General features: G+C 41.6%; 2 protein-coding genes across 3 annotated transcripts; both read left to right on the forward strand.

Annotated features, from left to right (window-relative positions):
- Window positions 1-3,689: 3,689 nt before the first annotated feature.
- cilp2 (cartilage intermediate layer protein 2) lies at window positions 3,690-31,205 on the forward strand. The gene is made up of 10 exons (XM_037770638.1): window positions 3,690-3,870; window positions 18,323-18,400; window positions 19,118-19,387; window positions 19,639-19,821; window positions 21,083-21,238; window positions 21,324-21,641; window positions 22,111-22,219; window positions 23,622-23,779; window positions 25,830-28,256; window positions 28,781-31,205. Exons 1-9 carry the CDS (start codon window positions 3,807-3,809, stop codon window positions 28,244-28,246), a joined length of 3,753 nt encoding a protein of 1,250 aa, XP_037626566.1. The 5' UTR covers window positions 3,690-3,806; the 3' UTR covers window positions 28,247-28,256; window positions 28,781-31,205.
- Window positions 31,206-36,440: 5,235 nt separating this feature from the next.
- si:ch211-212d10.2 (uncharacterized protein LOC557710 homolog) lies at window positions 36,441-42,589 on the forward strand. Of its 2 annotated transcripts, XM_037771150.1 has the most exons (4): window positions 36,441-36,861; window positions 37,960-38,075; window positions 40,043-40,185; window positions 41,985-42,589. In XM_037771150.1, exons 1-3 carry the CDS (start codon window positions 36,597-36,599, stop codon window positions 40,139-40,141), a joined length of 480 nt encoding a protein of 159 aa, XP_037627078.1. In that variant the 5' UTR covers window positions 36,441-36,596; the 3' UTR covers window positions 40,142-40,185; window positions 41,985-42,589. The 2 variants fall into 2 exon arrangements, with proteins under 2 accessions (XP_037627078.1, XP_037627077.1); XM_037771149.1 differs by having other exon boundaries at window positions 36,443-36,861; window positions 40,043-42,589.
- Window positions 42,590-54,707: the final 12,118 nt, after the last annotated feature.

Raw genomic sequence — 54,707 nt, forward strand, 5'->3', positions numbered from 1 at the left:
AGCCTGACCTCACTCTCACGGCGTCTTGATAACGACGCACAAGGCGCCCTTTAGTGTCTTTATGAGACGCACTTTCAACTAACCCCATCCACGTCATTATTAGACGCTCAGAACAACTGATGTAGTATTAAGAAGCGAGAACGTCCACTAGGGGCGGGAGGGAGGCGTGGTCAATGGGTCAAACAAACACAGGACTTTCACCCAGGGAATCAGCCGCTGTGTGTGAAACCAAAATTCTAGTTATTTTTACTGACGATGATGTTATGACGATGCTAAGTCACTGAGTCACATGACGTTACGTCCATAGCTTAAATTATGTAACAGGCATAATTATTTTAACCCAAACTATAATCTTTTTTTAACCCTACCCAAGTAGTTTTGTTGCCTAAACCTAACAGCGACCGTTTCACAACGTCGACCTTGTGTTACAACGTTAACCACACGTGAACCTTCTGCGTCAAGATATTATGTAAAAGGCTGCTGCAGTAAAGTAAAGCGGTAAAATCGCTCTGCACTGGCTGTGTCATTGTTTTCCTTTGTACCCTTGGCGTGGTGCACCGCTCGAAGCTGCCACCGAGCGCTGCTCTCAAAGTTCAAATTCTTTCAACTTTGACCTCCATTGCTGCAGACCTTTCTAAGCACAACAAATGAGCTAACAGCTGCAGCTGTTGTTTTTGCCTAGAAACAGTGAATGACGTTCCTTACACGCTGTTTGACAACATATTATACCTGCGTCGCGCTTTGCCTCTTCAAGGCTCTGCGCCCGACCTCACGGTGAGCAGAGAGCAAATTTCTTATCATGTGAAGGCAGCTTAACCGGCAAAGTATGCAGAGTAGGGATGAGATCACGTTGCCCATGCAATTAGTGTTGTGCTTCTTTGGTGAGCGCATGCTGTTACTTCTGTTTATTGGTTCCCAACTGGGATTGATTTGGTAATGAAAGCCATAAACAGGTGTGATCAAGCTATAATCAGCTGTGGAGGAAGGCCGCTCATTACCGAGCTCGGGGCCCGCGGGCTGCTGTGCTGTTTATGGATGAGGTCATGTGTATTTATACGAAGTTTAGGAGCTTCTTCTGAATACTAATGCTCTAATGCCCGGTGTGTGTGTGTGTGCACATGTGTGAGTGGGTGCAGAAAGTCAGTGAAAAGGAATGTCGATCCGATGGTATTAAATCTGTCAGGAGCAAACTGACGAGAGTTGTAGAAAAATCTGTGTGAGCGCTCAGCGGTCCTGTCTTCCATGCCTGTCCAATCCCAGTCAGGAAACAACGCCTTGTCACCGCTCTGTCACTCGAGCCTTTGAGTAATGAGCTTTGGAGTCGCCGGTTGCCCGTAGAATTGAACAATCATAACTGACAGCGGCACTTGTTGTAATATCCAGTGAGTGATGGAAAGATGGAGAAAAAGTGTGGACAGAAGATTTATTGGAGCGAGGCAGAAAGTTTAATTTAGTGCTCGCATTGTAAAACACAAATTTGAACAATTTACAGGCGTTTTTCTGAAGGAGTTCCAGTTCTTTTTCATTGTGATAAATATTGGTTTTAAAGACAAACAAATCATTGTGTGTTTCATATTCGAAGAATGTTTTGTCAATCAAAAGTTTCCATGTTTGAGGCACGCCACAGTCACATGCGCAAAATTAACATTCACCTCTCGTTTACTTCTACTCGATGTGAGTGATGGGACAGAAAAACATTTGCTTCAGTAGGCGAAGCAAATTGGCATCTTCGCATTAGCGTGAAGTTCAACTTTTGTGAACTGTCAGACGAGTATTGCCTCAGCAGGCGATGGTCACTCGCCTGCATTCGTGCAACTGTGCCTTTAAGATTTCACTTTTGCACTTATTGTTAGCATTTTATTATTTCTATTTTAACTGTCAAAGTTAATGCGATAATAACGCAGTAAGGTTTTAAAGTTAGAGTGAAGATACTGGCATCATATGAAACTAAAAAACCTAAGGAATCCATTGGTACCAACTATATCATACTAGCGTGTCGCGAAGGAGGGTGAATAACGCTCTGAAATTGCGCTAAATTTTGGTGAGGAAAAACTGGCATGGCTGTTTCAAAGGGGTCCCTTGACCTCTGACCTCAAGATATGTGAATGAAAATGGGTTCTATGGGTACCCACGAGTCTCCCCTTTACAAACATGCCCACTTTATGATAATCACATGCAGTTTAGGGCAAGTCATAGTCAAGTCAGCACACTGACACACTGACAGCTGTTGTTGTCTGTTAGGCTGCAGTTTGCCATGTTATGATTTGAGCATATTTCTTTTTGCTTAATGCAGTACCTGTGAGGGTTTCTGGACAATATTTTTCATTGTTTTGTGTTAATTGATTATCAATAATAAATATATACATACATTTACATAAAACAAGTATATTTGCAGTAAAAATAATATATATTGTGAAGTCAAAATTACAATATTTCCCTCTGAAATGTAGTGGAGAAGAAGTATAAAGTAAATGCTCTAGGAAAGTACAAGTACCTCATAAGTGCAGTACTTTACTGAGTTACTTTCTACCACTGAATTGTGAAAACTTTGTCAGGGACGGAATAATAATATATTGAACTTATTTCCATCCTTGTCCCACCAACCTTTATTAAGATGGAGGCAGGTATTCAGTGTTGACTCATGTAAATATGTGAACACCTTTCTCACGAGTTGTCTTTATTTTGAAAAGAAAATACTTAAAATGTTGTTTAACACCTTTTTTAATTTTATTTTGAACATAGAGCGATTTGTAAAAGAGTTGAATATAAGTAACATTTTTAACTGCCATGACTTTGTTTTACAAGTGTCGTCGCTAATTTGCAACAATTGCCATAATGCAAAGGAACCTCATAAGCACCTCTCGTGTCTGCGTCCTGAGCAGTTTTTCCTGAATGGCATGCCATATGACGCCACTTCCACTCTTTGGCAGTGCATCGCCCTGCAATCAGCGACTGTTAAAAAGTTACAAAACTGAACCAGAAGTCGAACCAGAGGCAGAGCAGCATCTGGCACTGTCCTGTGTCTGGTGGAGAGACAGATAAATAATAAAAAAAAGAGTGAGACAGAGAAAGACAATGAAGGACATGGCATTTCACAGAAGACAATTAGAGCTGCTTCCATTGCAGATTAAATAAACTGTTAAAGTCTTGTTATCATGAATGATCATTATGTGTCAAACAAATTTCATATATTTTGAATGTTTAAAAAAAGATTTATAAAAAATAAAAAGGCAATTAAACATCCAAAAGTATTGTAAACTATTCTGTGTTTGCACAGATGCATGCACACACCTGCTCTGTGAGCAAGAGAGGATTACAAATCAATGAAATATGAAAATATTGTTGCAAAGAAAGTCTAAACTTATGAGCTCTTGCTGGGACGAAGAGGAAAACACCTTTTTTATTTTCAGTAACAGCCCCTCCACACACACTCCCTCCCTCTCTCTCTCTCTCTCTCTCTCTCTCTCTCAACCCCCTCCATACCTTCACCTTTTTTTGGAAGATGATATGGGGGACCCAGATGTTACATTTCACTGGCCAATGGTGAGCAGAGAGGGGCTGGATTGGTGTGCACTCCCAATGCCCCTTCTTTTAAAAACGCCTGAGCTCCTGTCTCCAACTCAGCAACTTAACTCACATGAGGGAAAGAGCAGCAGCTCGGCTCGACCAGCAGCATCACTCACACCTGACAAACTGAAGCGGCTACGCATCTGAAGAATCAACACTTTTTTTTAATTTTATCTTAAATGTATGTCAATTCTGTAGAGGATCAGAGAAGAAACATCTGTAACTGAAGGTGTGGGACCATGTTGGAATTAAATAAGGTGGCACTCCTGCTGTCTGTCCTGGCTGCAGTGGCTCTGGGCCAAGGTAAGACTGAAAACGCTTATTATTGTTATTTTCAAAAACCAGAACAACAAAATTTCAGCAAAATTATACCAGAAAAACAGCCAATTTTAAGATTTATTCAAAGTAATCTCATGCTGTGAGAACACAGGGCCAGTGTATGACTGCTCACACATGTGCACTGACATAACTGTAGAGTTTTTCTAAGTTGACGGCATTTCCCCGAGGATGTCGGAGCAGGAGGACTCTGGTGGTGAGCTCATGAGATAAGGGTGTGTGTTTGGCTACGTGTGTTATTTTATAGACCACCTCAGTAGTTCCTAATCTCGATTGTTAAATAAGCAGCACATTTCATCACCAGGCTAATCAACCACATGTGGTGATAGAAGAAGAGGAGGAGGTTTAATTTAGAAAGAGCTCTGTTGAAGTGCTGCAGGTGACTACAGGTTGTGGTGGCACACACACATTGTGTCCATATTGACAGACTGCAGCACAGTAGCTGCTGCTATCGGTGAGAAGAAGGCTTGAGTAGTGCTCCACTCGCTTCTATTTTCTCACAAAGAGACGATTTAAACTTACTTTTTTACTGTGGTGAACTGTCAGCTACATAATGACTGTACCATGATGCTTCCAGATAACAAGTTTTTCACTCCCAAATTACCCCCTTTGAAAGCTCGCCACTCTTCCTGAATGACACAGCAGCACTTTTCTCCAGAGCTGTCACTTTCTGTCCACATTACAGCTGCTCCCCATTAACTTTTTAATTTTTTTTTTTTTAAGAGGACCTATTATGCTTATTTTCAGGTTCATACTTGTATTTCGGGTTTAAAAAACACTTTATTTTTCTCATACGGGCTGTGCTGCCCAATCTGCTCTGATTCTGCCATCAACCGAACCAAACACTTCAGACTCCGCTCTAACTAGCTTTGTTTGAGGGCGTGACAATCTATCGGCTACACAGGTATTATGCAAATGTGTTACCTGGTGACATCACCACATTACAGAAGAAATGGCAGGACTTAAAGCGAGGCGTTTCAGGGAGTTGAGGAGCACTTTTTCTGTGGGGGAGAGTAAAGCCGGGTTTATGCTCGCCGTAGTGAAGCCAGCGCGAGGTGCAAGTGCCAGAAAATTACGTCATCGCGGCTTTCGTGTGGTGCGTGAAGGCTCCGCAAGTTCTTGCGGTGCTCTGTCGTGCACCTCTCTAACTACGCGACCGAGAGACAGAAAGTAATTTTGACTTGGAGGTAAGCAACAGTAATAATTACAATACACAAATGCAATGTTTGGCGTTACGTACGTCGGTGTTTAGTGTTTTCTACTCTTGCCAGGCAGTCTACTTTCCTTTCCGGTACCACTTGTTGACTTCTTGCTTATCCGCAGAATATTTTGTTTCTACGCCCTCTGGAGTTTTGGAGCATATTGCAGCGAACAACACACTAAGCATAAACGCCTCTGTGCATGCTTGTAGCAAGCGCGCCATCTACGGAGGCCCGCGCCACGGTGTCTCGCGCGAGTATAAACGAAGCTGAGCCCCCTTTGCCGTGGACTTTACGCTTTGTAACTTTGCAGACCTTTTACATGCAAAAAAATGACATAAAAGACACTAAAGGAAAGGGAAAAAGCACAAAAGCACAAAAGCATAATAGTTCCTCTTTAAAGAAACAGCGTTCTCTATATCTTGTTGCACTGTGAGGCCTCAGAGCCGTAAATGTCTTGCAGTGGCTTCGTGCCATTTACTGATGAGAGCATCAAAGACAGTTTGATGAGGAGAGGAAGAAGGTATAAATGGTGATTCAGATTGACTCTGAACACTGAGCGCTGAAGCCGCGGCCTTAAAATGGATTGTAAAATTTTACACTCTGCTCCACGCTCCTTAAGCGGAACATCCACATCTTGCAGTAAGCGTGGTGTACTTCGTCCTCGCTTCACCCTCAAAACGCGGCGCCAGCCGAGCCCTAAAGATATAAACCCTGTCACCTTGGAAACAAGAAGCAGTAATCACAAACCAAAGCGACCCACTCTCCCACCTGCTGGGCTTGAGCTCTGCTAAATGAGAAAATGGAGGGATAAAGAGCGCAGGTAAAATGACTTTACCGTGCTCTTTTCCCCGTCAACTTGGCCGGCATGTCACTCTTTCCTCTTTTTCCTCTTTGATGGCCTCAGCCTTCTCTCGCTGTATTCAGTCCACTACTAAAGTCTCCATCTGTCCATTTGTCTTCATCTGTTCCTCTTTTATTTCTAATCTGTCTCCCTCAGGAATTTCTTCGCAAATACTTTCCCTACCTTTCTCCCTCACACCCCCTCCTTTCACCTCTCTCCACCTATTTCTCTCTCTCCTCGCCTTGTTTTCTATCACTCTCTCATACACCTTATAGATTTACGAGCTGTTTTCCTATTTGAAGGTGGCAGCTGTTGCTGAATGCCCATTGTAAGTCAGAGGGGAACATTGGTGGCATTAACATCACATAGCATAAATCCTGCTTTAAACGTTCCTGTAATCTGCTCTCTTTGACCAGACTCCCAATCGTCTCTTCTTCTCTTGTTGCATACATGCCAGGCAAAGCTAGGTGGTGTATGTGAGTAGCAGCTGAAGGGACATTGTGAGTCAGACCCAGGGGCACAGTTCTCCAGATGTTTACCACTGTCTGCCCCAAACACAGAGCTGTCTGGCCAGCTGACTTTAATGACTGAGACAGGGATTACAGTAGATCAAAGGGGAAAGACGCAAATTCTCGTTAATAACAACCTCCGAGCCATTTCACATCTTTCATTTCTTCTATTTGTGTGTACATGCATGTGTTGGTGTGCCAAGATATTATTTATTGCGGGACTAATCAGCTGCTTTCATTTGAGCTATTTCCAGCTCCTGGCTCTGTACCTGTGCACAGGTGCAGAGGTTCACGCGAGGACTCGCAGACATTTTTTAATGCGGAAATAGCTCAACGCTGCCCAGTCATGTTTTTAATAGCATCGGGGAGGGAAATGCTTGAAAGCCTTTGCTATTATACCTTTGTAAATCCTTAAATCATGCGGTTGATTTGCATCATTAGTTAATGTCAGGGACAAAATTGCCGCATTTTAATGAGCTGCAGATGTTTTAGGAATCAGATTTTTGAGGATGAAGAGAGAGATAGATGCAGAGAGAGAAAACAGACTCTTCTGCAACTGCACACACCTCAGCTAAGCCAAACACATAAACAGCTTCCATATGACATGGCAAACAGATCATCACATACACAAGCCCACACACACACACACATATCAACAAATTCATGCGTGAAATAACACTGATTTAATCAACAAAATACTGTACAACCTCGTCCTCAGGGTTACATAACGTTGATGGGGGAGGGATGGTGTTTTCACGTCTTCTCCCTCTTGTAAGGATATTATATCATAAACAGGACCCAGACGTTCTATTTAAACCCTGGTCTCTCTGCCAACATACATCTGGCACAACCATGCCGCTCTAATCTGACTGATCCATTCTGGGTGCAACTTCATGAAGTCCTGTATTTTCCTCCCTCTTCCTCTCTTCAGCAGCTTTTTCTATCAGATTCTGGCGAAGTTAGAAAACCCCCACTCAGAGAGTGAAGCAGAGAAAAAGGCACTGGTGATTATTAGCAGAGGATTTGCCTTTGTGTAGCCTTCCTGGCTATAAGAACACGAACCACTGTGACGTAAACTGTTGAATCCAAAGATAGTCCTCTAAAATAAGAATTGCAGTTGTCACAACAGAGCGGGTGGAGAAGACAATGGCTGCAGTGCAGGGATACAAAGTAATCCAGTAGCTATGTTTTCTGACTTGCTGCTGATATAGTGAGGCATTCAGGTGCTTGTCCTGTGGCTATATGTGGAACCGAGACGCTAACCAGCCTCCAATATATTGGTACCACTGTAATGTATCTTGTTACCTTGTCCGAGGTTTACGAGGGTCACAGTGTTTATAATAACCGTCACATGGCAGGGTTCAGGTCAAAGGTGAAAGTGCCAGGGAAAAGTGATACATCTGTATGCGCCTTCCACTACTTTATCTGTGGAAAGTCAAAATCGTAAAGACATTCGTGTGAGCAAAGCACAAAACCAAACCCACAAAGGTGATACTGTCCTCCATAGAAGAACACTTCCAAAACACTTGCTTAGGTTTAGGAAAAAACAACATGGTTGGGTTTAAAACTACTACGTTTGTAGAGTGAAAATGACAATGAACGTTGTGAAAAGGGGACATAAACAAACAGCTGATTATAACAGGAAGCTTGGGACATGAACAGCGGTCTCCTGGATGAAAGTCTTGTGTTTTATGGACCCATCCACCTCCCCTCCCGCCCGCCCGGTGTGTCACTTTCGCTCTTTAAACTACGTCACCACACTCCCGGTGGTCTTTCCCTGAGCGTTTAATATTGACACGGATGGGTTTACATTGTATTTAATGGAAAGCCTTGTGCGTTTCATACCGACACTAAAGGCTGCCCTGTGCGTTGGTATCTTCCGCCAATGGCCGTGTCAAAGTGTTGGTACTTGACACAGAAGACCAATGTTCGCTTCCCGTTTCTAACTGACCGTCAACATTGTTTTGACCACGATCGATCCATAACCTTAACCATGTGTTTATTCTACATGATCCCTACTAGTCATATGTTGCCAGCGGCCTTTGCGTAGTATCTTGACGCTGAAGGTTTGCGCATGATTAACGTTGTCAAACGGTCGCGGTTAACATTGTAACATGAAGTCAACATTGTGAAACTGTGGTCTGCGTCTACGTCTAATAATGGTGTGGATGAGTTTACATTGGAGTTAGTTGAAAGCCTGGTGCGTCTCTTACAGATGCTAAAACATGCCTTGTGAGTCCGTTTTGTCCATGATGACGAAGGTCCCCCAACTTGACTCATTTTCCAACAAGTTCTCCAAATTAACAGACAGGTTTTTAAGGTTAGGGGAGCTTTGTCGTCATGGTTACAGCAATAAACACGTGGTTAAGGTTACGGAATGATCGTGGTCATGCTTTGAAAGAAAACCCCAATGTTGACTTGTGGTTGGAAACAGGAAACAAACAGCAGTCCTACGTGTTATAATACAGTGTTTTATTGACCTGTTCGTCCACACTGACCTCCTCCCCGTACGTCTCCAACAACGCCACTTGACTTCCTCCTTTGTCCTCGTAATACTGTAACTCCGCCAGAGGGCTTCGTTACTTGAAAGTAAACATATGTTGTTTTGGGGCACTTGCTGAAGTGATGGAGGACAGTCTCTCATTTGAACCCAAACTACGATTTTTCCCTAAACTTAACCAAGATGTGTTTGTGCCAAAACCTAACCACACCTTTTTTTAAGTGGTCACATCATAAGATTTATTTTTCAACATTGATTTGTAATGGTTGGAAGGCACAGACAAACTGTCATCCCGCTAATAGAGTGCTTCAGGAGTCCTAAAACCTAGAAATGAGTTAGCATTTTAGCACTTCAATGTGTTTTTTGAATGGGTGTTTGGTTAGATGCCTGAAATAAGGCCATTTAAGAGTTTAAGAGAATTTGACGTTTTGTTCTACGACATAAAATACATCGATAAATACCCCACTCGTGAATTTTGAAGCCTTAATGTGTCTTAAAAAGGGCGGTTGCTAACAAGTGGCTAAATGAGACTACTTAACGCCATCGCACCTTTACATCCTCGTTGTGTATACTCTGATATAGCCGTCATAGCCTAAAGTTAGCTTTTTACTTCTGGTGATTGCATTCATGCCTCAAAAATCCTAAAAGTGGTGCTCATTTGTGGAGATTATCTCGCTGAACAAAACGTGTAAGTATCATAAACGTTTGTTTACCACAGAGCTTTTTTTCTGCAAAAATGCAAAACCCAATGGAACAATCCCATTGGCTTTTTGTCGAGGGAACCAGTGCGATGCTACCTTCCTGGTTGACCTACAAAAATACGTCATCCCTGCAGCACTCTATAGGGCCGTCAGGTCAGAAAACACCTTTATGTGTCGTTCTAGAGGGCATGGATGACATATTTTGGGGAGGACTTGTTGGTTGTATTACATTAGCTGTGAAAAGTAAAAATTGTAAAGCGATATGTGTCAGCAAAGCACAAAACCAAACCCACACAGACAGAGCACATGAACAAGGACAAACAAGATACCAGTGGAGCACTTCAAGGTGGATTATTTTAGCACTAAAGAGGAAATCATAAATTCTAACCTCGCTCCCTTTGGCTTGAAAAACTTGCTTCTAGATGAGGTGAATTCCCTCACATACCAGCCGTCTGAAGCTCTGCCCCAATAAAATCTCCCAGCTTTTAAAATTCATAAAGTGTTAACATACCACTCAGAAGCACAATAAGCTCTGTGAGTCAGCCACGGGAACCGGGCCAGTTCACACCGGCCGTAACTGAGGTCACTACCCCAGCATTTGGGTTTCCTCTTTTAACTTTCTAAAAAACGTTAATCACCTCTTAAAACTCGAAGAATCGTCTGCTAGTTTGTTTTCATTGTCAAACATCTTGAAATGATAATCAGGAGCCAAGTGTTCGTGCTGTGGATTCCCTTTGTTTTGGTGCGAGCGAGAATGAAACGTTATTTAACAAGAGCATGAAAACTGCTTTATGATTCTTGGAAATAAATGGATGCACTTTAAGGGTAATTAATTAACCACAAGTTTGTAAGTCAGTGTTAATTAAGTGAAACAAAAGAGTTGTCTGTGTCTCCTCACTGCATTATTTTATAAAGAAAAGTTTTCAGAGTGAACATTGGAGCTTTGCTGATTGTAAACACAACACAGATTCAGGAGATAAAAGGGTGGAAAAACTATCTGATTTGATTTACTCAACTAAACCCGCGAGCGGAGCCACATCTGCCCAGCAGATCAGTGTGAAAGCATTTGCTTCTGTTTATCCAGCTATTCCAGTGTATCGGACAGGCTAAGCCGATATGGAAACCTATCAATGGTTTTTAAAGCCAGGGGCATAAAAAAGCTAACAGCATGAGGGTCAACTGTTACCCTAAAACTTACGTAACACGTTTTTGGACAGTGGATCTTTGTTCTGTTGAGCTGCTTCTATTCTTCTTTGCTAAATCTAATAAAAGGAAAAGAAATGTCCTGGCATGACAATAAAGACTTGAAGTAAGCCGTAAAAACCAGTGGGGACTGGGATCAATACTGGCCTCTGTGCTGGGAGTCTCTGTCCGTAAACTCAGTGGTGTCTTTCCGAAAGTGCTAAAGCTGGACATACACTGTATGATTTGAGCCCGTTTCTGGTGCAAATCTTTAGCCGCACGACTCATTTTAGAGTCTGACTGAATTTCATGGGGCGATTAACTCAGTCCTCTGTAATTAACAATCAGATGAATTTCTAACATGTCAGAAATTTTGGTCGGCCGTCCACAGGCTCTCACACAGTTGATTCCCCAACGTCAGTAATCAGAGCTTAGCTATCAAGAGAACAATGTAAACTAGATATAGTAAAACGTAGCTAGCTCATATCCAATTCTCTCTGCGAAACAGACAAACCAAACTGTCCACCTGCGAGTCCATATAAGTCGACGTATCTGTTTTTAGATGTTTTAGCAGATATGAATGGCACAGATGTGATCAAGGCAGCACGTTTCTGCCTTGTTAGCATCATTGTGACCCGTATAAAGAGAACTGGATACAGTGTTGGAGGCGGGCTCCTGTTCATTCCTATGAGAGTTGCTCAGTGGCACATGAAGCCAAAATGGCTCGACTGCCGAGTGATAAAGTACACGGATCATCCGGCGATCTTCCGCATCCATTGGGCCCAAAGAGCAGGTGCAGTAGCGTTTCTTTTAACTCCGCCTCCCAGCCCTATCCAACCCTCGGTCTGGGTCTCATTCACATGAATGGATGAAGGAATATAACTATAATGGATTCGGCTATTAGAGCATTTTACAACTTTTAGGACCTAATGACTTAAATAAGGGCTATTCAAGTGTTCGTACTGGGAAGTTGATTTACCTCAAAAACATCTTTTTTCCAATGTAAGTCTACGGGAAAAAGTATTTTTGGGCCCAATGGCATCATGTGACGGACACGGAAGTTATAGTACCGCCGTTTGGCCACTATAAAAATTTTAATCAAAGCCCGACGTACTTCCTGGGGGCTTGGTACACACCTCTGCTAGCAAACAAACTTTACTTGCCTCGGAGCTTTCAAACAGATCTTTATTGACAACTGTCAACAGCCAGAATGGCCCGCAGGAGCAGACAGGCTGTGTTTTTGTTTTTATTTTACACGTCCAGTGTGAGCACTCGGGTCGTGGCTGTTGATCGGATCGTACAGTGTGAGCACATAAATCGTGAGCTTTGGCTTTACATGTCATACGATCTACTTGTAAAGTAGGAGTAGGAATTACACAACAACATTTCTCAAATCGTACAGTGTGTCCCCGGCTTAAGTGCTCGCACATATTACACACATACACACTGAGGCTGCATAAGCAGCTTTTTGTTTCTGTCATGGACCATGACATTTATATTTTTTCCGCACAGCCAAGTGAAACCTCGGAAACGAAATGTCAAGAAAACAACTGACGTATTTGAAAACATAAAAAAATGAAATTGTAGGAAAAGTGAGAAAGCACGAGGGAAAACGAATCATGGTGCATGTTTAATAATTCAAAGAGCCACATTTACAGCGAGGTGCCAGGTTGAATATCTTTCTCTTTCTAATAAGCCAACTTCATCTGATTCTCACTGTTGTGTGTGCAAGCAGCACATGCATGATGATGATGATGATGTAAGAATGACTCAGTGATATAGGCATGCTGTGTGTGTGTGTGTGTGCATTGTGTGTGTATACATTGTAATCATATATCATTAAGATCACAAAAGAAATCGGCAACAAATTGCTGCATAAGGTATGTGAGTGTGTGTGTGTGTGTGTGTGTGTGTGTGGAGTGAGAGAGGTGATGGAGCGAGTTAAAGTGAAGATTTCTGGTGAGCAGATGACTGCATGCCCTGATTTGTCACAGCTGGAGCTTGATTAGCATCCTCAACAGCGGCTGCTTGTTGATGGATCAAGAGGAGGAGAAGGGAGGACTGGAGGAGGACAAGCAGACAGAGGAGGAGGGAGACATGTGACAAAGAGCACGGAGGACATGATGGATGGAGAGAATGTTCCACAGTTTGGATGAAGAGGAGGGACAGCAGTGAGAAAAATCTACAGAAAGAGATGGAAGAGGAGCAGATAGAGGAGGAGAAGGAAGAGGAGAAACTAGATTGATGAAAGCTTGCAAGAGAAGAAAGAAAGAACAAAATGGATAAAGAAGCAAAGCATTTTAAGTCGCCCAAGAAGCCTGCAGTCTTTGTTTCAGCGAATAATTAGACCGAAGGCCTGTGACTAAAAACAAAGTGAAAAAATGGAGAGAATAAAAAATAAAGGGCAGAGCGAAGGCGTGTAATTAGAAGAGCCTTCATGCCGTGAAGAAAAACACAACGTGTTCAGACTGTGTTAGTGTGCACATGAATGTGTGTAGGCTACAAACAAGTTGCTGCAAAACATAACATACAGAATAAGAAATCAGATTTTGTACTGAAGCACATGACTTCATTTGATTGACTTAATTTTGTTTCCAATTTTGGTGCTGATTAAAACCTCATTTTCAATAACATTTTAATAATAAAAATACACTCGCATCCATAGAACCCTGACATATTTCATAATTCATAGCCCCATTAAGTTATGGCAAGTTTTGGATAATGAATTCAAGTTTTCAGAAGTTAAACTTGGAGTTATCCATTGTCTTGACTAATTGTGAGTTTTGTCCAGGTTGTCAGTGTTCATTTAACTCATGTCTGGGAAAGGGAGGTGGACGAGGTGACGCCAGGGAAAAACAGAGACATTTTTGAATAAGAAAGTAAGACAGAACTTTTACTATAAAACTAGGGCTGTCAAAGATAACGCGATTATAAAACGTTAACGCAAATATGTTTTAACGCCACTAATTTCTTAGCTTGCGGGCTCAGTTTTAAAGTGAGAGTGAAAATGCTGGCATCATAAAACTAGAAAACCTAAGGAATCCATGTCATACTAGCTTGTTGTGAAGGAGGTTAAATAATGCTCCAAACTTACACTCAATTTTGGCGAGGAAAAACTGGCATGGCTGTTTCAAAGGGGTCCCTTGACCTCTGACCTCAAGATATGTGAGTGAAAATTGGTTCTATGGGTACCCACGAGTCTCCCCTTTACAGACATGCCCACTTTATGATAATCACATGCAGTTTGGGGCAAGTCATAGTCAAGTCAGCACACTGACACACTGACAGCTGTTGTTGTCTGTTGGGCTGCAGTTTGCCATGTTATGATTTGAGCACTTTTTTTTATGCTAAATGCAGTACCTGTGAGGGTTTCTGGACAATATTTGTCATTGTTTTGTGTTGTTAAATGATTTCCAATAATAAATATATACATATATTTGCATAAAGCAGCATATTTTCTCCACTTCCATGTTGATAAGAGTATTAAATACTTGACAAATCTCCCTTTAAGGAACATTTTGAACAGATAAAAATGTGCAATTAATTTGAGATTAATCGTAATTAATCATGGACAATGATGCGATTAATCGTGATTAAATATTTTAATCGATTTGATTTGACAGCCTTACATGTAGTTGTTTGAAAAAGTCTATAGAAAACAACAGTGGTCTACTTCCAGCGGCGGACTAATCATGGTGCAAAGGCAAACTGGAGGAACGGCAACGTAACATGAAGTTTCCCGCTTCACACAAAGACAAAAAGAAGAGGTGGGTTTGTATTATTTTTTTCAATATTGCTTTTAAATTTGTGTTGTTAAAATTGAATAACATTGCAGCTTTCTTGTCTGGTGAAAAGGAAAGCACAATGACCGCGCTCTGTGAATGTGACCACATTATAACGGTTGTATCCTTGCTTACATTAGCTAGTGTCACCTAGCTAGTTAGTTAGCTACACAGTCAGAGTCAAGGCTAAACGGGACCATAATTAATTTTGTCAATTACACCTGTGTTTACCCTGCAATGCAGTGTACCTGCACATGTCAAAATGCTGCTGTGAAAAGGGCTATTTATTCCGGATATGGGCTGGCATGCAAATAACTGAGTCACCACCATAGACTGTAGCTGTTGCTTGCTTTTTACCAGTCTACTGGTGTGTTTATGAGGTAATTTGTAGGGTGTCTGAGTGTTGCCGCATTTATTTTAAAGTGAAAGCACATGGTGATAATCTGCTGAGTATTTGAGGATTTGTATTGAGGACATAAGCACCATGAAACAATCAGAACATAACATTTCACTCTATCTAGCGCCGCTCCCTCTCTCTCTCACGGAGAGGACACTAAAGATAAAGCTAAAAATGTAAATATTTCTGCTTTTTGTCTCAATAGAGGCTTGGCTTACACTTATTTTATTTCCTCTGAGGCCGTGGGCTGCATGTGTGAAGAATCCAAACAGGATTTTGTGTTGAAAATGAATACAATGTTATTGACTTTATGGTCTTATATCAATTTATATTATGTCATCACAGCAACGCTCAACACAGATCTGCTGCTGACTGCAGTCATTTTTGGATGGACTAGATGCCAAGTCTTAGGAGTTGTACAACGCAGCTGTTTCATCAAGCAGGAGGTTGACCCTTAGCAGTGATTTGTGGTGTCTTCATCATAAGCATCATAGAAATTAACTTATCAATGTGTACTAAAATAAGGATTTCTACTGCATTCACTCAACCTTGTCTCTAAGGTCAGTTCTTGTACCGAACCAATGGTTGATACATTATACGCTGCGATACGATGCGAGGATGATACATTATTTAAATTTTCGAACTGGTCCGGTTTGCGTTCACAAATGCAAAACTCAAACGGTCCAGAAATTGTAAACAAAACTCAAGTGGTGGAAACGACATTTGATTATTGGTCAGACAGTTGGCGGTTAAAAAGACAATACAGAAAACAAACTGCTTCTAATTTCTTGCTGGATATCATGGAAAGTAAATCATGGAGCGCCATCAGGTTCTGTTCATGTGTTCGAGGCGGACCACAGAGCGGCTGTTTGGTCTGCAGCAGAGTCCGAGTCTGGCGTTCACACCAAACAAATGAACCGCACCAGGAAGGTAAACACTCCAGGGTCCGGTTCAGCCAGACTAAACAAGGTTGGTGTGAACGCTCCCTAACTGTATGTAGGGCACAAACAAGAACATTAGAACAGCTGTTCGATTTGGTCTTCCAAGTATCTTTTCCAAGGATATTTCTGAGATAAACAGGATGTAAGAAAATATATTTATACATTGATAAGATAATGATGAAACTGGATTCACTGGTATTCATTTTAAATGTGACTGAAGTAAATGTTTTCCATGTCAATTTTTGTTTGCAATATTACAGAACTTTTCTTTTCACTAAAAGCTTAGTACATTTTTCAAATCAGTTCAAACATTTGAAATTTAACTAGTGAAAAGAGCATTTATGATAATGCAGTGAGTTGATATTATATGTTTTTCTTTCTTCTTTTACTCCAAATTATGAATAATAAGCTCTGCTCTGAACTCTTTCCAAAGTGATTTTAGTCTCCATATCTTGACTACAACTGTATGGCATATTATTTACTAGAATAACATAAATGTAAATAAGGACTAAATCTGCCCATTTGTTTTAGGTTCATGGTGAAACCCTGGATCTCATTAAGAAGGACATGCATGTTGGACTCCTGATTGAAGGCGTCCTACATGATGCTGTTCACGTTGAAATCTTCAACGTGGCTGTGGTGGTGGAGGAGACGATTGTTCCTCAGAGAGAGAGAGAGACCATGTACTGCCTTAATCTGGAGTACCATCGCAACATGAAGTACTCATTTGAATTCCTGCAGAGGGTAATCATGAAGATAAAACCCGACCAATGCTCAGCTAGGATACACGGATTAGAAAACCATCTGCTGAGGTATAATTTATAGACTGATGAGTGCACATCTCAAGCCTCAACTGGGAGGACAAGGTTACTCTGCAGTGTTGAACATTGCTTCCCTGGAGAAAGTAATGTATGGACTAAATGTTGAAAAAAATCAGAGGTGAATAACATTATAGACTCGTTCTGAAAACAAGTTTGAATGCTGGCAAGGAGTGATATGAACATCTCAAGCCTTTGGAGCACACTTAAGTTGCTTAACACTGTTCAGAATTGATCTAACAGACCATGTGACGCAAAAGCCAAGTACTGCTAAAAAATATCAGAGGCAGAAATGTGTGGACTTTTAATAAGTAAATTTAATGTAACCACTCATAGGTTCTCTATACTATATTCAGAGCATTAATATAGCATCAAACAACTATTTTCTATGTAAAGATATAGAGGGGTAATGTCTACCAGAGCAGAGAATGAAGTTGCTCTCCCTCCGTGTGTGTTGTAATCAGAGCTTCTCTGTGGTTTGTTTACATAGCTGGGCCGGCCAAGCGTGTCTATTATGGAATTATGTGTATTAGGAATCTTCTAGACATGAAAGTGCAGTTAATTGTATGATTTTTATTAAGCGGTTAGTATCCCACATTTTGTGTGATTGTACACGCCATATCCCTCCTTATTATTCAATCTCATTCCATCTCTTTATTTGACTCACTTTTCTTTTTCTTTCTCTATTTTCTCTGTTACTCTTTCCATCCCTCCCACTAATTCCATCTATTTGACTCACTTTTCTCTTTCTTTCTCCATCTCCCTTCTCTCACTCTTTCAATCCTGATCGCTCCCTCTTTCCCAGTCCTGTAATACATTGGAGTAACCTGGGTATTGTTTTGATTACATGGATGTTTAGGCTGTGTCTTTATTCTTAAAAAGATATCTGTTTTCCTGCAAGTGGCATTTAGCTTTGTGAATGTTTTGGTCCATCTTCCAAATCTGAACTGCTTTCACCTCTCCATTATCAGCATTTGGTGGGGACACTTATCATTTTTTAAAAATGTACCAAAAACCAATGTTATAGTTTGTGCGACCTTGTTGTTGTTAAAATAAATTTTATATTTTTGAACAAATGAGTTGTGAGTTAATTCAGTGTGAAGTTTAAGGAAACTAACAAACTTGACATTATTAGTCAAGATAAGGAATAAAGTAGAAATAATTTAAAAACATTAGACCACTTAATTTGAAATTTGGTCTGAATGTAGTTGAAGTTATCTTAACTTGAAACTGTGAGTTGAAATAGTGTGGAATTTTATGTTTGTCAAGATAAAGCAGGTTTTCTTGAATGGATATAATAACAGCTGTTTCTCAGATTATCATGTGTAAATAACAAATGATCATTTATTAAACAACTTGTACTTAACTTTTTGAGTTGAAACTAAGCTTATCTTCAAGTTGAGTTTACTTATGTTTTTAAGGCAGCAAATTTACTTTTTTTTATGTTCATTCAACTTTTTAAGGACATAATGTAATCTGTAGGATTCGACTGATTACATTTTTTGCGTGTTGCTTCATATCCAGATGTTTTTCTCCCTGTTTGCAGGACCTTTGAGGACCAGGAGCCAGTCAGACAGGATCAGGAGAGTGGCCCTCAACAAGTTCACTGACACTCAGACAACAGGTAATGAATCCGTCAGCAGTGATATCCAGAGCTGGTTAGTGGTTTTCAAACTTTGAGAGTCGAAGGGGAGCTGCTGAGGGAGAGCCGTGAGGCAAAGATAAAAACAACAGGAAGTTGTTTTTTGTAGTTTGACCTGCTGTGCTTTGTCGCACTTAACACAGTCAGCTGTTGGAACGGAGGCTTTGATCACTGCACATACACTTTTTATTTGAAGAAAAGAGCAGCAGTATTTAGTCTTGTTGTCCCGTCACCAGAGAACCTCATGAGAGTAATGCCTCATTTGTGAACAAAAGAAATAATCAGTTTGTTGCATAATGCATTCTTTTGTTTTGATTCCCTCATATTTCTCCTGAGAATATGCTCAGGTTTCAGAACGTGCAGCAGACTAAAAAACTAGACAATATACCTCATCAGTCTGGCCAGGGGGCCTGGAAATAACCTGGACAAAGCAAAGCTCCCTGGGGTGCATGAAGTCAGCTTCAAATGGTCGTAGCAGATCTCCTCTTAAAGTTTGTAACCCATATCCATCCCTGCTGTTTTCCTCCCTCTTGCTTTTTCTTGGTCCTGACCCATGTCTCCCGTCCATGTAAGACCAGCTCCAACCCCCTCCCTTATTTCTGGATCCTGAGAATTGTTTTTTTTCTTTTTGACTTTTTTCCCATTCAAACCCTCCGTTGTTTTGGTTTTCATCCATGTCTCCCCTCCTTGTGCCTCCAGGCGTGACAGAGTGGACGTCTTGGTTCAACATCGACCATCCTGGAGGGAATGGAGACTATGAGCGCCTGGAGGCGATCCGTTTCTATTACAGGGAGAGGGTTTGTGCTCGGCCCACGGCCATGGAGGCTCGCACTACAGACTGGGTGGCAGCGGCAGAAACCGGGGAAGTGATCCACTCCAGTCTGGAGAAAGGTTTCTGGTGCATCAACAGGGAGCAGCCACTGGGCCGCATCTGCTCCAACTACCATGTCCGCTTTCAGTGTCCCCCAGGTAGCTCTGACGACAGCAGCTCAGGGCTGCAAGCTGTCGCTTCACAGATATGAACATACAACCAAACACATGCATGAATACACATTTCCACATACATGCATCATGCAAGAAATGTCACCCTTTAAATGTTCTTAAATAATGTTGACTGATATATTTGTTATTTCCTGTTCCTGATTCTGCTTGCAAACAGCAGCACATGATAGCAGCTTTGCTCAGGATGTCTCACTCTGTTCTTCAATGTGTGTGTTTAGTGCAGAGCTACTGGACTGACTGGAGTGAGTGGGGTCCCTGTTCAACTGCGGTTTGTGACGACGTAGGCATCCAGGTCCGCCAGAGGAAATGTGTGAACACCCAGCCCATGCCTCTCCTGTTAGTGCCAGCGTGCCTGGGGCACCATTCAGAAAGGAGGGAGTGCTCCAACCCTCCATGTACAGGTGAGAATCACAAGATTTACCCGAACCTAACTTAACAGTACATTAAAGGAACATTTCGGGGGATCTATTAGCAGAAATGGAGTATAATATTCATTCTTTAGCGTATAATCACCTGAAACTAAGAATCGTGTTTTCGTTAGCTTAGAACGAGCCCTTCATATGGTCCTCTTCACGGAGTCTACCATGATTCTCCGCCATGCTTCTACAATAGCCCAGAACGGACAAATCAAACACTGGTTCTAGAGAGAGAGCCTTTAGCATTTTTACGTTACCCAAAAGCCACTGTAGTCCTCCGACACGCTTGTGAAACTGCGGAAACGTGAGTCGCGGAGTGCAAAATCGTGGTACCGCCAGCCGCTGTCTGACTTCTGTTGCTCCTGAAGTAGTGTTATGTTAAGGATGGCCTCTAAGGTGAACGTCATTAACACGGTTTGGAAAGGGAGTAATGAGCGGAGGGGATGGTTGTAATCTGCAACCACACCACTAGATGCCACCAAATCTTACATGCTCTCTCTGTAAATTATACAATGTGATGAGATTGTATGTTAAATAACAACCAAGGAGCTCCTCTGTACTTGACCCTAACCTCTAACCTCCCATGTGAAGGGTCACAAGGAAGGTGAATAAAATATCATATTGCTTTGTACAAGAAATCTAGTGTACAGTAGAATAAATGTTAATTCTTCAATAAAATATCCTTACTTGTATGAAATGCAGAAATTACATTTAAACTGGAATATTTTTTTCCTATATACAATATAACTGTTACAGCTGCGATTGTTATATCATAAACTTTAGTTCTGGTATTGATTCTGACATTGAAAATGCGATGATGATGATGAAGTTGCAGTAATTTAGTAGGAAGCCTCACTGACTAAACTAAACTCAGTCAAAACAAAAATTTCCAGCACCATAAATCACTCGCAGTAGTTTTACACTTGATTTGTCTGTGTTCAAGTTCAAGTGTTTTTGATAGAGCTACTTGTAATCAGCGATCTTTCAATTTCAGCTATTTATTATTTTTCCTTAAACCTTTTATCCCCACAATACTGTGTAATTGCACCATTTAATAGCTAATAATTATTATCCTATGTACATGGGGTGCCTATGCACAAGAGCGTTAACAGCTCTCATTAGACCACTCTGTATAAAGTTTTAATGACAGAATTAAAGAAAAAAAACACAATTTTTAACAGAAAATACTAATATCTATTACTTGTTAAATTCCAAACTCACATCATTCCTGTCTCTGTGTGATCAGCCAAGTGGAATCGGTGGGGTCGGTGGGGTACGTGTTCAGCGACCTGTGGTGGAGGTCGCAGGATTAGGAGGAGGACCTGTGCGAGGAGCTCAGCAACAGTTGAGTGTACTGGACGGCCTGTTGAAATACAGAAGTGTGGGAAGAGTCCATGCCCAGGTATGCTGAATCTACGCTGTAAAAGGTGTGATATCTTTCTTTATATGGGTGTTTGTGCTCATGTCTCTGTCTTTCTCCCCAATAGCCAAATGTCAGCTTGTGTGCACCGAGGGCCGCCCCAACGAGGACTGCAGCCGGTGTACGTGTGACGACCACGTGGTGCACGGAGAAGTCCACAGTGTGACTGGTGCCCCTGTGGGAGGAGCCTGGGTGGCACTAGCCAGCCACCCCAAGGTGATCCGTGCCCTTACAGATGCCAAAGGTCAGTTCAGGCTCACAGGAATCTGCTCCTCCAGCTCCACCTTGATCTCCATCAAGAAGGATAAGTTTACCCCGATCACCATCTCCACCTCCAGTAACACCACAGGGTCGTCCTGGGTACGGGCTGTCCTCAAATCAGCCGGTGAGTGCTAATAAAAAAGATTATTAATAAAAAAATAGCATATTTTTTTATTGATGTCTGTTGCTTTCAATTAAACTAAATCGTTGTTGCTATTTCTCAAAAGAGCATTATTCAAGAAAGAGTTTTCTGATTCTCATTATTATTATTCCACAGAGCCAGTAAATCCTCCATCATATTCTGACTGCAGAAAGCAGGAAATTGACAAAGCTACAACATAAACAGTCTGGCCTATTGTAAGACTTCACATTGTCTGGAGCACTTACAGGCTTGGTTGCATGGAGACCAAATAAAAATAGGCTGCTTTTGAAAGCGTAATCCCCTCAACGATAATTTTTCATAAGCAACAGGGACCAATGTGAGAATAAAGTGAAACGTTTGACTGAGTTTAATGAGGTCTCAAAACTCTGAGGCACCATTTGCAACAGTCAGAGGAAGGTCTTGAGGGTTTGCTCCTTTCCGCTTTCCACAGAAAAGCCGTACATTGTGAAGCACCCGGAGGACAAAGTGCGTTATGATGGAGGACGGGTGATGCTGTGCTGCAAGGCAACGGGATCGCCAACACCTGATAAATACTACTGGTGAGAGGAATTGTAGTTCTGGCACATTATTACATTATTAATCACAAAAACAGCTAGCAACAGAGTGATTACTTTAATACATTGTGAAATAAAAAAAATCTAATTTCATTTTTTTTTATTAAAGTGGCATTAATCAGTTACATGTTTTGGTCTTCAACAAGCCCTGAGAATAATGTCTCTTTAGCTGCTAAGTACTCCCTTATGTTCAACAATTAGTGGCTTTATCCCATCTGCTGTTTGGTGCAGTGCAGGTAGCGTACAGTAGGTATGTCAGAGCCTTTTTGGCTGAAAACATCTGCCTGCTACGGCTGAAAAACAACGCTGAGGAGAGCCGTGAGACTGAACCAAAACAGTAAAGTTGCTGTCTTGAAAGATGCTAAATCAGGGGTCTCCAACCTTTTGGCCTCTGAGAGCCAATTTGACAAAATGAAAGCAGCCAAGAGCTACTCATAGCACCAAGTCGTACATCACCGATAGCAGATGTAATTTATGTTTTACTTTTATGGTCCTTCATAATAGCATTTCAGCCAACGCAGTCATCGCCTCTATTACAATCTCGCCATATAGGCGAAGGGTTTTTTCGGGTTTCGTTAGGATGTACGCCACTAAACGAAGCCTCTGTTTCTGCATAGGCCTTCTTCGAGAGTTTGGTAAACAGAGACTGTTGCCTTTTAAGCGCTGTTTTCAACTCCTTTACCATCCCAGTTGCTGTGGACTCTGGTGAAGTGGCGCTCGTCGTTACATCTTTTACCGATTGACCCGCTCGCAACGCAAATGAGACACACATTTATGAAAAAAAACGTCTATTCCTAATGCAAAAAGTCATTTTTTACCTTTTATTGGACTATTTTTCTTTTGCTTGTTATTCTGCTAACATCGCCTAAAGTTACGGTGTCACTGCAGCGTAACTCGTTCAATTGACAGCTGATTGGCAATAATAATAATTTTGTGTCAGAAGGGGGCAGGATGTCTGCGAATTTGATTGGATAGAAATTAAAACAGGTTTACAAGATGACTTTGTTATCCGATTTATGTACATATTCTTTAAACCTTTAGCGAGCCACTCAGAAACGGGTAGCAAGCTACTTATTGGAGAATCCTACGCTAAATAGATTTGAGGGGAACTGCAGAGTCGGGTGATATTGCTCCACGGGTTGATCACTACAAGAAACCCCTTTCACATTAGTTATTTGATTAATTGTTAATATAAATTCTTACCTTTAAATATTCAATCTCATTGTAATTTAAGTGGTAACATCATCATTTTATTTTTTTACATTTTTACAGGTATTATACATTTCAATATATGTATGAATGTATATATGTTCCAACAAATAACTTTTTAAACGAAAAGTTTTAGAAGATTATCTTAATTTTCTCATTTCTGTAACTACTTTTAAAGGTACCACAATGGGACACTGCTGGACAGGAAGGTGCACAAGTATGAAGATGAGCTTGTACTGTGGAACCTGAAGCCGGAGCAGTCGGGGCAGTACTACTGCAAGACCAGCAGCTCTGCAGGCAGCATCAAGTCCTCTCCAGCCCTCCTCACTGTGATCGGTATGTACAGTCTTGGTTCTCTTACTGAAAGCAATTGTGTCTCAATTTCTCAACTGTAGTTCTTAGGATGTTTCCACTTTTGCATAAACTGTTACGCCGATATTGTGGTTCGCTAGAGCCTTGAATCACAGTTTGTCATCTCAGATGTATGTGATATCTCAATTCTGGCACCCAACAACACAGCAAGATGACATTTTCGATGGGTAACTTTAGCCCACTGCTAATGTTTGCTGCCTGTCTTTCCTTTGTTTTGCTTCCAGCTAACACTGTGACATAATGATGTCGACACAAAAAGAGTCTATTAGTGCTAGTAAATGCTCAAAAATTGTGGAGGAAAATGAAAGAAATATCCTTTTCTATTTGGATTAAATTTGTTCTCAGTTAAAACACCACAAAAGCTTTCTTCTAGTCAGTGGCACAGTGATGTAATTGAAACTGTAATTCATCATCATCAGTCTGGAGAGAAAATAATTTACTATGATGATAGCGGCACACAGGGATTATAGCTCAGGATGGCTGCTCTCCCAGTGCCGTTGACAATGACGTGTTTAGTCAAAGGTCTACACAGATGTAAGTAAAACCGCTGACAAAATGCAAACAACCACAACTTATTTTACTGGTTAAAGAGCAGCTGCCTCACTTTAAGAGGAATGTCAGCGCCAAGCTCCAACCGAGTCATCCGCGAGCCATGTCCATGCATAAAGAGGATTCAAACAAAACCACAGTGTCCTACAACTGCGGGAGGGAGAGAAAAGTCAGTTAATAGACTGTCTGTCATTGGAAAAAAACATTACAGGCAAAGAAAATGGGAAAATAAAAATATCAGGGCTTGCACAATCTGGCTGCGCTTGGAGCAATTCGTTTTTATTATGTTGACATTGGTTTAAACTACGGCTTCCTAAGCTGGGACGCTTTATTGTGTGTGATGGCTCTGGACAATGTAAAACCTCGAACACAATTTCTCCAGAACACCCGGTGTTGAGGCGAAATCCAAAATTGTAGATAAATCCTGTTTCCTTTCTCTCTTGGAGTCAGACAGGTATGCGTTTCCACATCCCCGTGGGAGAGCTCCACATTGCTTATATCCTTCAGGTGCTTGTTAGCTAAGACGCAGGTTAACGAACAAGGTTGTCATGGAAGAGTGCTAAAGTAATCTATCCCAGGCCACAGACAAATCCCTGCACTCCAAAAGTCATTATGGCAGGAGACGCGGCATGTGTGCCTCAGAGCAGGATGAAAAACCTTTAACACAGCGTTTCTTCTCTCATTTTACATTATGCAGAAGTTGATTTCCTATAAAATGTGTTAACCACAGTTCACACAGATGACTAGAAGTTACATATCATCAAAGGAAGCTCAAAGCCCTGTTGGTAAAGTCATCAGCAGTACAGTAATGGCTTTTCATACGAATAGCTCTGCTCCATGTGTCTGCAATTACCGACTTACTTGGGAGATTGGGAGCTTAACAAGGCTACTTGACTATAAAGTCAACCATGATATCATGCACATTGATTATTCTGCCAATGTCTGGTGAACACTAATTCTTTCTTTCTAACTCCCATCTGGACGGTTGGTAAATAAATGTTCTTTTCAACTTCATGTCTAATTACCCTTTCATGCACATTTCACCGTCCAACTTGGACACTCGCAGGTACTTTCAGGCCATGCAGACATGGTGTGTGTGTGTATGAATAAATTAAGTGTTTGTGTGTGTGCATCCATGCGTGAAAAAGAGAGGCAGAAATAATATCTTTTCAAATTCTCAATTGGCAACTTCCAATTTATTCACTATACACGTGTCCTGCTCCACTCACGCAGTGATATACAATTATCCAGCCCCTCCCGATCTTATAATTACAACCTCACAGATATGACAGGCTTTCAAGGTCTTAGAGAAAGTGGAACAGTTACGTCTTCAACATGGCACATCTGTGTTCATTTTTGCACTGAGAAAACGCCTTTCATGTTTTATGTATATCAGATGAGTAATTTATCTTGTATATGTGTCGTGTCAACACCAGCCTAATGCAATTTATCAACTTGTTCACAGCAAAAGGAAAGCCAGCGTGCAATCCCACCCCTGAGACGCACCTCATCAGACTGCCGGTGGACTGCGTTCAACCCGGGACGGACTCCATGCACTACAACGCTGGCCGCTGTCCTCACAACAAATGTGCTGGCTCCCTAGACTTTGATATGCGCTGCAGAGATGGAGCTGGGTTCTGCTGCGGCGTCCAAAATATGGAAAGTCGAATCATCGACTGTGGGAGATACAGCCTCCCTATCCGGGCGGTGACGCAGTGCAGCTGTCAGAAGTGTTTGCAGCCCGCTGTGCTGGTTCGTGGCAGAGTGGTCACAGCTGACAATGGCGAGCCTCTGCGTTTTGGGCACATCTACATCGGTAAAGAGAGGGCAGGCACCACTGGATACCAAGGAGGTTTCACATTGCAAATTACGCCGGATACGCAGAGATTAGTGGTAAACTTTGTTGACCCCACTGAGAAGTTTCTAGACACTCCTAAAGTGTTCATCCTTGATAAGAAAGGTGGGTCCATCTACCACAATGTGAAGGTGATGAGAAAGCAGACACCAATTGATATCAATGCAGGAGAGACCAACTCTATTAACCTAGGGGATATTGAAGGGGAAGACCCCATTGGTCAGCTGGTGATTCCTCCCAACTCCTTCCACAAGGACAATGGAGACATCTATGAGGGTACTGTGAAAGCCAGCGTCACATTCATTGACCCAAGAAATATCACCACGGCGGCCGCGGCCCCTGGCGATCTCAACTTTGTGGACGATGAGGGCGACATGCTCCCTTTGAGGACCTACGGCATGTTCTCTGTGGACTTCAGAGATGAAGCCAACAAGGAGGTACTCGGCGCTGGAGCTGTTCAAGTTCTTCTCGACACGCAGCACGTCAAAATGCCAGAGCACATTCCCAAAATGAAGCTGTGGTCTTTAAACCCAGACACAGGAGTCTGGGAAGAGGAGAGTGACTTTTCCTACACCGCAACAACCGCTGATGGTCACGGGCGGAGCAAACGAGAGGACCGCACGTTCCTCATAGGTAACATGGAGATCAGAGAACGCAGGCTCTTCAATTTAGACGTGCCTGAAAACAGGCGCTGCTACGTCAAAGTCCGTGCCTACATGAGTGACAAGTTCCTGGCTAGTGAACAGCTGGAGGGCGTTGTGATCAGCTTGATCAATCTGGAACCCAAACCTGGATATTCCTCTAATCCTAGGGCGTGGGGCCGCTTTGACAGCGTCATAACTGGATCCAACGGGGCCTGTTTACCAGCTTTCTGTGACGCAATAAGGCCTGACGCTTACACCGCTTATGTCACAGCGACGATGGGTGGGGAAGAGCTGGAAGCAGCTCCCTCTACCCCCAAGATGAATCCAAACATTATTGGAGTGTCTCAGCCGTATCTGGATAAAATAGACTACCAGCGCTCAGACCACGATGATCCAGCTCTGAAGAAAACAGCCTTCAGAATCAACTTAGCAAAACCTAACCAAAATAATTTTGATGAGACCAATGGGCCAATATATCCGTATCAGAATTTATTAGGTTGTGAAAATGCCCCTATTGATGCAAATCATTTCAGATTCTTCAGAGTGGAAAAGGACAAGTATGAATACAACGTTGTTCCCTTTGAGGAGAATGATTTGACGACCTGGACGGGAGACTACCTCTCCTGGTGGCCCAATCCCCAGGAGTTCAGAGCTTGCTACATTAAGGTCAAGATCCACGGACAGAAGGAAGTGATGGTCAGGTCGAGGAATCTGGGAGGAACACACCGACAAACAAAAGGCAAACTTTATGGCATAAGAGACATTCGTAGCACCCGGGACATGCGAGAAGCCAACATCTCAGCAGCCTGTCTAGAGTTCAAATGCAGCGGCATGTTGTTTGATCAGGCTCAGGTGGACAGATCCCTCATATCAGTTCTTCCACAGGGGAACTGTCGCAGGACTGGCACCAACGGTCTCCTACAAGAGTATCTCATCAAACATCCACCAGTCGCTCAAAACAACGAGTCCCATGTATTCACCATGCTATCCCCCGTTGATCCTTTGGGACACAACTACGGCATCTACACAGTCACAGACCAGAACCCCAGGGTGGCCAAGGAGATTGCTATAGGCCGCTGCTTTGACGGCACCTCGGACGGTTTCTCCAGGGAGATGAAGACGGACACAGGAGTGGCACTGACCTTCAGCTGTCCAGAGAGGAAAATTAACAGAGAAAGCCTTTTCCAACGTCTGCAGACCAACCCGGGTCAGACTCTGTCCCAGATGGCGAGGAGCATGAGGGAGTCGGAGGGCCTGCAGGTGCAGGGATTAGCCACCCAGGTGGTGGCCTATCCTTCAGAGCAACAGGGCAGGACCCAGAGTCGCAGAGTCAGCTCGACAACCAGGAGGAGAGCGTCCATGCGCACACAGCAACGCCAATAAGTGTTCCAAGGTAGGCTGATTTAGATGAGATAATTTGAGGTGTCTTTACATTGACAGTAATGAGTTCTGTCAAAGTTAACGCGATAGTAATGTGCTAATTTGTTTTAACGCCACTAATTCCTTTAATGCATTAACGCAACTTGCGATTTTTAAGTTGTAGCGGGCTCAGTTTTAAAGCTAGAGTGAACTGATACTGACATCATATGAAACTAGAAAACCTAAAGAATCCGTTGGGACCATACCAGACTGAGGCTAAAAAACACTCGAAACTTGCGCTAAATTTTGGCGAGGAAAAACTGGCGTGGCCATTTTCAAAGGGGTCCCTTGACCTCTGATATAAATATATACATACATTTGCATAAAGCAAGCATATTTGCCCACTCCCTTGTGGATAAGAGTATTAAATACTTGACAAATCTTCCTTTAAGGTACATTTTGAACAGATAAAAAATGTGCGACTAATCGTGATTAGATATTTAAATTGATTGACAGCCCTAGTCCTAATTTAAATGTCCTTTCCTTTTCATTTTTTAGGTCTTCCGTCAAGACTGATATGACGTCATCAAATCGAGGAGGTAAAAGTTGCCCGTCTGTTGATGAACTCCCTCTTGACTATGGAAACCACAAAAAACGAGGCAGACAGCAATTCAGCGAAACCAGTGAGAGTGGTTGAAGATATTCATTACACTTACCGGCATACTTACTTGAAGGGTTTGGTATATTAATTTCTTCCTTCCCTACGAAAAGACTTGCATCATTTGAATGTGTAACGCGGTGACCGGCACTTACTGTACTTACTGTACTTAATTAGCTTTGGTCTAATTTTATGTATGAATAGACTAAATTGACGTTTGAGAATGTAACTTTTATACTTCTAATTTGTGGCATTTTTTTGCTGACGTCTCTCTTCGCTTGAGTTGAAACCAAAACTTCACAAACTGTAAATACTACGCCAGGCCCCTAACACTTTATAATTGGCTTTCCACTAAACTTCTCTTCAAGATCAGAAAGAAATCAACTTGAGATCCTCGTTGTCTGCAATAGACACTGAGTCTCTTTTTCTACAAAGTCTCTCCACCAAGCGGAGGCAGCGGGGTGAGGCATGCCACCCAGGGAACAGAGGATGTTTTCAGTCATGCTTCTTAATGTTTTTCATTAACATGCCACATTGCTAACTGTGATTCAGCCAAACGTTCTTTCACACCTACTTCAAATGTGCAAGACCGAGGCCTCCGCCAAGACAAGCATGGATCTCACTAGTGGCAGGCTGTCTTAAATGAGGATAGTTGATTGAGAGGTATGACATAATTTCCTTTTGTCCAAATAAGCATCACCAAAGAAAATATCACTTAAAAGTAAATATTCCCAAATATCCCACTTTCTCAGAAAACCCTTACAGAGACTCATTCAGGGTCTAAATTCACTTTGTTTTTGTTGTTGTTGGGTAATGTGCTTATGAGCTGCCTTTTGTATCTTGAAGTGCAATAACTATATAATTTAACTTAAGAATTCTTAAAGATCAGCATGTAACGAACTATAACAGTACATAAAAAGTGCTGCAGGTGAATGAAGCAACAGCTCCTTCAGATAGTGGGGTTAAGGCGTTTGTACGAGACCTTGCACAGGACTCAATTCAACTGCTACACTATGTAATCAACTCTCTGAACTGCCTAGAATCTATTAACCTTTTCATACTTTGCTGCATGACTCAGTTGATTTTTTACAATTTATACACCAGAGTAATCTTTTCAACTTCAGAGAGCAATCTTGTTAGAGGGAGTTAAAACTCTCAGCAGAGCCCTCTCTTCATTAACAAAACCCACTGTATGATTCTTACTCGAGAGTGATAATTAAAAAGTGACACACTTGTGAATTTACTGGCCACGTTTTCATAAATCCTGTCAATGCGACACTATAAGTATATTTCTGCCCGGTCTCACCAAATAAAAACTAGGCCGACAGACGCTCACCGATGGCCCCAAACTGTCTGACAGTTAAATAACACACAAAAATGTAACACACGAACATGTGGCTTATAAGTGACACGCTTAAACAAAGTCTAAAATGCGTTATCATGACACAGGGAATGTCCTTAAAATGTCGAGCTATTTATACACCTTCCATGAGATTGGGTTGGTACATTTTAAAGTATACATCTTGATACTGTAGATACTGAGACAGATAATTAGACTTAGATAACGAATATTAGTCTATTTTAATTGAGGTTGGTGATAGGAAGAAACTCCCCTCGGTGATAAAAGGCGCCAAACTTGTTTATCTGCTAAATGAGCACTTGCAGACCCAAAAAAAAGCTCTTCAAGCTGAACTAATCCAAAACCATATAAGGGGAACCGTAGTCCATGGAGAAACCACGAGAGGCTTACGAGTAAATATAAGCCTGCTGTTAATTAGAAAGTAAATTACATATTCTCCTGAGGACTATTAAAACAGTTTGACCCTGACTTTCACAAACAGCCAAACAATTTAATTTCCAGGAAACACAGGCTGGAATTAACAACAATAAACAATATACTGGGCCCAAAAGGATTATGTTAAAACATATGTACCATTTAAATGGCTCCCAGCACATTGTACAGACAACTCCATTTAAGCTTGATTATATTTGTATTCCCAATGTGCAACAGCTTTGTTTGTGTGCTATAAAGGTGCAAATGCAAAGTTGTATGTATAAATGAAAACCATATATTGTAACCCCAAGTCTTGGCCCCACGTCAAAAAAACAATCTTTTTCCATTATGTACTTTGAGTAGCACACTCCAGAAAAACACTCAAAAAACAGAGTAATATGGAGTGACAACACGTGATACCTTCGCCATTATCACCGACCTCTCTAATCACAGGCCTGCGGGCCGTCCACGACTCAGAAGTTCAGATCTCCAGATGAAAACAAACATCTCCCCGCAGCAGTCGAAGCATCCACCCTGTAAAAAAAAAAAAAGATGATGATTGAATCCAGGTGTGGGAAGAGATAAGTCCTATACAAATGCAGTGGTTGTGTGAGGTCAGCTGGGGAGGCCCAACAGCTGTAGAGCAACTGGAGGAAATGTTAGACCAAAGACATCAAGAGAAATAACAGCGAGATTATCTAGTGATGGATTTAATCATTTTTGGGGAACTGTTTGGTAAAGGGGGAAAAAAAGGGAAGGGAAAATATTAGTGGTCTTTGGCCTCACAGTCCATCACTTACAGGATCTCGGGCTTCGAAAGTGGTTGCACATGGAAGAATGCAGTTTTTTTTAGGAGAATGCTTTGACAGGAGAATTGGCTTATTCATGAGGAGAAGTTATCAGGGGAGTTTGAAGGACAAGGCAACAATAATAGGCTGAGTAAACCATTATGTGAGGCTTTGCATGGGAAAGCAAAGCTGGGCTCTCCAAACAGTTATTTTGTCTTCTGGGGAACTTCAAAGGGGATTAAAGAAACTCTGCAATGTTTGGTTTAATGACTTAAGAACAAGTTTCCAGCGTCTTTTGAATCAAATAAAGAGAGTTTAAGCCTGAATCAAACAGATAAAACACATCGCATGGAAAGAAAATGTTTATCTCATTGAATTGGCAGCAGAAGAAGCAACGGAGTCATTCAATGTTAATATCATGAATGGGGCTTAATGGAGCTTTAGGTCTTTTTTGTTATACACCTTTAAAGGAATAGTTTGACATTTTGGGGAAATAAGCTTATTGGCTTTCTTGCAGAGAGTAAGATGATAGCACTCTCATTTCTGTCCGTTAAATATGAGTTTACAGCCAGCAGGCAGTTAGCTTAGCTTAGCATAAAGACTGGAAACAGGGGAAACAATTAGCCACGGTCTCCTACATGGCAAAACCACACCTTGTCGTTTTACAGTTCAGTGTTAACACAGATAAAACAAACCAGATATAACATGTGAGCTTTAAAGATGCAGCTTAGGTGATTTTTGTTACATTTGAATAAAGCTTTTTAGCTGTGTTATCAGTAGGGCTGCCCCCTCTTAGTCAATTAGTTGACTAAACGGTCATTTTGGTCTTAGTCGACTAAGATTTCTTTAGTCGATTAGTTGTTTTTCATGTTTTTTTTCTAGGTCTGTCCTCGACCAAAGAAATTCCTAGTCGAACTTAACGATTATTAGGTGATTTAATCGACAAATCTGTCACTCTCCACAAAGAATCACACAAAAGTACCACTTTAAATCTTGTCGTGTTTATCAGAGATGTGCTCATAAGTTTCCTGGAAGTAAGTCATTCAGCATAAAAAATTACTAATCGACTAAAGAAATCTTAGTCGACTAAAACTAAAGCGACCGATTAGACGACTAATCGACTAATAGGGGGCAACCCTACTTTGTTCATGCTGAATGACTTATTTCCAAAACACTTATGAGCACATCTCTGGTAAACACAAGATATAAAGTGGCGCTTTTGTGTGATTCTTTGTGGAGAAACTCAGTATTACAGATCTGTCGTTTAAATCATCTACTCGATTAGTCGACAGAATCATATGAGTGTAATGCCTAGATCACACTACATGACTTTAGCCCTGATGTTTTCGCTCCCCGACAGTGTTAAGACTTCCCCGACAAAAGCCCCAGATCAGGGTTAAATCGGCGTTGGCTCGATGTGAGCTGAGAGGCTCACTGATGCCTCACAGACACATCCCAGATATCTTGCATGCTAAATATCTGGACCTGGCGGCGACTACGGCCACAAGCTACAGCCAATAAGAGCACAAGACACGGGTTGAGGGGAAACCTGGGGGAGGAGGGGTCGCCTGTAACAACAGGAACGTACTGTTCACTTTGTGTTGCATTTGCAACACGGAGCAAAGTTGTTGTTGCACCTAGAGGAATAAATAGTCAAAAAAGAGTGTGGAAACCGGTGCAAACAGGCTATATTGTGAACACGTGCCAGCAACAACATGTCGTGTATGGTATCACGTCATTTACCGTGTATTTCTCGTATGTGTTTTTCAAGACAAAACGTAGTTTGTAGACCTCATTGGGGATTCCCCCTAGTGAAAGATCTTGTAGTGTGTGACCTCCTGTTACCAGTCAGTCATGTAGTGTGAAAACCACAATGACTTACAACACGTGTAGTGTGAACAATACTGCGATCTGACGATTTTGAATGTTGTGTAGTGTGAACTTACCTTTAGTCGACTAAGAATTTCTTTGGTCGAGGAAAGACATATTTTCTGCTAAGCTAAGCTAAGTGGCTGATGATCAATCTAATCATCTGACTCTCTGCAAGAAAAAGAATAAGTATTTGAGAAGATGTCGAACGATTCCTTTAATGAAGACAGTATACTATTGTTACAGGCGTACTGAAGTCTTGAGTGCTAGACGATTGGTATTTTCATCCCGTCAGACTTCCTGGCTGAACTTGGTCTGTTTTTGTAATGATTAGAATTTGAAAAATAAATCTGTGAAGTTAATTGCTTTTGAAATACTTTACCAGATTTTGCCTCTTTGTCACAGAATTCCAGTGGGTGCATGTAATGCTAAGCAGCACTATTTAACTTTTAGGGCAAAAAAAAAGACTCCAGAAACCACCAAGAATTTATCTGTAATTTAAGCCTGAACAGATTCATCCATTTTCTCTTCTGTACGGTCCAGCTGGTCTCGAGGAGATCATAATTTATTCAGGAGGTCGTCCTTGAACCTTTCCACCACTTTCTGGAGTTTGTGAAGAGAGTTGTATATTTGCCACTGGGCTCCAGGAAGCCTCCCTGAGCTCCAGTAAAAGAATCACATAAATGATAATACTCAGTAAACGCTCAACTATTGCATGGTGATGCCAATCTCATTTCTCTCTGAGTTAAGTTTTTATGTGTAAATTGTGTATTGTATGAAATCTACTATTATTGTACGAACAAGAAAACTGTAAATAAATGATTTTGTGTAAACTTTTGATTCAGTTGTGTTTTATGTATTAAGGACAAACTGAAAAATTAAAAGATTTCACATTTTTGAAGATCAGAAAAATTGGTCTATTTTCTTTTAAAGGTGCTATTAATAACATTCAGCCACTAGATGTTGCATTCTCCCTCCCCCGTTCCACTGCATTTACTTCACAACAAGTGGTTGCCAGGCACTTACGGTCAATCTCGGTCATTTATCCGTTTTTTCCACAATAACTGACGATACAGACATACCACGCGATACCAACATCATTTTACTATTGGCTCACAAGCTTTGTCAGAAGTGAGAACCAAACGTCAAATATCTTTGACAGAGATAAACAAAACATACATTTTTAAAATGATAAATTCACAATCATTATTTTTTTTCAGGAAAAGCCACACTTTTACTCTGCACCTTTCTAAAAGCTCTGTGGATATATTTGTTTTAGGGCTGTCAAAGTTAACGCAACAATAACGAGTTCATTTGTTTTTACGCAACTAATTTCTTTAACGCAACTTGTAATTTTTAGGTTGTAGCAAGCTCAGTTTTTAAAGCTAAGGGTCTCGCAAAAGAGGTTAAATAACGCTCCGAACTTATGGTACTATTTGGCGAGGAACAACTGGCATGGCCATTTTCAAAGAGGTCCCTTGACCTCTGACCTCAAGATATGTGAATGTAAATGGGTTCTATGGGTACCCAGGAGTCTCCCCTTTACAGACATGCCCACTTTATGATAATCACATGCAGTTTGGGGCAAGTCATAGTCAAGTCAGCACACTGACACACTGACAGCTGTTGTTGCCTGTTGGGCTGCAGTTTGCCATGTTATGATTTGAGCATATTTTTATGCTAAATGCAGTACCTGTGAGGGTTTCTGGAGAATATTTGTCATTGTTTTGTTTTGCCCATTCCCATGTCGATAAGAGTGTTGAATACTTGACAAATCTCCCTTTAAGGTACATTATGAACAGATAAAGAATGTGCGATTAAATATTTAATTAATTAAATATGATAATCACATGCAGTTTTGGGGCAAGTCATAATCTAGTAATGGTGATTAACTATGGACAATCATGCAATTAAATATTTTAATTGATTGACATGCCTGGTATTTTGGATGTTTTCTTTCCACTAGTCTGAAAGAAGACATATGGCATGGAAGCAAAATAGCCCATAAAAATCTCAAAATTATAAAAAATGTAATAATATTTGTGCCTAGGGTGTCTCTAAATTAATTTTCATTTAATAATGAGGTTAACAGGTGCATGCTGGTGATGTCATTATTTTCTACAAGTGTATAATTAAAGGGACTGTTTGTAACTTTTTACACGTATAAATCTACCGGGTCGGTCTCCCATGCACGCTTGCATATGCGCGCTCGCGTGTGGCTACGCTGTTCAGACCGCTCCTCTGCCTGCCTGTCTTCACTCACACAACGTGCTGGTTCTCGCTCCACCTCACATTCATGCGCGCGCACTACACACTGCAGAAGAGTTAGTTTAGCTCTGAGAAAATCTAGCAAATGTACAGTGGACATTTGTGCAGAAATAACTGCTACAGCTCCTCCAGACCAACAGAGGTTTTCCGTGTCTTGTGAAGTGACGGGGCACCGCAGCGAGAAACGTTATCGTCTCCGACCCCGGGTGCCGGTTTGTCCCTCTGGCCGCGGTCGGAGACGATAACGTTTCTCTTCCAAGCCAACACTAGGATCAGCATTGATTCATGGAGAGACCTTCGTCTGGTCTGCTAACATTACTGCCAAGCAGGTGAAATATAGAGTGATATTGTGGTTTTAGCTGACGTGTGTCGCCTCACTGTTTTGAGCGATGCTCGTTCATGTCTATGTAGAGCGAGCACAAGCCCGACGCTGACTTTTGTTGACTTAACAGCCACAGGTGTCGCTGTTAACAAGCATTTCTAAAAGTTACAAATAGTCCCTTTAAATATTTTAATCCATTGACTATAGACTAGTCTGAAAGAAGACATATGGCATGGAAGCAAAATAGCCCAAAATCTCAAAATTATAAAAAATTAAATAATATTTGTGCCTATAGTATCTCTAAATTAATTTTCATTTAATAATGAGGTTAACAGGTGCATGCTGGTGATGTCACTTCCTACAAGTGTATAATTAAGTGTATTTCTCTCCTGTAACTCTGCAACAAACTCTGCCTCTAAAGCTTTTCCACTTTTGGAATGATTTTTATTGCAGCTATATAATATGAATCTGATAAACAAACAGCACAATAAATCTGTGGGTTTGTTGGGAATATCTGAGCTGCATGTAGTGTGAATGGAGAGCAGCCCTGGTGGAGCACACAGCAGCGCGCCTGCCTCGGTGTGACGGCGTCACGGCTCTCTGGCAGCAGGCTGCAGAAACAGCAGCAGCCCGGATGGATGAATGGAGGCTCTGACCGTCCTTTCCTTTCCTCTCTCTCTCGGCCTTGATGGCTAATGTGGAATACAGAAAACAAATGCGGGAAAAGCAGCACCGTAGTAGCGCAAATTAGAAACCCAGCTCGTTCTTTAATGGCTTCTGGCTCGGGAGATGAAGAGGGAAACACGGAAGGCGCTTCATGGAGGCTCATAGGCCCGACAGCGGCGCTCTCCAAGCAGCGCTGCCGCCTCGTGCACTCCCCTCTCGGCCGCGACTCGGACGTCTGCCTCTTCTACGTGAAGGGGGAGTTCTTCGCCATGGATGCTCGCTGCGCACATAAAGGTAAAACATCAACATATATTCTCTTATGTTAACCCTTTAGCTCTCTCTAAAGACATAATAATGCATCCTATTTTTTATAAATGTAAAATAATAAGTGGAGGACAGGATGTGTGTTATTAAAGGTTCCTCTGCTGTCTGTTTCAGTTTCTCACCATGTTATGCCTCACAGTATTATCACATTTTCCTAGAACAGGGGGCGGCAACCTTTACTATCAAAAGAGCCATTTCAGGCAAAAAAGAAATCTGTCTGGAGCCACAAAACATTTGATCATTGTGATGATGGTAACACAGTTTATAGTCCAAGTATATAGTATATATAAGTCTAATGCAGTGAGGGCCAAAGTGCAAATGTACTACAGAGTATTAGGCCCACATTGAGGGAAAAAACATCTGAGATTTACAGATTAAAGTCGTAATATTACGAGAAAAAGGTCACAATATTATGAGAATAAAGTCATAACTTAACGAGAAATAAAGTCGTAATATTCAAGAAAAAAAGTCATATTACGAGAATAAAGTCATAACTTTACAAGAAAAAAAGTCATAATATAACGAGAATAAAGTCATAACTTCACGAGAAAAAAGTCATATTACGAGAATAAAGTCATAACGTTACGAGAAATAAAGTCGTAATATTCAAGAAAAAAAGTCATATTACGAGAATAAAGTCATAACATTATGAGAAAAAAGTCATAATATTACGAGAATAAAGTCATAACTTTACGAGAAAAAAGGTTGTAATATTACGAGAATAAAGTCGTAACTTTACAAGAATAAAAAAAATAACACGTAAAATTACTACTTTATAATATTATGACTTTATTCTCAAAATCTCAGATTTACTTTTTTTCCTCAGTGTGGCTCTAATACTCCGTCGTACCATAGACCTACAACAATGATAAATAAAAATGTAAACAAAGAACAGTTATTCATTTCCATTTCTAAAAATCCACAAGGAGCCACTGGAGAGGAGCTAAAGAGCCGCATGTGGCTCCGGAGCTGCAGGTTGCTGACCCCTGTCCTAGAAGGAAGACAGCACAAATCATTTGTTTTGAGAGGAATAAACTGTGATTAACAATGTCCTGTTGTATGTCCCAGGTGGTCCTCTGTGTGAGGGGGACATCGAGGAGGCTGATGGGGTCCTGCAGGTCTTCTGTCCCTGGCACGACTATGACTTTAACCTCAGGACCGGCAAGTCAGGGACCTCCTTACAGGTCAGAGGTTAAATATGTCCTTACTGTATTATTTTCTCCCACAAAACAGCTGAATGTCTCTACAAATACATAATATCAAATAAAGTAGTGAAAAACTAGGGCTGTCAATCGATTAAAATATTTAATCGCACATTTTTATCTGTTCAAAATGTACCTTAAAGGGAGATTTGTCAAGTATTTAACACTCTTATCAACATGGGAGTGGACAAATATGCTTGCTTTATGCAAATGTGTGTATATATTTATTAATAGAAATCAATTAACAACACAAAACAATGACAAATATTGTCCAGAAACCCTCACAGGTACTGCATTTAGCATAAGAATATGCTCAAATCATAACATGGCAAACTGCAGCCCAACAGGCAACAACAGCTGTCAGTGTGTCAGTGTGCTGACTTGACTATGACTTGCCCCAAAACTGCATGTGATTATCATAAAGTGGGCATGTCTGTAAAGGGGAGACTTGTGGGTACCCTTAGAACCCATTTTCATTCACATATCTTGAGGTCAGAGGTCAAGGGACCCCTTTGAAAATGGCCATGCCAGTTTTTCCTTGCCAAAATTGAGTGTAAGTTTGGAGCTTAATTTAACCTCTGTTTTCTAGTTTCATATAATACCAGCATCGTCACTCTAGCTTTAAAACTGAGCCCGCTACAACCTAGACATCGCAAGTTGCCTTGATGCATTAACGAAATTAGTGGCGTTGAAACTAATTTGCGTTAACGCGTTATTATTGCGTTAACTTTGACAGCCTTATGAAAAACATTAATACAAGTTGCCCAATATATCATCATTAAGTACTTATAATATGTGTCAAACCTCCAAATTCATCATATGAAAACTTCATTGTATCTCCAGCTGCACTTGCTGACTGCACTTGGGCGTTGACGTGAACATTTGCAGTGATCTGTAGACAAATCATCCACCTCTATTAGACTTAGGAAGTTGCACTGATTGACACGGCATGACACATCACAGCTCATGAGTCAGAGTTAAGATTATGTTCCCCTATTTGTTCTTGTTATGTTGTTTGGATGCAATGAACAGTCCAAACAAGAGCTTCACTTTCCATAAACATCTCGTCCTCTTTTCCATTCATCATTTTTTATAAACTATTGTTTCTATTGTGGGCTACATCACAAAAACAAAAGAGTTTTTCACAGGAGGGTTTGCTCCATTTTCAACCAGTGAAAAATGACATTAAATACACTTTTTTATGTATTTTTCAATCTGGTCTCTATTTTCCCATGTTTTTGTGTCTAAGGGACTAATGGGGACAACAATTTTTTAAATTGGTCCAGTATTGATGGAGAACGCTGCAGACGACAGCTGCTAAACAAGCTGTAATGTAATCGCTCGGGGCAACTCCTCACCGTCAATGTGCGTTCACTAAAAGTGCTTATTTTTACCACCGACAGGATCAGATTGTTATTATAAGTGTCTGACAATATTATGGAAAGAACCCTACAGAGAAATAAAATGTATTTCTTTACCTTTCGCTTGATCCAAACTCTGACAACACCGGCACTCCTCTCTCTACCATTGTCTCTTCTGGCAACAAGTCACATGACACAATAACAAACAGAAAGCGAAAGGTAAAAAGAGCATTTTATTTCTCTGTAGGTTCCTTTCTATAATATTGTCAGACACTTATAATAACAATCTGAGCATGTCAGTGGCAAAGACAAGCACTTTTAGTGGACGTAAAGTGACGGTGCCAGGTTGCCCCAAATTATTACATTACAGCTTGTTTAGCGTCTGCCGTCTGCAGCGCTCTCCCTCAATACTGGAACAATTTCAAACATTGTTGTCCCTATTAGTCACTTAGACACAAAAACATGGGAAAATAAGATTTTAAAATACTAAAGTTCCCCTTTAAGGTGCTGTGTGAGTTCACAGTAGCTCATGATGGCGTGTTTCTTCCAGTTCTTATGTGTCTGTTTCCTTTGTTTTGATTTTTACAGCAACGAGTGTATGAAGTCAAGCTGGAGGACGGCAACGTGTACGTGAAACACGCCAGTCGTCTCTCCTTGGAGCCTTTTCCTGCGGAAAAGAAGAGTTGAACAACCTCAGCGCTACACAGCCTCGTCCTCCAGCCCTTCCTGAGGTCTATTTTTAAAACTCATTCCACAAACTCAAGCCATCTGAAACATTCCTAAGCCTTATCTGACATTTTCACAGACCGCTTCTACTTTGATTGCTGTGAACTCAGGACCATATCTAGAGGATTGTCTGAAGAGGACATGACATCATGAAATTGTTTCAGAGATTTTCTTCCTGCCATTCCGGGTAGAGACTCGTCATCACAGACACTGACCTTGATAACACACCAGACAGTAGCAAATATGCAACATGTTTTAAGGATTCCTGGAGATAATAATATTATTATTTCTGATGGAAATATTACAGTCTATCTATTGCCAGTCTTGTTGCACCTGTATTGCTGGTAATTTCTGTTTTGGCATACAGATTATCCCAAATATTATCTCTCATTTAAACTACTACTATGAGGAACTTTAATTTTTGTGTTGATTTTAGTGGTCCCTGTGGATAAAAGCGGGAGTGTTTCCGAGCACCAGAGTCCCTTTAGAAAACCTCTTATTTTACTGCAGCGGGGTCTGACAGTCTGCCCCGCGCCATCCTGGTTCTGGTTCTCCCGTGCCTCCCTTCCCTCCAGTGGGCCCAGAAATATGGCCTTAGCCTCCAGCAGTGTGGTGTCGGTATTGACTCCCAGCGTGGCAGTGAGGCAAAGCTCTGCTCCTGGCTGGAGGAGGAGCCGCTCCTGCCAGAGCTCCGACTGCAGGTCAAAGGCGGCAGCGAAGCCCGATCTGGGTCTGTCCACAACGGGCTGGTCGCTGGTGAATCTAAATAGTTTTGTCTGATTTTTTTGGAGAATCGGACCCGATGACAAGCATTAAGAAAATAACTATATAGCCAATATTCTCACTGATTTTACTTATGTAGGTCATATAGAGGCATCAGTATGACCTTGATACTGTTTCTTAACCAGTTAAAAGCTCCTTACAGTAACTTTTTATTCCAAATGATTATTTGCTTAATTGCAATGAGGGGATGAATTCACATGCAGCCCTAAATGACGCCTTTGTGTCATGTTCGAGGTAATAAGAGTAGTTACAATATATGCAACATGCAGTATTAATCTAGTGATTTGTAAATGCAGTTCAAATGGACAACATGCACACAATTAATAGTACAGATGAGTGAAAAACAACATGTAGATTCTGATTATCAGTTATGTGTGTTGGTAATTTTGACGTCACAACTGACTGCAGGTGTATTTCAATAAGTAATACAGTAATACATTCATGAGTATAAAGCTTCCACTCACTTCAGTGGAAGAATTTGTAGAATCATGAAACAGCTGAAGCGTGATGACAGTTCCTTTCAGCAGCTAATATCTAATTAAACGAAACAGTCTCCTGGTCATTACTACCAATAAGATTTCCATGTCTTTAACAAGCGTTACCAGAGGTCTTAAACCCGCCGACGAGCGGTCACACTTGCTGAGTTGTGGCCTTTGGACACATTTAGACATTTATTCCAGTGATGTCACGCAACAGAAACTCCCTTTCAGGAATTGTACTTCTGGACATTTTCTTTCAATCCAAATAGAGTTCCAGCACGTAGGACACACATGAAGGGCACTGCAATTAGTATTGGTGGCAGTCCCGGTGTTTAAACGTCTCCATCAGCGTTTCTCTCCGTTCTGGCTCGTGCACAGACACGTTTGTCCGTTACTGACGCAATGGGACTCAAAAAGAAATGGGTAGTGAGGCGCCGGAGGAAGGTTCACGACCTTAAATGCACCATTGACTCAAGAAAAATGTGTTTTTCTAGCTTTATGTGTGTGTGCACTGATTCGAGTGTGTTTTCTTTATTTCTTAGTGGTGAGGGCAGTCACTCACTAGCTCAATCTTCTGGCGGAGGCACAGAGCCCAGTCACGGAGGTGTCAGTGACAGTGTGGCTCAGCGCTCTCATTTTCCTCCCCGCTGGGCAACTTTATTACAACAATAATTCCACTGGCTAAAAATGTCTGTTGTGTGCACCAGAGATTTTTCTCTGTGCTTTATAACTCATCACCTGCAGGGTGAAAAATGGGCATACACAAATGGAGATGTAGCTATTTTGTGTCGATAGAAAAGTGAACATTGTTCAGGATGCTGCACAGGTTAAGAGTGGTTTCCTTTATTTTTTATATCTGGATGTTACATCCCGTGAGTCTCTCTGAGAAAACCAGCAATCATGTCAGCCTGTTGCTATATGTTTCTTTAAAGTTATTTCATGTGCTCTGCTAATTTTAATGCATTTTGCTTCTTGTTTATGTTAAAACTGCCTGCAGACTGCACACTGCAACTTTAGGCACATTTCATTTCAACTACCTATCACATGTACTGTAAACTCTTGTTTTGTTTGTTGTAAACTTTATTTATTGTTGTGACTGAACGTTTTATCTGTATTGTTTAATTCATAATTAAATTATTGTATCTTTGCAACGCTGTGATATATGGTGCCTTCAAGTGAAACTCGTGAGATCGTGTTTACAACATTTTTATGTAGACAAATATATTTTTAAATATATATTAGGGCTGTCAGTCGATTGAAATATTTAATTGCACGATCGTCCATAGTTAACTGCGACTTATTGCAAATTAATCATACATTTTTTATCTATTCAAAATGTAACTTAAAGGGAGGTTTGTCAAGTATTTAATACTCTTATCAACATGGGAGTGGGCAAATATGCTGCTTTATGCAAATGTATGTATATATTTATTATTGGAAATCAATTAACAACACAAAACAATGACAAATATTGTCCAGAAACCCTCACAGGTACTGCATTTAGCATAAAAAATATGCTCAAATCATAACATGGCAGACTTCTGCCCAAAACTGCATGTGATTATCATAAAGAACCGATTTTCATTCACATATCTTGAGGTCAGAGGTCAAGGGACCCCTTTGAAAATGGCCATGACAGTTTTTCCTTGCCACAATTTAGCATAAGTTTGGAGCGTTATTTCCTTCCTATCTATATTCTGAAGTTTTTTGCAGAGGGGTTTGTTCATTTCTCACTCACAGCTGGATTTACAGAACATTTTAATCCTAAAAACATGGTGATAGAACAATGGATATTTTTATGGCTGTTGACAGTATTTTCTGATTTATGGAGTGATACAAAGAGATATCCAACATTCCCTCTGTAAAAAAACATTTGACTAATATGTCAACAAAATGAAACAAGAATTTTGGACCTGACTTCATCCAATGTTCAGATTTCTGTTGTGGAAATCAGAGTCGGCTCTAGTCATTTTGGTGCCTTAGGCAACATTTGGATTTGGATTGATATCTATTAGTTACATTTTTTTTTTTTATATATATAATAGGGACTGCTGTCCATAAATAAGCTTCAAGTTTCACTAAGATTGGACCCAGACAAACCTGTTCTGTTCTTACATTAGAGTCAGTCTGTGACACTGTTTTGTGTTCAGACAGACGAGGCTTTCTTGGTGACCCTGCTGGGTTTATTGAGAACACTATTGGACTTGTTCCCTCAGTGTGTGGTGGTGAATGTGGAACATTACTTTTTATGTACTGTGCAAATAGTTCAAAACCATTTCTTAATTATCAGTTATAAAGCCTGCTATTGTTCTTACATGGCAGACTCCATACTGTACTGTACGCTGCTCCAGACAGGTATTTGGCTGATTTCTTGAGGTTTCCACTGTGCAGGTTTTAAACATTATTACAACTTTGTGAGCCAGTGTTTTAGTTGTTGAGTGTGCATGTCAACTACGTGATGTCGTCACCAAAAATAAAAGTATGTCAGTCGGCAGTATTTTATCAGATAAAAATTGATAGAACAGATAAAACGTAACCTCAGAGAGATAAAAAACAGCAGCTGCTGTCAGTCACTATAATCCTTTATATTTGTGAATAAGTCCATCTGTCTAAGATCAAATGACTCGTAATTATCAGCTGTGTATAACACTGACCTTTCCAGTAGCATTGAAGTTGCGATTTTTTTGCCACCTACAAATTTTTCCAATTTCAAAAAACAAAAATACACAAATGATCTGTATTCCCTCAACTTTTATTCACTTTGTCTCCATCGCTTTTATTGGGCCAGTAATAATGCCGCTGGCAGTTTAGCCTCACAGTAATGTGAGTTACTGTCTAGACGGGAGTGATGCATAACAGAGGCCGCTTGTTCTGATTCCTGACTTTGAGAAACTGACTCATGTAAGGCGGCCGCAGCGTGAAAACGTGTCGTTGGGAAGGAAGAAAGAAGAATGTGTACTGCGTCTTGTTAGAGAAGTTGGATCTCGGCGAGAGTCAAATCACTGAAGAATAAGGAGAGCCAGTGTAAAGAAACATGAGCTAAGTGACCAAATTCTCAAATATGTTGTGTTCTAACAGCCTCAGCAGATTGACAGGTTATCGTCATTATAACTCACATACGTCTCCAGCTGTATATGTATTAAGTGTGAACGCTGAAGCCACATAATAAAGACTTCTACATGCCAACAGTTTGGATTAAAATCTAAATATTATCGACTAGCATGTCATGTAATAGTGTTGTGGTAATCTTTGCGTGAGATTTCTCATTGTCAGCATCACTGCTATGGCACTTTGGTTCTGCATTGTTCAGCAGATACTTTGGTTATTTTGTGCTAAATCCAAAGGAGGACCATATTACCTTTATTAAAAGTAAATAATTTACGACTGTCAGTTAACTACAGCAAGCGGAAATCAGCCAGAATAAAACCCAAATAACCAGCAGCAGTAAAACACAGCTTGGAATATTTTGGGTGTGCTGATTAGCTGAATTCAGGCGAAAAGTGAAGCCAATGCTGAAGATCCTTACACTTGTATTCTTTCTAATAGCCAGCAGGGGGCGACTCCTCTGGTTGCAAAAAGAAGTCTGATTGTATAGAAGTCTATGAGAAAATGAGTCTACTTCTCACTTGATTCATTACCTCAGTAAACATTGTAAACATGAGTTTATGGTCTCAATCACTAGTTTCAAGTCTTCTTCAATACAGCATGATGTTCATTTAGTAGACTATGGTCCCATTTAGAGTCAAATAGACCATAAAGCAGGGGATGCTTTAGGGCCAGCCTGTTGGTTTCATTCCCAGGGCATTGAATACTGACACTTTGTCACAGCGTTTGATACCATTGAACAAGGCACCCTTTAGCACCAGAATGTGACGGACCAGGCTTTCCATTAATTACAATGTAAACCCATCCGCGTCAGTATTAAAGGCTCAGGGAAAGTGCTGTGGTGGTCTTTCATCCAAGAGGCCGCTGTTAGTGTCCCGTGCATTAAGTTTCACTTTCACTTTACAATCAGTTGTTCGTTCGTGTTGTGTGTTCATAACGTGAAGTCACATTTTCACTGTACAAACATAGTAACTTTAAGCCCAACCATGTGTTTTTTTTCCTAAACCTAACGAAGTGGTTTTGTTGCCTAAACCTAAGCAAGTGTTTTGTTTAATTCATAACATTGAGCATGTGTTTACTGTGACCGAAAAGTGACGCCGAGGGGTCTGACAGAGCGTCAGAATGAGACAAGATGGGATGAGAATGTGTTGTTAGGGCGTGGCTACCTTGTGATTGACAGGTCGTTACCACAGCGTAGTCCGGTCTGGGAGTTGTCCGTGTTTTCGTCTTACAACTTTTGGTCACCTGTAAACATCTTATTCAGCGTTCAGTTGTACTTAGCTCCACCCTCTCGTGTCATTTATGGTTGCAAAAAAACAAGATGGTGAAGGCCATAATGCCAAACTCGAGGCTTCAAAACGGCAGTCCACAAACCAATAGGTGACATTATGGTGACTACGTCCACTTCTTATATACAGTCTAGGCTTGAATTATGCAGCCTCCACTAACACAGCAGGGTTTGATTAGAAAATCACCAAGGTGTTTATTTTCAACAATGCAGCCAAGTATTACTAATTAGAGGTCCAGAGGTTATAAAATGAGAGTATTTCAGCCAAAAATCTGTGCAGTGAAATGGGCATGTCTGCAGCTTTGAGGTGCCACTGACAAACTGACAGTCGTTACCAACAGCTCTGCTTTGGCACGCTGAAAGGTGAGAAAACTGCAAGGCACACGCTGTGAATCAAATTAAATGAGCTCCAAGTGATTTGAGTTTCTTAGAGAGAAAAAAAAAGTAATTACAGACATCAAAATGATGTATTGTGGAAAATTTGAATCAGTTGGCTGGATGGGATTCGTAAACAAAGGTGCAGACAGGGGGAGACGGGCCAAAATGAGGATAGCACTGTCCATAAATTTCTTTGACTTCTCATTGCAGAACTTCGACTACTGGACAGTGTAACTAGGCAAAATTTGGTGTAGAGAAGGTCTGGCTCGGATGAGATATTAGACCGTGAGTGGAGCCCAAACTCATCCATCATTGGCTTCATCTTGTCCACAACCCAGCGAACCACCCTCGAATGTCTCCTAACTCATCTGCCAAGGACGGATGGAAAACAAACTCTCCAGCCAACGTGGTTTTTATTAGCTAAGCAAATATTTCAGCCAAGCTCAAAACACCGCTACCTGCTTGCTTTGCCTCTCGTTCCAGTAGATCTTGTCAATCAAGCGCTTCTCGCTTCATGAACCGATATGAGGACAGTGTGATTTAAAGCTCCCACGAGGAGCTCAAGCGAGGATAACACTGTTGTTTGCTCCTCTGTAACTGAGGGAAGTGAATAACCATGTCATCATGTCACTTCAAATGCAAATCCAGACTCAGTTTTTGATGTTTAGTGGACAGGAAACTGAACCCACAACTGACTCCTGGACCCAGTCCCAGTGCCTGCCCTCACAGACCTGCATTCACAATTAGCCCCGAGGCTCTGCGCGGTCCCACTGTGAAAACGATAAGCGGTCAACGGCCCTTTAATAAACGTTTGAGCTCTTTATGCACACTTTATATAAGTCTGCAACACTGCTGACTTTGCTTTAGGGAATTACCCACAATTCATAGCATTTGGATGTAAAAAATAGGGATAACAGGACAAATTTAGTCGCGTACTCAGGTGACACAGATATCCCTTTTCCCCAGGTAACACATGAATAAGTGCTCTTATTCCAGTCTGCATTTCTGCAGACTTTGCCTAAGGGAATTACCCACAATTCATAGCTTTAAGATGTTAAATAAAGTGCAACCAGGGGAAGCCCAGAGGCGTTTAAAAAAAGGGAAAAAAAGAGGATGGCACATGGATGTTCAGCCTGGCATATTTTGGCTTCACTTTTGTACTGTGGGAGGAAGTGGAGACGCGTCGTCCATCTATATATATATATATACAGTGTATGGTGCAACCTAACAGTGAACAGCAGGTTTGCCTGCATGCACTAAACAACTATGAAGGTAATAAAGAAGACAGACTGTGAGCCCATGCAGAGCCTGTACATGCAGGCAGTCATGAAACAAGCAACAAAAATCATTGCAGACTCTCAACAACTCCTCTTCTATGAATACAAACCTCCTCCACCAGGAAGAAGACTCTGCATGCCAACGTGCAAATCAAACCGCTTGAAGCTATCGATTGCTCCAGCCTCCATCAAGCTGCTGAACTCAAACACTAAATCTTACTGCAATAGAGCAATGTGCAGTAAATACACGAGCATTTTAGGGCTTTAACTCTATACGGGTTCTTTTTGTAAACTTTCATGTTGTCAACGTCAAATGTCTCTTCTGTTTTAAGATGTTTTCATGTTGTTTGTATGATGTTTTTTTTTTTAATGTAAAGCAATGTTTTTTCCTTTGTCTCATTCATTGATGTTTAGTGTTTCCTGTTTTATTTTGTTACTCATCTCTCCTCTCGTTTCAGATCACTTCACTTCCTGCCTTTCGGTGTTTTCCTGCCCTGATTAGCTTCACCTGTCCCTCATTAGCCCTGCAGTCACCAGACCTCCTGCTCACCTGTTCCCACTTCCCCATTAGTCACTATTCATACCAGCCCAGTTCAGTTCCTCATTGTTGTTATTTGTTGTTCTGTTGTGTGTTTTCCTGTCACCTGTTTGCCTGGAACCTGCCTGCCGGACCTTCTGCCTATTTTTACTCTTGCCACCTGTCAGCTGAATCTACAATAAATCCCGAAAGTAATCGTGCTGCCTCCTCAACTCTCTGCATTTGGGTCCCTGTTTGAGTATTCTCTCCACCTTGACAGTGCATGAGACAAATTTCCACTTGGGGACAATACATTTGACTCTAATATAAGATAACTGGCTGCTGGTGGTAGCTCCATATTACCATACTGACATGAGTGGTATTAATCGTCTCATTAAACTCTCACTTATTCCTTTAACCAGAGTTTGAAAAGTTTCAGTGCTTTGGGCTTCGGTTGACATGAGGTCTGGGCCTCCTACTGCAGCAGGACTGCCGCCCCCCCCCAAAAAATAATAATATCAGGTCCTAAGAGAGGGAGAGAAGACTGATTAGGGTCAACCACAGTCCAAACCAAGCCTTAAGTCCAGGGGGTGGACAATACAATAAAAACACCAAATAATAAGAAAACAGCCTAAACTCTCTTTTAAAGGAAACCACACAGATCCTGAAATAAGTGCGGCGGGATATATTGGATCATTTGTCAAGAAGGAAATCCTCCAGTTCTGTGAGGAAAAGGACGGAGGCAACTCTCTCTATGCTCCCGCTCTCATAAAGGTTCAAGCATGTTTAAAAGGAGACATATCATGCTCATTTCCAGGTTCATACTTGTGTTTGGGGTTTCTACGAAAACGTTTACATGCTTTAATGTTCAAAAAACACTTAATTTTTTATCATAATGTCTGTCTGAATGTACCTGTATTCACCCTCTGTCTGAAAACCTCCTGAAAAAGCCTGATTGTCTGCTCTGATTGGCTTGTGAGAAAAATATGGTGCACCTTTGCAAAGGTAGTTCTCAAGCTGTGGGTGGAGACACTCAGATGGGGGGCGGTATATAATGAGCCTGCATGTGACATAGGAAGGGGATCTGAATGGCATATTGAATCACGTTTTCTGATTGAGGGAGAATCTTTACTTCACAGTTTGTGGGTTGGTAAATACCAAAATGTATGTACTAGAACTGTCAAAGTTAATGCCATAATAACGCATTAATGCAAATTGGTTTTAACGCCACTAATTTCTTTAACGCATTAATGCAACTTGCTATTTTTAGGTTGTAGCGGGCTCAATTTTAAAGCTAGAAAACCTAAGGAATCCATTAGTACCAACCATGTCATACCAGTTTGTCGTGAAGGAGGCTAAATAACGCTGCAACCTTGCGCTACATTTTGGTGAGGAAAAGCTGGCATGGCCATTTTCAAAGGGGTCCCTTGACCTCTGACCTCAAGATCTGTGACTGAAAATGGGTTCTATGGGTACCCACAAGTCTCCCCTTTACAGACATGCCCACTTTAGGATATGTTCACAAGCACTGAAAATGTGAGTTTTTCATAATATGTCCCCTTTAAGGACCTGACAGACCAAGCCGATGGTCGGCTGTCGGTGAGCATTTTTTCGGCCTAGTTTTTGCAGCTTGTCTCGTCATCGTCGGCTCTAGTCTGCCCGTGTCAGAGGCTTTTCGGCTGATTCAGCATGTTGAATCGGCGATGGAGCCCGTCGGTGAGAGATATCACTGTGATTGGCTATTGTGCAACTTTTTGGCCAAGACAAAGGCAACGTGAGGCGCAATTGTTGGCCTTCGTTGCCGCTAGTTCTTTGACGTCGGTTTTGTGTGTCTGGACTTTTCAGTCTGGTTAGTGGGGACGCCTTGGAAGGATCTTGTTCTTAATGGTGTCCATGAGACCACTCTTTGATTTGTGTAGCGGTGTTTATGGGCGCATCAGGATTTCTTGAACACCGGATCGTGGTTCAGGAACAGTGTTTGCACCACCCGGACTTGTAAAATAGTTTCATTCCTATCCTTATTATATGACCATGCAGAGCAATAATCCGATGTAATGACATGAGATGGCTGCTCACACCATTACGGAGCCGCAGTATTAAACTGTTGGCAGCAGTCGACGCAGACTGGAGGCATCCTTTGGCTTTTTCCAAACATAAAGCTGCCTCAGCGAAGGAAAAAAAGGTGTACAACGAGATGACTCATCAGACCAGATTTTGGTCTCAATTACAGAAACTTGCAGAAAACAGGACGAGCAGACCTCTTGCTGCTAATTGGCAATCAGCTTAATATGTGACATCTGTGCAGCCTGACTTATTATCGTGTTTCTGCTACTTCAAGGTCGGCCGTTCTTTATGTGCTGTGAGGCCTTTTCCTGCCTCTACCATTCGAGATTATATACGTGGATCAGAATGCAAATAGAAATGAAGAACATCGCCTTTGAAACGTTGATTAATGACCTTGTTTGCTTCTCTTGAGATTGGAGTTTTATCACATCGCTGTGATCGATGGTGCTGAAATGCAACACGGACACTTCCTTCTTTCTACTCTGTCCACATTTTCAGTTTGCTTTCTCAACGCGTCAACATGCATCTCTCTACAAACTTACTTTGACGTCCTTAATGTTCCTTAACAATGCTATTCTTCATGTTTTTAAAGGTTAGTGCTGACATTTCGCTGTTTTCCTAGAAATGCAATCCGACAGGATGAATGTGATCTGAAGTGATGTTATGGAGCATAATTCCCTTACGTGTAATATGAAGTAGCATTCTGACTGTGGGGGACAGAGAACAAGATTCAGACCAATTTTCCAAATAGCATCACTCAGTAAGGTGCACCTCATTTGACCTGCAAGCATCTCATACCTCCGAATGTTTTTCTCCAACCAATTTGTCGAGGGAAGACATGGTTTAATTGTACCCATGAGACGGCGAGGGCATGACATCAAGCCCCTGAGTCACTCTCTGTAAAGTCTGTCCCCACCTCTCCACCTCCACTGCATGCATGTCTGCAGGAGAGATCAGACTATGCTACATTCCTTCCCTCATGTCCTCCGTCCTGATTATATCCAGACACAATACGCCTTGTTCCTCAAGATTCCCAGCTTAGCAGACGGACTGTTAGTAGAGGTAGCGTCTGAAAAGTGAAGAGAAAGAGGAGGGAGTTCATCATCTGAAAAAGCAGATGTGTAGTTGTCATGACGAGCCCCTATGATGATGGTTTTATGTTGCGCCACGTGCTGTTGGATTGTGATGACATATTGTGTTGATTGGAGGAAATAGGATCAGGTACATGCGGTTAGTGGTGCATTGTGTAGTGTTCAGGAATCCCAGAATCAGTTCATGGTATGAGGCTAAATGGTGATACTGATAATGATACTTCATGATTTTGTGTTGATTTTTGCGGTCCCTGTGGATAAAAGCGGTAGTGTTTCCAAGAAGTCCCTTTAGAAAACCTCTCATTTTAATGCAGCAGGGTCTCACAGTCAGTCAGTCATGCTTCTGGTTCTCCCGTGCCTCCCTTCCCTCCAGCAGGCCCAGCAATACGGCCTTGGCCTCCAGCAGCGTGGTGTTGGTGTTAACTCCCAGCGGGGACTGGCGAAGCAGCGAGGCGGAGTTCTGCTCCTGGCCGGAGGAGGAGCCGCAGCTGCTGGTTGCGGAGCCCTCCGCCTCCCGCCAGAGCTCCGACTGCGGGTCAGAGGCAGCAGCGAAGCCGGATCTGGGTCTGACCACAGTGGGCTGGTCGCTGCCGGAGGCCCAGCTGGAGCTGAAGGAGTTTCTGGTGAACCACCATGATTTTGTCTGATTTCGCCAGAATCTGACCTGATGACAGGCATCAAGAATAACTTTATAGCAATTGCCAACTTCTCGCTGATGGTCTCGTTGGTATTAGTATTAAACTGAGACTGTTATTGAGACTCATAACCAGTTAAAAGTTCCTTATAGTAACTTTAAAGGAACAGTGTGTAGGATCTGGCGGTATCTAGCGGTGAGGTTGCAGATTACAACTTCTCCTGTGTACCAAGCATGTAGGATTGCTACGGTGGCAGACGCGAAACCACGAATCGCTCTTGCCAGTTGTTGTAAGAGTAGAGTGCTTAGAGTCTGTGTGTACGTGGGAAGTGAGCGGTGAAGCTACGACTCCGGCCCGAGCAGGAAACGTTAACAGTTTGTTGTCCATTCCAGGCTACTGTTGAAACATGGCGGTGCAACATGGCGGACTTCATGAAGAGAGGACCCGCTCCCTGTGCAGATATAAACGGCTCATTCTAAGGTAACGAAAACACAACAACTCTTATTTTCAGGTGATTATACACTAAAGAAAACACACGTATTAATATTATATTCCATTTCTACCAATAGATCCCTCTAAATGCTACACACTGGTCCTTTGTGTTGAGGTCGTAAGGCCTCTGCATACATAGTTGAGCTGTATAATGTAAGATATGGTGTTTAAGCAACATCTGGCCAGCATGCATGAGACATTTTCTTAGTGCTTTCCTTACTTCATAAAACCTGCTACTTGATACAGGAATTTACTAATTAGCAGTAAACAGAAAGTACCACGGAGGCTGATTGGGATGTCATTAGTTTTGTAGCTATTTGCTCATAAATAAAAATAAATGGATAAAGTCAAGCTTTGACCAGTTGGTCATGGTGGATGAGTCATTAGTTATTAGTGTTCATTCTGGGCACCGTGGATATCTGTAACGAATTTAAGAAATCCAGCAAATAATTACGGATATATTTCACTCAAAAGCAGAAATGTCAAGCTCATGGTAGCGCTAGAGGGAAAGTCACCAGAGTCATTAGGAGTCAGCTTCTGTGGATCGTAGTTTCCTGTATAAAATTTCACGGCTTGTTTAGAGTTGTTTAGATATTAAGTCTGGACCAAAGTGGTGCATGGCTAATGAGAAATAAGGGCCACCCGGTTGGTCTCAAGAGAGAGGGAAAGAGAGGGCAATAAACAGATTTTATTTCTTTTCCTTTTTCACTTCATCTACATTTGCTAGTTGCTTTAATTCCGTGTCCCGTTTTTTATTACTTTTGTGTGTGTATTCACTGCAGTCACTTTATGTACCTCATGCTGTCAGACTGTTTACGTCAGTGGTCTCAAACTCAATTTACCTGGGGGCCGCTGGAGGCAGAGTCTGGGTGAGGCTGGGTCAGGTATTCAGGTATCAGGTATTCCACAAAAAAAGCTTTGTTAAAAAAAAACAAATCTTCTCAAACGTCATTATTAACAGTTCTTTAACTTGAATGGGTTCTTCTGAACATGAACGGTTCTTCTGAACATGAACTGTCCTGAACATGAATGGAACATTGAAGAACATGAACGGTTCTTCTGAACATGGCCTCTATTGCGTCTCCCACTTTTCCTGAAATTGTCTGTGCTCGTCACCAACCTTTCTCTTCACTGCAGGCTTTGAAAAAGACATGATTGGGGCTGTGTGACAAGATATATATTCATTCCACTTGGTGTCACTCCGCAATAAAGTTGTGCCTGCTGTGTTTGTGTTGCTCTGCAATTACACCACCAAACCGCTAGTTGGCGGCGGCGTCTCTATGAGTTTCCTTCTTCTTCTTGTACTACAAACAGAAACTGAGCGGAGTTGGAGCTAATAACTGTTGAACCACAGAACTTTTACTGACATTACTGGAACGCCGAAAAGAGAAAATATATCTGAGTGGATTTGTGTGAACAAACATTGAAAAGATGGAGGCAGAGAGAAGTAGAACTTTCTGTGGTTGTCCGGGGTCCTGGCCGCTCAGCATCGCTGAGAGACTGGACCAATCACAGCTGTTGCGGTCTGCGTCGCCGCGACGTGTAGTTACATTTCTGGAGAGGTGCACGTCAGGCTACGGCGTCGATTCAACGCAGAAGTATAAATCAAGCTTTAATCAAGCTTATGCGATGTTACACGGGCGCCGCCATAGTTGTTGTGAAATGTTTCTCTGCTTGCATCAAGCCCGGCCGATTGCCCGTCCCCGGGAGCCATATACCCCGCTGTGATTGGTAGGTTCGTTTAGCTCGGGCTCGCGCAACAAAGGGACCTTCCACGGCAAACTGCCATTCACATAAAACTCGCGGGCCGAGGGCGCCTGGTTAGCTCAGTTGGTAGAGCGGGCGCCCATGTAACAAGACTTGGTCCTGACCGCGGTGGCCCGGGTTCGAATTCAAGCCTGTGGCTCTTTCCGCATCCACTCTCTCTCTCTCCCCTTTCCAAGACTCTATCCACTGTCCTGTCAATAAAAATGAAAAAATGCCCCCAAAAAAAAAACTTTATAAAAAAAAAAAAAAAAAAAAAATTTACGGGCCGCACTAACATTAAACTTTCATATCAAGGTGGGGGCCACAAAATATCGTCTTGCGGGCCGCAATTGGCCCGCGGGCCGCGAGTTTGAGACCCCTGGTTTACATGCTTCGGCAATATAAATTTGAACAAAATGTTGAGAATTTTGAATTCAACATGTGGCAGCTGCCAATTCTCTGGTGCTTGCTGTTGTTTCCCTTTTCCCTGGTGTTTTTTTGGTTGAGTTGCTGAGTGATTAGAGGGTTATTCAGTTCACCTGTTGCGCAGGGTGTGGGGACTGGCTCTTAAATGATAGTTGAGAGCAGCTTGGTGCATTCCCCTCTTGGCCAATCAGGGTGTAACGACGCCCTTTCTGTAGGGCTTAAAAGAGGAGGGAAACTGCACACCCA

This window comes from Sebastes umbrosus, chromosome 5 (genome assembly GCF_015220745.1).
Source record: "Sebastes umbrosus isolate fSebUmb1 chromosome 5, fSebUmb1.pri, whole genome shotgun sequence".
In the NCBI taxonomy this organism is placed as follows: domain Eukaryota; kingdom Metazoa; phylum Chordata; class Actinopteri; order Perciformes; family Sebastidae; genus Sebastes; species Sebastes umbrosus.

What these genes read in the sequence shown, in the direction of transcription:
- cilp2 (XM_037770638.1), top strand. Translation starts at nt 3,807, where the DNA reads ATGTTGGAATTAAATAAGGTGGCACTCCTGCTGTCTGTCCTGGCTGCA. An exon ending in CTCCAACCCTCCATGTACAG is followed by an intron (nt 19,822 to 21,082) that starts GTGAGAATCACA and finishes CTGTGTGATCAG; the next exon opens with CCAAGTGGAATCGGTGGGGT. An exon ending in AGCCCTCCTCACTGTGATCG is followed by an intron (nt 23,780 to 25,829) that starts GTATGTACAGTC and finishes ACTTGTTCACAG; the next exon opens with CAAAAGGAAAGCCAGCGTGC.
- si:ch211-212d10.2 (XM_037771150.1), top strand. Translation starts at nt 36,597, where the DNA reads ATGTGGAATACAGAAAACAAATGCGGGAAAAGCAGCACCGTAGTAGCG. An exon ending in TGCTCGCTGCGCACATAAAG is followed by an intron (nt 36,862 to 37,959) that starts GTAAAACATCAA and finishes TGTATGTCCCAG; the next exon opens with GTGGTCCTCTGTGTGAGGGG. An exon ending in AGTCAGGGACCTCCTTACAG is followed by an intron (nt 38,076 to 40,042) that starts GTCAGAGGTTAA and finishes TGATTTTTACAG; the next exon opens with CAACGAGTGTATGAAGTCAA.